Source organism: Anarhichas minor, unplaced genomic scaffold, assembly GCF_050575085.1.
Source record: "Anarhichas minor isolate MPS153535 unplaced genomic scaffold, ASM5057508v1 ptg000035l, whole genome shotgun sequence".
Classification (NCBI taxonomy): Eukaryota; Metazoa; Chordata; class Actinopteri; order Perciformes; family Anarhichadidae; genus Anarhichas; species Anarhichas minor.
In genome coordinates, this window is record NW_027466481.1 from 3307020 (window position 1) to 3379108 (window position 72089).

The window sequence follows — 72089 nt, forward strand, 5'->3', positions numbered from 1 at the left end:
CTCGCTGGGATGTCGAGCTGTGATACCTTGTCCACATTACAGAAGTGATTCGAACTCTTTCGAATGGTCTTCCAAGAAAAGTGAACACGGCCACTCAAGCCGGATATATTTGCAAGATAAGACAGGAATAGAGTACCATCAGCCGCTCCTTCGCTCCAGAATAAAGGTGCCAAGCAATGGTTCCTTGGTCATTGATAATTTCACCGAGGAGGATCAAGGCCTTTACTGGTGTGAAAATTGTTTTCAAGACAATTGTTGGAATAAACCGCCCACAGTCATCCTCAGCGTGAAGAAAGGTCAGAACTATTTTAAAACATGAATAAAAACACCCAAAAGCTATTTATAACCAGTTATATACATTTGCCAAAATTCATCCTTTATTCACATAAACAAAACCTTTTTTTGTATTTTCAGAAACTCTGATAGAAATTCTTAAGACATTCTTCGTTATTGCAGGCATCAGTTTTACTCATGCATGTCCAGGCGATTCCATTAACGTAAAATGGACATTTGAAGCAAGTAACACGACCGCACTCAGGAACTCCGAACGAGGACCAGAACCAGACTTTGTGACTCACAACAAGTCTCTACACATTGTAAATGTCAAAAGAGCAGATGCTGGGAAATACACCTGCTGGAAAAGTGGATGTGATGGACACAAGCAGAAGCTACTTACTATCAACTTGTGTGTAATCACAGGTGAGAAAATAACAGACACACATACAATGTCTTATGTCAAAATCAAATGGTTTTACCTAAAATCTTTTTGCTGTATTACAGTACACAACAGTGAGGTTTCATCTGTTTCTTGTGCTGTGACGTGTGACATGGAATTCAGTAACATCAAAGCAAACGGCACACTAAATGTGGTGACACGCACAAGGACGATATCCGTGCCTGTAGATCCAAATGGGTCTTTAAATTGCAGTGCAAAGCAGATGTTTTATGGATACACTGCAGTTAACAGCACTCACGGGCCATCAAATGCTTCCAGCAACTCAACAGGTGGGTGTTTTTCTGAATCGCTCTGTAAGGAGTTTGTGGGCCGAATCAAAGGAATTTCATTTCTTATTTGTTTTGGTTTTACAGACTTACCTACAAAGCCTGGATATCTGATGGCAGTTATTTATGGAACATCAGCAGCCCTTACATCTCTTATTTTAATGTCACTTTTAATTTGCTACAGACAAAAATTGCTGGCAGGTAAAGTATTCAGCTTTTTGTCGTATTGAATTTCCTCTTTATAGTTCTTTTCAGTGGTAAGACTTTTGACATAACCCCAGATTCTGTTTCTGTTTCTATCTCTTCATAGCGTTTCCTGTTCACTTTTGTTGCTGTGGCTGGAGAAGCAGAGTAAGTAAGTGAGTAAGTGATGATGATGATGATGATGATGGCGTAACCTAAATGAAAATACATTTCTTTCTTCTTACTGCAGGTGGAAGAGGAGACTTCAGTGGTTTATTCATCAATTGTCTTTAGGAGACCAACAAACAACCATATGACTTACAGGGACAGTGGTTGTGTGTATAGTAACATAAAAGTAAAGAGAAAAGGTCCCGAATTAAGTTGTTCCATAAATGCCACTGTTTAAACGATTGTAATTCATGAAATAAAAGTGTTTATGACTTCCCCCAAGCGGTTCTGAAGGGACATTTTGAAGCATTGGGTGAACTTTTTCGATTGAGAAGTTTCCTAACTGGGTCAAACAAAAACTATACTTAAATATTTACTCATTGAACTGTCAATGTTTGCTAAGACTACACAGATGTGGTACAGGGGTGGTGTAGAGGTGCAATTCTTAAAGGGAATGAGTATGCTGATAAGCTTGCAAAAAAAGAGCCTAACAAAATTAAATAACTGTGCCAATACAGAGGAGAAGGAAATCAGTGATTAAAAGAAAAGAAATGGAGAGGTGGCAGAAAAAGTGTAATGAAGATGAAGACGAAGAAACCGAACGAGGTATCACAAAATACAAACATCTTAGTCAGAACGTAGTAGTACTTTAAAGTAATGGTAACAGAAGAAAGGAAATAATCACAGCAAGACTTAAGAGTGGTTAACACAGCACCGTGTTTGTGCTGTGCGAAAGGGTCAGTGACAAGTGTGGTAACTGTGGAGTTAAAGAACATGTTGAACCCCCTTCTGCGTCTGCTCTGCCACAAATACAACTGTAGAAGAAGAACCTTACATACATGACTCCAGTAGGTGGCTGTAATGCGCCTCAAAGTTGGACGCAACAGCAGCAGAAAAAGCAGCAGAAGAAGAAAAGTAAGCTTGATTTTCATACACTGTTGTCGGCTGTGTTCATTCTTCTGCTGTCCGAAAATAAACCAAGCAGTTGGAATCTTTTTGTTTTGTTTCAATCACCTCTTTGTTTCCATTAATTGGTAATTCAATACAAGTACCGTAGCTAACGTTGAAACGCGTAGCACGGTAAGTTGGTTAACACGCTATTGTAGCTAACAGATGCTAGCTGCTTTAGCTAGCAGGGTATCTACTAGCTAGCCGTGTGTCAATTGAACAAACACAGTGAAGCCTACGGATCATCGGTGTGGAGACTCTACAGAAGACGGACACTCCAACTTTTAGCCGGTGTTCCCCATCAAGTGAAGAGCTGCATTTTGTCATTTTTTCAGGTAATGAATCAAGCTAATTTCGAGAGTGAATTGGCGTAAATTCGTAAATGAATGGAGAGGATGCAGATATAGCTAACTAACGCTAATTGTTATTGATACTTTACTCCTACAGTCAAAAACAACGTGGTGCCCGGGGAAGTATGGAAGCCCCGCCTGTTTCAGCGATGCCCGTCACCGGAGGCGCAATCAATATGATGGAATATCTGCTGCAAGGTAAACATCTACAGCTGAAGACAGACAATGAAACGTCTCTTCATACGTGTTAGGTAGCCACATGGCCTGTAGGAGTAGATTATTGCAGGACTGATGTGTTCCAGTGTTGTATGAGACTGCAATACTGCCAGCATAGCAAAGATAACAACTTTTAACCTTAAAAAAACATCTGCCGTGTTTGTGACAAAGGTCTCTTTCCTTTCTGTCTCACCTCTCTGTGTCTTTAGTAATCTCAGTTGATGTAATGTTGGAGTGTTTTTTTTGTGTAGATGTATAAAATGTAGGTGCAATGTATTGTGCAGACCTCACACCACATTGTTTACATGTTGTTTTTTTATATTTATGCATGTTTCTCTACCTCTTATCAACACAGGCAGTGTGTTTGACCAGGCACTGGAAAGCCTCTTGCATCGCCTTCGGGGTCTGTGTGACAACATGGAACCGGAGACGTTTACAGATCATGAACTGGTTTATCTTCTGAAAGGCCAACAGGGGAACCCTTTCATTCTGCGTGCCCGGCGGTCGCTCTCCCACCCCACGTCGCCGTGGCACCTACGCTACCTAGGCCAACCCGAAGTGGGAGACAAGAGCCGCCACGCCCTGGTGCGCAACTGTGTTGACGTGGCCGCCTCTCACAGCCTGCCGGACTTCCTCAACGAGATGGGCTTCCGCATGGACCACGAGTTTGTGGCCAACGGGCACATATTCCGCAAAGGTGCTATGAAAATTGTGGTTAGCAAGCTGTCGCGCATCCTGGTACCGGGGAACACGGACAACACAGAACGCCTATCGCTTTCGTACCTGGTGGAGCAGAGCGTGTTGGCTCCCGCTGGCCAGGACACCATGTCAGAGGAGATGCGCAGCTTTGCTGAGCAGCTTAAGCCCCTGGTTCACCTGGAGAAGATAGACCCCAGCAAACAGAGACATTGAATGGACATCATTTAAAGGGTCATCTCCGGCCACCATGGACAAACAAGATTTTGTTTTAATAATGTTTACATTTGTTACTGAAATTAAATGCAATTCAACTTTGACTTAACGGCTACACTTCTGGTTCATTTGTTATGTGAGCTGGAAATGACTACAGTCATACAAAATATTATCGCAATCCATCATTTTCAACCAACGCGTGGTCACAGACGTTTTGACAACCATTATTGCTTTTTCATCAATTCATACAGCACAGTTTTGGTTAAACTCCTTGCTAGTTCATTTACATCTTTAATAATTAATTGTACACTGTTTACAGAAGAAACAATAGTGATGTATTTAAGTATAAATAGAAGAAACGTAAAAGTGTAAAGCAGTAAAAAACAAACAAGTATTGCTAAAAAATGAACTTCCAGGCAAGCGATATTTGTCATAAGAGTAAAAATATAGTTGTCAGGGTGGCTCCTGGCCTTTTTATTTCTTTAAGTGGTTTAAGTTCTCGATTATGATCTTTTATTAAAAAATACCTAGATTTGATTCTCTCTGTGTGGCAGGTTTAACACCTAAAAACATACGGTTTTATACCAGTTTATACACGTCACTACATTGTAGCAGCTGTTTCCTTCAATATGTTGCACAAAGACCTGTTTCTTTACTAATTTAATATGGTTTGTGTTGTGTGTTTAACACATTTTACCCCACTAGGGGTCTCTCTTGCTCTTTGTGTGACTGGCAGCTGAACACTACCTCAGACCATCCACAGGAGCTGTGGTTGCCATGGAAATAATTAGCTGTGAGATCTGCACATCTCTCCCCCGCCCCCCCCCTCCCCCCCCCCCCCCCCCCCCCCAACTCTAATTACCTTTCTCAATTGCTTAATGATACATAGACCTGTGAAAGCCGTTCTTTCTTCCCCCCTCAACAAAAGCATTGATTTCCCCTCTCTTCCCCTCTCATTTCTACTGTTAACCCATTAGTGCCTCTTTCATGGGAACTTGAGCTGGGACTATTACACATGAAAGCACTAACGCTGCCTCAGGATCCCTCCCTCTTCATGCCGAATTTTCCAAAATGGCTTGTACACTAGTGTGTCAACATTATGGCCAATCTGCTGCCAATCAGACTGAAGTAACTAATGCACATCCTGTCAGTTAGGATAATAATGTGGGCAATAAGACAGGAGCGCTTCTAATAATACCCCCCCCCCCCCCCCCACACACACACACAGGAAGATGCGTTTGCAAGGGTTGCAATGTAAAGCGAGCGTGTCTGAAGGGAGAGCTCGAGGGCAGATGGCTGTCTCTACATGTTGACCTACCTGCATATCAAGGCTGATGAGGACAAGCTCGCTGAGGTGGAAAGGTGAGATGACATTGCTTCCACATACAGAAAATGCACCTCGAAAAACCACCCGATGGACACTTAAACATACTGTGCATTATGTTGCTATAGGATTCTTTATATTTGTCTGTTTTGAAGGCTGTTCTGTGCTCAAATTGAACCTAACGTCATAGTTTGGTACACAAACGTTGCCAGTCAATGAGAGCCCGAATTATCTGATGGAGACAGTTTTATGTTCCAACAACCACGAGCAGAATACTGGCCCTTAGGACGAAAGCATGATGTTTCAGCTCTGAGTGAATTATGTATTAAAGAGGCAGATTCCTCCCAGCCCAAGGCTTTATATGTACAGCATGGATATACACTACAGTCTGCTGGCTTTCTTCCACTTAAACTTGTGTTAAGCACGGTGCTCTTTGGTGATGAGCTGGACTCCCACTGCACCTCCACTCCACATTGCCTGGAGAACAGGGGCATAGCTAGGCTAATCGGTGTCTTGGCATCGGGCCTGCTCGGCTATTGTGGATGTAGCCAACTAACTTAACTTGCACAAGTGGGGGGATTTGAACTTGTTGCCGGAGGCAATATGATACTCTGCGTGGTTTATAATAAGAAACAGACTGGAGTGACACCGATTCCAATGCATGCATACAAAAATCCCGATAAGTCTATGAATACGGTAAGAGAACGTAACTGACGGCACACTGTCATTTTATATGAGGTAGACACAGATTTCCTCGTGCGTTCTGTTTTGTTTTACACAGTATGCCATTTGGTTGTTCTGGGTCTTTAACTGTCAACTAATTTACGAAGATAGCGTTAGTTATGAACATATTTTGTTCGACCTCTGAAACGGGGAGAGACGCCATCACCTGAACGTGCCTTTACTTTCCATTCCACAACATAGCTTTAATTAAAACTCTTGGCATCAATTGTCTTTGCTGCCTCTGAACATCATGTTCATAGTTGGCAGCGCACACATCAAGATGCCACAAAAAGCTGGCTCTTGCTCGGGGCAAGAAGTCTTTAAGTCATCCTTCTTTGGGCCCGGTGCCACGGAGGGGTGAAATCCAGCTTCGTCTACTCTGGAACGTTCCCAGCACTTGGATTTGAGCCCTCTCCTTCATGTGTCATTGAAGACACATATGCTTGTTAGAGAGTGTGGGTGGATGGCTGAGAGGGGAGGAGAACCAGGGGGAAGTGTTTTCCCAAACAGGCATCGATCTCCCAAGGGTGTTGTTGAGGCTTCTCCAGCTTCCTCTCATCCTAATCCCGCCGGGCGGAATGGTTGACGGGGCCACATTGCACAACATCGTGAGGTCGTGATGGCCGTCTGTTGGCAGTGCCGAGGAAGCGAGGATTGTCCCTTTCCCCAATGTGAATGAAATTCCAGAGAACTTTTTCGGGGGGAGAAATTGACAGGCCCAAAGCTCTGCCTCGCTTGTGGCTGACTGTGATTACTGCTGTGCAGAACATGCTGTTCCAGGATCAGCTACTCAGAGCCTGAAGCCAGCCACGCTGCCTCTGGAATGTCTGGTATGGGGGACAGCGTAGCAGTCGGCCTCGAGGCGACCGAACACATATGTAGTTTTTAAAGTCGTGCTGCCTGGGCCTCCCTCTTCTTTGTTTGTCTCAGTCAACTCCTTGTTTCTCTGGAGATTCGGTTCATCTGTGAGCTTCCGTCATTTGTTTTCCCATTTACTTTTCTTTAACTTTACGTGTAATCAAGAGGCATTGTGTTCTCTTGTGTCACCAACACTCTGGCACCCTGGGGTTTTTCTTGTGAACAAGCGTCATAAGTAGCGCCTTGTATTACAGACTAGAGGATCATTCTCCAGCATTGATTTTGATTTTTACTGTTTGTTCATATTTAAGTGGCCAAATGACAATGAATAGATCATTTCCCATTAATCAAATGTGCAGTAGGGCTTGCAGACTTCTTACACAAACTATAAGCAACATTACCTTTTAGGCATCTGATCCCAATGATATTTAGCATCATTTCTATGACACACTGACACATCCTCCCGCATTTAAAAGTGTGCTATTTTTGACACACGTTTCTCAACATCAGTCCTGTCTGAGTGCACACAGTGTGGCCATGTTGTGAAACGTCTTAAGTATAGCTTCCATCCATGCAGGCTTTGCACGAAGAGGGCGGGATCCTCAGGCAATTTACAGCCAACTTTGGTGCGCAGGTGCTTATTTTACTGGTGCCTGTGAGCTGCGCATGTCTCACCCTGAAATATGAGGGTGTTGTGTTACAACTGTGTGTAGAATATGTTGAGTAGAATCTCCCCTATGGGCGGTTTAAAAAAAAAAAAAAAAGGCTTGCGTTGAACGGCTTCTTAACTTCCAAATATTATCAGAAATTGTAGCTGCGTGTAGCGTGCGTGAGTGTGTAGAAGTAGGACTGCCTGTAAAAGTCCATCCATACATTTTATACAGCAACCATCAATATAACAGGTGTGAATGTGCATAAAACTGTGAATCAGATTGTTGCTGTAGAATAGCTTGTGAGCTCAGCAAACCGTTTGGAAAAAGGTGAAAGGTGAAGTGCTGTGTGGGGCTATCCATCCCACCTTTTTTTACATACAAAAAAAGTAATTTTGAATGGTGTTTATTGGGGAAATAAACAGCCAATGGGATTCGTGCACCTGTGACTGTGTGCCCGCCCTGCTGTCATATTTGGGGAGGGGGGTGGTGGGATGGAGGGGCGGAATCTCCCCCCTCGGTCAGTGTAGCAGAATTACGCACTCGGGTCTGACCGGGGCTGTGTCTGCCACAGCAGCGTGTCTTTGGCGTCCAGTCTTGGCAAATGCGATTTGAGATGATAATGTGAAAGTGTTGTATGCCTCCTGACTTTGGATGGAGTGCGGAGCAGAGATGATCTTTCAATCTGGCCTCTGGAAAAAAAAAACCATTTCAACTCGCTACTCCCGGATTAAAATCTAGAGTTTCCTAATCTCTCCTAATCTGGACTAAATCGGTCTAATCGCCATAGAAAATTACACTGGCTGAGGTATAGCCCGCAAATAATCATCAGAGGTGAAACCTCTTGCGCACCGCGAGTTCTCCCTGAAGGGCAATTGGACGCTGCACACGTTGCGCTGGACAATTTGCTACGCACAAAGACAGACCGGGCACTATATTTTTAAAAGACCAAAAAAAAAAAAAAAAAAGAGTGTGCCGGAAAATCCCCCTGTGTAATTTACACATTGTCTTGTTTTATCCCCGCTGGACGCGGAGGCTGGCACACAAAGCGCCGTGTGACGCTCTGCCAGAGAGATCGTTATGCAGAGTTTCCATTAAGAATTTGGGGTTTGCTCCCGCCGTTCATATCACAGATGATGGTGAGATAGGTGGAGACAGAGAGTGAGGGAGAAAGAGGGAGTTCGGGGTTTCGCTGTAATCATGTTCGGAGAGTATTGATTTCGTGAGCGCACTCCAATTGGCAGCATCTCCACTAGAGCGCCGGCGCGTCATCCTCGGTTCACATCGACGGAACGAGTTGTAAGCAAATGAGAACATGTGTGGGATCTGAGAGAGTGAGAGAAGGCAAGGGGGGATAGAGGGGAGCGAGAGGAAGGTGTGATAAAAGACTATTTTATCAACCTGACAAGTGGATAGCCTACAACATTTGATCGCTGGACTATATTCTTTTTTTCTTTCTTTCTTTCTTTCTTTCTTTCTATTTTTCAGACTGGGAATTTATCGATTCGTCACATGCGCACGCCTCTTCATTATAATTGCAGACAGTTGGGTGCTGTTCAGGCTGAATGGATTTGAATGTGCCGCTGCCAGCTTAATCCGTGCAGACTGGAAGATTTAATAATTCACGGTAATCACGCATTATCGCCTCAGTGGATGCTCTCAACGCAGCTCTGGTGATTTCTCCCCCTTCTTTCCTCGTTCCTTTCCTGTTGTCTTCTGGAGGATTTATCGACGACTGCTTTGCAAATATGCTCCTTATCTGAATTATCATCTGTTGCTGCAACTGGATTGAGAAGAGCCCCCAATGACTGGCTCTGACACGCGCTTGAGATTGACTGCCTTGAGGTGATGTGGACTGTTGAATGAGAAGCGTCTTTATCGCCGTTTGATTATTTTACTCCAGGTAAAATGGACGAAAAATTATTGTTACTTTTATTACTTCTCTTATCTCTACACGCGAGGCTGTGATTTTTGCTCGTATTCACCATGATCCTTTTACTCAGTTGAATTGCTTCTTATTGATTCAGACTGGAAGCTTAACAGCAATATTACGAGGCGAATTTCAACGTGAAGTGACACTGAGGACAGTTGGATATTGGGGTCGTGGAGGTATTTCCCTCCCTTGCTCTTCGTTTGATTAATTCCCTTTTCGACGGGAGGGTAAATGTTGATGATGGAGGACGACGAATTGGACGCTCATCAGGTTGATTCGGATTTCGAGCCGCAGAGCCGGCCTCGCTCGTGCACCTGGCCGCTGCCATGCCCGGAGGATTTCCCCGGTGTACACGAGGTCAGCGTGGGTCTTCCACTGGCCAACATCAAGGTGGAACCAGAGGACGTCCCGGCTTGCATAGCGGGGCTCGTGGGCGGAACGCCGGGAGAGCTGAAGCATCCAGCCGGCGCCCCGGCACCCACGGGCGCGACGCACCCATGCCTGGCTGGCGCGGCGCTCGATGTGACCGGACCGCTGCGCAAAGCCAAATCCTCGCGGCGGAACGCGTGGGGGAACCAGTCCTACGCGGATCTCATTACCCGCGCCATTGAGAGCACCGCAGAAAAGAGACTCACGCTGTCACAGATATACGACTGGATGGTCCGCTATGTGCCCTACTTCAAGGATAAGGGCGACAGTAACAGCTCTGCTGGCTGGAAGGTAAGGGATAAAACGCCTGTTGGGCGTTTGACGTGTTAATCACAGAGTGATAATAGCGAGTATTACTCCTATTCGCTAACCCATTATACCATGTTTTTTCACCCCTCGTGCCATACACATGTCACTATGGGATTCCGTATCGGTTACGCATGAATGGTGCCATGCGTTATCTTGTCTTAGTTCATTACAGCCGTCAGTCATTCTAATAGATCATTGATGGCAGAATGTAATAGACTGGAGTGTAGTCACTTGCATTGTGTGTGCGTGTGTCTGTGTAACAGGCTTTGCTCATCCCAGAGCAGCTCATGATGGGCAACAGGGTCCGTAGTGGAGCATGCAATCCTTTCACCAGGAGCAGCACCACAATGGTTAATGATATATTTCTATATCTGCTGCGAGTAAATGAGTCGGTTAAATATAATCAACTATCCAATGCATTTTCATGCAAATAGCGGCACACACTTTCTACTTATCAGTTTAAAAACGCATCAGCAGAGGGACACTTGTAGTTGGAGATCACAGGTCAGCTGTCCACGATGTAAATATTCAGACGGGTGTTCGCTACTGACCACAGTCCACCACCGCTGCCTGTCTGGCTGAGAGCCGAGAGAAACATCCTGGACATCTGCCCATGTTATCAGCCTCTACATGTTCCTATTCATTACGGCCATCTGAGGACAGGGAGATCAGCAGGGCAGCAGTGCTTGTCCTCATGGTGCACCTGTGCTGAGCGGAGACCTTTTAAGTTGAATCTAAAAATACTTATTTCCAATGTGTGAGAAGTTAGAGGCTGTACAGTATGATGGCTCTTTGCGAAAGGCATTTTCAGTCATCGGAATCCTGCAGTTTTTTCTTTTTCTTTTATTAAATCAAGACCACTAAACAGGACTTCACATTTGCTATAGCCAAACATGTTTTCCAGCATAAACCCATTATTGAATAGGCTGTTAATGCTGATTGCTAAGATATCCCATTAAATACTAAATATATAGAATTATTGGCAGCCTCACCTGCATTTCTACCCACCGAGAACTATCAAGGCGTGTCATTCATATCATTAAAACCAAAACCAAAATACTGGCATGTGTCCAACAACATGCATTCATAGTTTTGCCTTCCAGTCCGTTGTCAAAACTTGCTGTATTGCTGTTGCGTAACACAAACTCTGTTACCGCTCAGAGTTGAGCCTTAATCACGAGCACCAGACTGACACCTAAAGCCTGTCCCATTTAAAGTGAACTCTGATAAGGTGTGTCTCCAGGTGAACTTTGTTTCATTAGCACCAAGAGTCTGCAACCACGGGGCCTCTTTATCTTTAGCGCTAAAGTCCTAGGCTGCTATTTATGAAACTGCAAATTAGGAGGGGAGGGGGGGTTACAGTGGCAGTCTGAGGTCCAGGGCTGTTTCAGGCCACAGGCGAGACATGGGGCCCATTCCAGGTAATGACCGGGCATTAGGTAAGTCGTTTAAAGCAGGCAGCCATAATGTCAGTAACAGGGCTGACCTGGTTTTTGTCGGAGACAGAACGTTATTGTAAACATACACTTAGGAGTCACATGTAGCTCACTTACAGGAACCAAACTTACAGCATATGGAAATATTCACTCGTGTGCATGTACAGTAAAACCCTAATTTCTGATGCAACTGCCTACCCTGGCTCTTGCAATACATGTGTTCAACTTTTAAGTGAACCATGGCTCATCAAATGAGCATCCCAATTTGTTTGTGTTGGGAGTGTGATAGAAATTGACATGCAAAGTATTTCATTAAGGTAGTTATAGAATGAAACAAGCTTTGGTGTGGACACATAAAACATGTTTTATAAGAGATTGACCGTAGCATTACATGTAAAGGCAGCTCGAAAGACCAAGTTTGACACGGTTAATATTAGGTCACATGTTCAGATTCAGTCCATGAACTCAGGAACCCAAATCACGCTACCTCCTCCCTCAACACAGGTGCACTCTCATACATGTCATTTTTACAATCATATCCGGCAATTATGCTCTCATTCAACAGTATCACGCACGAAAACATTTGATGCAAAACAGACTGTTTTTTTTTTGGGGGGGGGGGGGGCGGTTTAAACAAAATAATTGTTGATAAGCTGCTGATGAAATGAAGTGATATAGCTTGTCAGTTTGCGTAGGAGGTAAGTGGGTGGGGGGGGGGGGGGGGTTTAGTTGATGGCTTGATGATGGGTGCTAGATAGCCAGTTCACCTGGACAGTGCCATTAAGCTCCTATAAATACCTAATGGCTTCTGATTTCTTGGAAAGCTGCAGTATTCTGAGATCATGGCTTCCTAATCGCCTCCTTACTGAGGGGACGTGACGCAGAATTGTGCACTTGTGAACCTGATTACGCTTTCCGCCGCCACTACTGCAGCGTCAAATAATGGCAACCCCGGTGGCCTTTATTTTCCAGTGTTCTGTTACTAACTAAGCTGATCCAATGTAGAAACGTGCAAGATGCTGTAAAGTTAGCGATCATTTCTGAAGCCCTGTATTTATGGATGTGTTTTATGTCTTTATGGCTAATTATATCTATATCTATATGTCCACGGCTGCATATGGATGCATACTGCATTGGTGCGTGGGAGAAGCACATGTCAATTTGAACAAAGCGTCAGGGTTGGTATAGTGTTGTGTGTGTGTCTTTTGTGGGGGCTAGTGAAGGGGGGAGGGGCTGTCTACTTCTATAGCCATGTGTGTTTGGGCCCGCTGATTGGTCTGACAGCATGTCTCTGCAGAGGATGCTGCGTAGTCCCGCACTTGACTTCATAATGCCTCTAATGGTGGGGTTTACAGGCAACTTGGTGTGGGGATTGCCCTGCAGGTGCCGAGAAGTTCAGTAACTCCAAAGGGGTTAGATACTGCCATTGTTATGCTGAGGGTGGAGTCGGGGGTTGCTTTATTGTATATGTCAGCGTGGAAGGTTATGGGTGATGCATGCCTCTAAAGTATCATCACATTATGTTTTGGGTGTATGCAATTGCAACTACAGTGCATCTACGGAATTTGTTTCTGCCTGCTTTAATGGACAACACATAGTTTCCCCTGCATGTGTTTGCAAGGCTTTTTGCGACGCTTGGGCAGTCATTTGCGCAGCCGGTCAGCTAGAGTGCCAGGCAGTCACCCAGACACTTTAATCCAGAGAGACTAGACCATTATTTATAAAAGGTCTTTAGGTAGCGGTGTGTGCAGGGCCAGCAGGGCAAAAGGTCACGGGGCTTCCTTTAATGACAGAAATTAGACGGACCAGAAAGATAGAAGAGAAATGTGACAGCGACTGTAGGGCAGAGAAGAGGAAAGACAAATTGCATGCGAGGAAAGGAAGAGGAGAGAAAGAAAGATGTCTCTCTAGCTATATGTATCGTCTTATCTTCTGTAAAGGCACACAACCCCTGTCTCCACAGGCATTAGTATTTATAACAGTGCTGGATCATATCACTTTATCTAATTGATTTATAGGTAAAGAGACAGACATGCTCTCGTAATCCTGTCACTATGCACGGGCTCCAGCAGCTGCAGTAGAGAAACACTTGTCAAATATGAGGGATATGAATGTCAAATGTGCAGCAGAGAGTGTGTTTGCCAGAAGCTTAGCATGAAATGGAGAGACTTGAAACTTTCTGTGTGTGTGCATTAGCTTGCATATATCTGTTGTGTGTGTGTGTGGGAATGCATGCTTGTCTCGCCTGTTGATGGTTGGGGAGTCTGGAGAGACTGGAAACTATCCTAGACTTTAGCTGATTCATATTTTATCCTCCGTCTTGGCTCAGGGGAGCAGAGTAATTTGAGAGTGCGACAGATACACATGCGCGCACACACATTTACACACTCAGAAAATGAGAGCATATGATGCATGCTGGACAGATTTACGGTGCAGGATTATGAGCACCTTACATCTCCCCTTGGCTCCATGCAGCCGGAGCCGGGTTGGGTTCACGCAGTAACATTCGGGTTGAGTTGGGTATCTGACGCCAAGAAGGATGCTGCCTTTTCTCGCTGCCTTTTTTTTTTTTTTCCCCTGCAGCTGTCAGGCAGCCGTGTGGCAGTTCATTTCTCACTGAAAATGATTAATGTACATGCAAATTACCAAAGCATGGGCACGCATTCAAATATGGGAGACAGCAATCAGGAGACAGTAATACGAAAAACAATATAATTTTACCTTTAGATATTACTTCACTCTCTCCCATCACTCCATCTAGCAGACACCCATGTTATCTCCTCTTTTATCTCCCCCGCCTTTCTCTTTCGCTCCATCCATCTATTAGACATGCTATACATTTTTTTCCCTCCCTTAGTGGTTTTTGGTACAAGGGCCAATTGAGGTGAGGAGTCTTTCTCAAGAGAGCTATGGCGTCAGTCTCCTGCCAGTGATCCAGACTGCCTTAAGCAGTGTGCCTCCTCTCGTCTAAAAGAAATCTCATATCGCACATTATCTCAGAGATAATAGGATAACAATGCTGGATTTTCCCCAGCTCGACTCCTCTCAGCTACCGGGTCTTTTGGAGCAGAATACAAGGGGATGAGACCGTCAAGTTCGCAATTCGACAGGGATGAACTAATTTGGATGTTCTTCTCAGCTGAGCTGCACTTCAGCTGTTGAAGCATTTCTGGCCTATTACCCATGGCGCCGCAATTTATTTCTTATTCATTTCTTATTTTTACAGCCGTTTGGTGACATTTCTCCGAATATTAAATACTCTTTTCAGTTTAGGCAAACTAAATTAACTGAAAAGTACAGTACAGTGAAGCAAAGGGAAATCGGCATTATTTTCCCATTGCACTATTTAGGGTGATGGTTACCACTATTCCCTCTGGCTCATGCACACACGAACACACAAATTTGCACGAGACACACAACACACTTGTGCCTCCTCGAACCATCCATGGAGGAACACTCTGTTCTTGGGTGGGGTGAACCATTTTTGGGAGAGGAGGGGGCTGACCGAGAGCGTAAGCGACTTTCTGTGGTGCTGTTTTGCCGTCTGATTTGTTGTGAAACCTGTCAGACTCGCGGCGATTGGCTCAAATGGAAGGCGTGGCTCTGTTTGGTGAGTGCCCGCGGATTTTTTTTGGCAAAACCGTTCACAGCTGCAGGGACAGAATGTGGTGTGTGTTTCTGTCTGAGGCTGTGTAGGTTTGATGTCATGGAGATTTGATGGGGAGGAAGGGGGAGGGGGGGGGGGGGGGGGGCAGCAGCCTTGAGTGTTCCACTAGCACTGGGTGATTAGAACACATCTCTTTTTATATGGAAAGGGTTATGACATTTGGGAGGGAACAAGAAAGAGGTCTTCTTCGGTTGAGGGGTCCATATGTCTGGACTCACAGTGGACTTTCGGCATGCAGCCACAATTCCCACATTCCAGCCAGATCCTATTGCCACCAGAACCTTCTGTGACTTGTAGTCCAACGAATAACAGTCTATGTATTGCTTATATTCTGCTAGTTTAGAGGGAGGGCTGGCAGATCTTTGTCAGCTGAGTTAATAGTAATATTACTCCCAGACTTCTCAGAATTCAGCATTTTTCATTCATGACCATAAATACTTACCAAAAATTACTAATAGGCAGTAAATGACTCATCTAATGACTGGCTTACTTCTTAAAAATATAATACCTCAGTTTCTCAATGTAATGCAGTTAAGAAAATGCCCATTGTTATTACACATGCTCGGTCAGTAAAGCAATAAACAGGGATTACCTCATCAAAAAAGGTTTGTGTTAGATATTTGGCTTCTTTACTCAGTAAAGCGTTATGTAGCTTATTCTAATACAGAGAAGAATCTGTCAGTTTCAACCCGATGGCAGTGCGTGAAGTTATTTTGTCCCAGAGAACCGTGGTTTTGTATTGCAAATGTTGTAAATGGCTTTGGATATTCACTTCAGCGTGTGAATGAAACGTGTTAGCCCTCGTGGTGCTGGAAATGTTGGTCTCTGTGTGGAGCAGCATGCTTGTTGCTCATCTGTGTCAATGTGCATAACGTGTGATTGTCGTGTGTGTGTGTGTGTGTGTGTGTATATGACTACATTTCCCTCACTTTTCCCTGCATTAGAGGGTGAGTGTGTGTGTGTGTGTGTCTGTGTGCATGTGGGTGTGTTTGGGGGGGTTGATGGGCTCAGTGGGAGCCCGGGTCCCGGGGGAACAGCTCTCGTTAATAATTCAGACGAGGCTCATTATCAAGGCAGCGCAGATTTCTCCCTGATTCCACCTTAATTGCAGGCAGGCTGCTCCACTCAGGCAGGCGGTAGTCACGCTGGGTCGACTCTCTCCGTCTTTTTTTTTTTCTCTCTACAACTACAGGCCCTGCTCTGCTCCGCTCTGTTCTGCTCCGTCTCCAATACTCACCCCTATCACAGCAAGACGGCCCCAGGCTAGCCCACTCCATGTTAGCGAACACGGTAATAGCCGTAATGTACCAACATGCTATTTCTTTATACTTGAAGATGTGCCTCATATATTTCTGATGAGATGCAGACCTGGGCACTGTTTGGGCATCGCTCTGGAATGTTTGGTTTAGTTGGCCAACCGAGACGCTCTCAGCGGGATGATGTGGTAGGTTGCAGAGCTGAAACATTAAGTGGATTTATTATAAGTTGATCAGCAGAAAATCAACCGGGATCCATTTTGTTAATTGATGAATCATTTCAGTTATTTTTCAGAGATAAATGCGTTCAGATGTGAAGTTCTAATATCATTATAATATGAATATATATGAATGCTGCTCCTTCACAGTTTTTTTTTGGACATTTTGTCAACGATTAATTGTATATATATATATAAAAAAAAAAAAAACTTTATTGATAAAAAAAGAATCATTAGTTGCAGCCCTTGTAGTTTTTCTGATTTATGGTTCATTATGACTGAAGTACCGGTTGTGTATTTGCAGATCAATCTGAAACATAATGTCGTATTATGATGCACACTACACAAAGCCTAATGTGTTTTGCTGTGGTTGTATGGTTTGTGATATATTATAATGGCCAGTTTATCCTTGAAATAGCCTATAGCATATTATCATACTGATGACACTATAGAACGTGTGTTGCCATGATTGATATCCGGCTGCAACAACACTCCTCTTCATGACCATTTATAGGCTTATGTAATGCATCTTTTCTTCATAATTTACACTGACTGATGGGTTTGCATTCAGTCCATTCACTGAATCCCTGCCGAGAGAGCAACATAATGGGCCTGATCTTGTCATACATGTATATGAATATTTCAAATCAAGCCATTGTAACTAGATGGGGCTTTAGATAAACAACACAGATGCCTCTTTCTCTTTGCTCTCGCTGTAAGATGGAGTGCGCTCCAAGCTGTATTTCTCTCCCGGCCTCAAAACTAACGTCTCACAAATCATGGTGCCCATATTTCCTAATTCAATTTTTCTCTTCGTCTGATATCTCTTCCTGTATGCAAGGGGATTGATGGCCGAGTGCACGTGTGTAAATGTGTGTGTTTACGTGCACGCGTATTGCCAATGCCTGTCCCTGAGAAAGAGATGATATATACCGAGCTAAACGGTGCCTTTCACAACGCTCCATCTCCGGACCCTCCCTGACAGCCACGTGCCGGGTCTCTCGCTCCTCTCTGCCTGTCCATCAAGCCCCTGTCGTGAGCCAAAGGATTGTGGGAAGGGGAAAGGGGAGCGTATGAGGGCCGTCCATCAGTTTACCTGAGCTCGGCGGTCCCGGGCAAGTGATGGAGGGAGCCGGCTCACAAAGGGAAATGTAGTTAACGTTGAGCGATCGGAGCAGGTGGATAGAAAAAAGGAGGGCAGTGGAGAGGAGGAGCAGCAAGAGTTATGTTCAAGAAAAAAAGCTTGTTATTCTAATGCTGGTGGATATGCTGCGGTGGGGCCATGCGCCCGCGTCTGATAGATGGAGCTTGGGAGGTCACCTCCGGTAGTGGCTGGTCAGTAACTCGCGCAGCGCCCCGCTGAGCTGTAATGTTTGCTCACCTGAGCTGAAAAGAGGAAACTGACCTTGGGGGAAAAAACAAAAAATCCCTTGTGTGGTTCTGCTTGGGCGTGTACATTTGTCTGTGTAAAACAACCCATGTGTGAGCAAATCTGCGTGGGAGCCAGCATATGTGTGGGGAGCCGACAGGATTGGGGTGAGGTTGTTGGGTTATGAGGTGACTGTGAGACCAGCTGGAGTTGTGGGGGGGGGGAAAGAGTGTTTTTGTGCTTTTGAAGGGAGGTATGGTCAGACAGGGGGGTGAAATTCTTCCCCCCCCAATTGGATTTGTATGTCACTGGCTTGAATCTGGGTCAGGACACTGGCTCCGGTGTTTAGTATGCGGACCGTGTGAGGTCTGAACTCGGAGTCTGCTCATAGCCCTGAATGAACTCAGCACGTCTGCCTCGCTCTGTCTCCTCTCCCCCTTTTCTCTTGGACCTTATTTTTTTCATCTCCGTCTCTTCCCCCTCTTTCTCCTTTGTTTTTTCTCTCTGTGCCGAGAGCCTTTTTCTATCCCCTCCTCTGTCTCTCTGCCTTTTTTCTTTCCGCACCCCAGGCTTTTTTTTTTTTTTCTTCATACCCTTCTTTCTCGTGCTCTCTTTTTCACTGTCAGTCACTCACGGCCTTCTCTTCTCTCCTCACTTGTTCTATTTCACACTCTCAGTCCTCCCCACAAAGTAGCCTTTTTATCATTCATTTCCCTCTTCCCTCGCTCATTTCTCCTGCTCCTTTCATGTGCTTTTGAAATCCCCTTTTCATCTTTAGCTCTCTCTCCCTTTCGCCTGCTCTCTCTCTCACACACACACACACACACACACACACACACACACACACACACACACACACACACACACACACACACACTGGCTCATTCAGTCATTCCTTTATTATCCCAAAACTAAAGTGATAAATGGCTCTCTTTCTTCTCCGTAAATGTCACTCGGGGAATTGTCTCTGCTCATTGATTGACTGGAGTAGAATGATGGCCACACACGCACATGCGCCAGTCGCGCAACCGTGCACACGGGCAGACAGAAGAAGAAGAAGAGAGAGCAGGGAAATGATATATCATTAGAAGTACAGCTTGGCTGGAACTGCAGCCGTCAGGGTTAACATCTGGCCCTCACAGGTCCAGCTTTCTCTCAGCCGCTGATGCATCATTTGAAGAACTTGTGCGGTTGGTTTATAATGAAGCATCAATTCTCAACAGGACTTGGCATTCACGGGAGTGCTGGGAAGCTGAAGCTCGACAAGGGATCAATCAGTTAAACAATCGGAGCAGGCAGGCCGGACCGGTCGTGCCATTCTTTTCTTTCTAAAGTGACGTGACGCAGAACGCATAAGTGTTGTTCCCAGTTTGATCGTTTGTCGTTAGCAAATCCTTAAGTGTCAGAAAAGTGACAGCCAAGGAAACAGGAATCAGAGCCATTGTTCAGAGCCGACAGTGTACCGTGTGTGCGTTTAAGTAAGTAGGGGTTAATAATGCTCAGTCATTTTCTTAATGTCTCATTCACCCGGCCTCAGGCGTTAGAGCTTGATAAAGGTCAAGACTACTGGTGGTTGCATGTCGTCTTCCCTTATTTCATGCTTTTCACTGAACAGCAGGGAGGAGGGAACCAAGAAAAAAAATAAAAAGGAAAGTCTGCGGCCAGCCAGCAACGATGCTGATCCACGTCTCTTCATTCTCTGAACCTGGATAAAGAGATTTAATAGGGAGACTGGGGGGAGACGGGGGCGGCCGGCTTAGTCAATGAAGAGGGGATGAAAATATTAAATTGATAGAGAGACAAAGATGGAAAGACAAGGAGAGAGGCAAGTGAGGAAAATGCAGAAGGAAAGACAGGAGAGATAGAATAGAGAGTAGATTATAGGGCATCCAAGCAGGACTGGAAAGCCAGACTTGGCTGCACTTCAGCTCCACTCGGCACTTTTCAGCTCAAGTGTGCGTCCATTAGTGCACTCCCATTGCACTCAGAAAGCCATGCACTCTGAGATGCAACACACAAGCACATGCAGACATAGCCACACAAAAACAGTACATTTCTTATATACTGTTGATACATGCAAAGCCCCACAGACGTACAGTAACTCTGCCCTTACACACATTTACCCAAAAAGCTACACTGACCTAGTCCTGCTATGTCTCTCCCGCCCGTTTTCTCAAACACACGCACACTCCCGATCCCTTCACTAGCCACCAGATTGCTTCCCGGCAAAATAAATAATTAAATGAGTGCAATAACAGCTTCCGAAAAAAGATCCCTCAATTAGTGCAAAATGGGTAAATGGCATGGGGTAGGGGCTGCGGGGGGGCGGGGAGGAGTGGTATTTCGGGAACACCCACACACATACATATACACATACACACAATCTATTACATAAGGCAAATCATGACCCAAGAAGGTTTTTACGCAGTTGTGCAAGGGTAATTTGCCCCCTCCTCTTTAGCAATCAGCTTAGCGAAGTCTTTTCTCAAATCCTTACAAGTGATCCGTGCCTGAAGACCGGCCGGGGAGAGATCTAGATGAGTGCCAAGGAGACGCAAGAGGGGCGGCCGAGGGGATGCCGCTGGGTTCAAGGCCGCGTGTGTTTGTTGCGCTGTCTTTGTGCATTTCCAGGGCTGTGAGATCTGGAATGGTGATTAGGAAAGGGTTGTAATTCATGCAAGGGAATTTGAGAGAGAAAGAGATGCAGGGCTAAACTTTGATGTTCTTCTTGAGAAGTGTGTGTGTGTGTGTGTGTGTGTGAGAGTGTGTGTTAGAGCATCGAGCTAGAGGATGTGTTGTAAAGGTGAACAATGTTACCTGGATATGATGAGAGAGTGGAAACTAGTAGTCGGATGTGTGTTTATTGACAGGGATTGGCGTGGTTGGGAGCTTTACATCTTGTTTGACCGTGAAGATCAGTAATTTGGTTGAAATTGCCAAATCCCCTTGTGGGGATAAAAGCATGAGTCAGACTTTAATAAGGCTGCAACAAAGGATTGTTTTCATTATTGCTTAATCTATGGCTTATTCTAATTCAGATATGAATTGTTTAGTGCATAAAATGAAGAGGATATAGGGACAAAAGCCTAATGCAAGCATCCAAAGACCAAGGGTCATCTTGTGCCCATGTACCACTTTTAAGAAAAGTCTCCGAGAGACGGAGGCTTCAGTTGTTTCGTCCTTGTATCTGTCCCACTGTCCTCTGTTGCACGGGGTCGGTCACGTGTGGAAATGCACACATGCTAGTTTAATTTCTGACTCCACGCCATCCAAAAATATTTTAGCAGAGCTGGCATCTGGCCAGACTGTACTGTTGTCATCAGCAGGTCTATAATACTAAACTACACTCTCAGCAGGTGCCAAAACCAAGCTCTTAAATGTTTCACTGGGACAAATATATTACGCAGTGGACCTAATCGGTGTGTGTGATAAATGCTACGACAGTACAGCCAACAGATGGATCCTTGAACTTGGAACCCTACTGAGTAAGCAAATTAGGGGAGAATTAGCACTTGTGCTAACAAAGCTAGCTTTGTCAAAGCTGTTCCATTTGTGAAATGTCAGGCATGTTGATTCGGGTATTAAGCAGCGCAGGTCACAGCCCTTGAGGGATAGCCGGATCTCAGAGGGATCAATCACTCTGACTAAATAGAAGGAGTTGGTGAAGGGAACAATAGAGAGAGGCTGATGTCCGAGTGGTGCACAAATGACTATGGACATGAAGCATACTGACACAAAGTCGCAGATAAATGGATGGATTGATGGGTAAATGTACATGTGAATAAGCTGAAGGGCTGGCACGAACAACATGCAGGGGATGAAGTGCTGAGACGGAGTGTGGAAGGAAGGCAAAAGATGCGAAAAGAGCTCCATGTCTCACATGTGTAGAACAGTTGTTTCACCTTGCTGCGGTTAAGAGTAGGTCAACTTGCAATGATGCTTACTGCAAGGAGAGGAGCATCTGTGCGATGCAGAGTGGGCGAAAATGGGAGCAATGGGCTGAAATAGAAGGATGTGAGCGGAGAAGGGGAGTACGATGGATAAATCTGGAGCTGGGGAAATGAAAAGCTGCAACGCACCGTGCTTAAGTGAGGGCCCGGCTTGAGAGATATGGGGAGGGACAGAGAGGGTCAATCAGAGATGCAGGGTGAAAGGGGGTAAGATGGATGGAGGGAGGGAGGGAGGGTGACAGAGGGGAGGAAATGACAGAGGAGGGGGCCACGATGGGGTCTTTGCGGTGGGGCGATTGCGTGACTGAGAGGAAAGTGCACTGCTGTGTGTGTAATGCTCTCAAGACGGATATTAAGACGTGATGCCCGACTCACACAGTCACTGCCCCTCTCTCCCCTTTTCTCCTTTGCTCTCCTCCATTCTGCTCCCTCTCTCGCTCCCTCCGCGTCCACTAATGATCCTCGCGTCCTGCCACACTGCCAGGCTGAGTGATGCCCGCTGACAGTCGCACTCAGGCGGAAACGCTGCACCCCCCTTACAGGAGTGCTGTGACACACACACACACACACACACACACACACACACACACACACACACACACACACACACACACACACACACACACACACACAGACATACAAAGGTGTAGCACTTTCTCACATACATGTATCAGCTTTTGCAAAGCTGCTGACAGATGTATGTATGTGTGTGTGTGTGTGTGTGTGTGTGGGTATATGACCATCACCCTGCTCACAGTCACACACTTACTGTAAATATGCTTCCATCCAGCTGCATCTGTCTACAGGAATTTGTTTGTGATTGATAGAGGTGGGCCATCGAGGTAATCACAGGGTACAGCGAGTTCAATAATGATCCCACCAGTCTGTCTTTTGGCCTGTGGGCTTGATGACAAATGAATTTGGAAAAGCGAACATTTAAAATAAAAAATGAGAAGGCAATACACAAAAGGTAATCGATTTTGAAGTTATTATAGATGCACAATGGTTTGCATAGAAATACTCGGCTACATAGATATTTTTCATGTTGTTTCTGCGGATACGGCATCAAAGTTGCAGATTAGTGACTCGACATACTGCAAATGTAATCTACATAATTTTGCAATTTATGTGATGGAATTAGACAAAGGGTGATAAATGCACTGAAGTATCCTGTTGACACCAGAGTGAAATCTTGAACTCAACCTCTTAAAGCACAGTGAGCATTGCCAATGCAGTCCCTTTTAAAAGGTTAATTCCCCTCTCAGAACCTCCACTGGTTTCCCTCCATTATGCCTAGAGTGTGTTGGCAGTCAAGGCAGGAAACGGGGGAGAAGGGGAGGAAAAGCAGCTTGTGGTGCTGCGAGTTTTTAAGTCAGTCTGTGTGGCTGAGTCCCCAATGCATGAGAGCATTCTATTGAGGTGGCATTTGTCGGTAAGAAATTGTTATTTAGTAGGAGTCTACTACTACAATCAAAAGATTGACATGGTTAACTTTTAAAACTGAAATACTGCTGTGATGCCTGACTACAGTAGTGGCTAGAAGCACACCTTTCTGATCAACAATGTTTTTGATAGCCAACAAGTAAAACCTGCAGTTTGCTAATGTTCTGCATTATATTACATGATGCACATCGGAGTCACACATTGCATTTAGCTGCAGTGACATGATGGTGTTGTAGTTGTCTCCTAATTTGCCGTACTCCCATCACTACCCCTCTGTCCAATCCCTGTCCATTACCGTACTTCGGTCTGTGAGGCACCGTCCGTTTTTCCGCCCTAATCCAACCGATCCGAGCCTAGGCTCCGATCCTGACTGCCGAGGAGAGGTTAGGATTTAGGTCACAGCATCTCACTCTAATTAGATGCTGTGAGTGTATGCATGTCGGTGTGTGTGTGTGTCTGTATATGCGTCTGCAAGCTGGATGCTCTCTAATCCGTAGGTGGCCTCTATGGTAATGCAGAGTCCTGAGAAGACGCGCTAACCCGCATTTCTGTTGCTCTCCACATGTTATCAAATTGTGTCTTGACGTCAGGACTTGAAATGACGATGAGGAGAGTAGTTGATGATGGGGACGCTGAGACAAAATGTATCGCAGGGGTGAACGAGCAGGTCAGATTCAACTATAAAAGATGCATGTGAAGCATTAACATTCCCGGAGAACAAGCTCCAGTTGAGAGGGCACTTTGGCCTTTACACGCCCTGCGATGCAAGCTGGTTAAGATTCAGTTCAACCCATCAGCGACATGTAACTCTAACTTCTCTGTGGAGGTAAAAGGCATTTCAGGTAAAAGAGCTCTTCACCTTGCTCTTCCGAGCCCTGTGGATTTGTTCCATCCTCTTTCTGAGATGTATCCACGTAGGGGGCGAGGAGCGACATACCTACCTCTGCAGTTTTAATGTAAACTCGTGTCTTTTGTTTATCCCAGGATCTGTGTGTGTGTGCGCTAACATGACCAAGACATTGACATATTCATAAAAAGCCAGCGTGAGTCATTTTGAAGTCTTATATCGAGAAATCTAGTGTGCATCAGCTCAGCGGGGTGTTTGCAAAGGGCAAAGGGGGTAAACAATCGGCATGCACAAGGAGGAGAGAGGATGAGAATGAGGGATCATAGAGATTTTTTTGTGTGTGTGTTTGTGTGTGTGTGCGCAGGCATGCGAGCATGAGCCAGTGTGTGTGCGTGGGAGAGTGCGTAAAAGAAAGGAAGAGTAGCGCCGGGCCAGTCTTAATTAAGTTTTCAGGAGGCTCTTAAAAGGTCAGGGCACGCCTCTGCACCCCCTCACCACCACACCCCGCCGAAATCCCCCCCCCCCCCCCCTCCCATTCCCTCCGTTCCTCCTCTCCCTCACCTCCCCGTTGCGATCTATCCAGTCATCAGCCCCCCATCTGTGCACATTAGCCATTCATGAACACACTCATTAGGGTGGGAGTTTGAAGCGATTGTGTTCACTAGTCTGCGGCTGGAGCGTGGCGATTAATATTTCAGCATCTCCCGTCGAGGAGCTGAGAGCAAGTTTGGCCCTCTTAGGCTAGAGAGAGAGAGAGCGAGAGACAGAGAGGTAGAGAGAGAGAGAGAGTGCTTCACCCATCCCTTTTCTCCCCCACAAACCCCAACAAACCTTCCTCCCCCCAGACAGTCTCTGCAACTTACAGTACGTTGCCCCCCTATTTCCATTCATTGCACACACACTCATGATTTGGATAAACATTTTTGCTCACACACACACACACACACACACACACACACACACACACACACACACACACACACACAAGACCCTAACTCAAACTGACTTAATTGGGCTCTTTTTGTTTCAGGAAATGGAGAGAGGAGGGGGAAGGTGGGAGGTAGGAGGGGTAAATCCTTCTTCTCTTGTCCCCCTCATCTCCTCTTTCCTCTCAGTTGGACAGGGGTGTCTTTCTCTAACTCTCCTTCCCTTTCTCTCCTTATGAGCTCACATTAAGTTGTTCAAGCTTGGGTCGGGGTGGGAGAGGTTTAGGTGGGTGGTGTTCTTTACCGTATATCGGAGTCTATTCAGACCGAATCGATACTCTCCCTCGTTCATATTGTACACTGGTACTTGAAAGTATCAGAATTTAAGGCAACCAGGAGCATCATGGGTTATCAGGCAGTCAATACTTGAAGCTCTGCTCCTGAATACAGAACTCACTTTGACCCGACAGGAGTTGAGCTCTCTTCTCCTTGATTTCACAAGCACCCTGCTTCAGAGGCCATGTCCACACAAACGTGAATTCATTTTGAAACGCGTCTTTTTCTCTCCATATGAATCTAAACTAAGGCAGCATTTTTGAGCACCAACAGTTGATCTCTTTTTTTTTTTTAAAAAGCAGCATTTAAAAAAAAAAGTTTTAAATGCTGGTTCTGTAATATGGACAGAGCTTAATTATATATTCTTATTCATTCCCATGCATGTTGTTGTTGCTGAAAACTGTGAGGAATACTGATAAACGCCACCTATTAACCAAGGCTAATGGTATTTCTGGGCTGCCACATTAAGATGATAGAAAACAATTCAATTGTAAAACCAGTTACACACATTGAGGATTTAATCACATTAATATAACTTCTAATCACAGGGACATTTGTAGGCGAAGAGGAGGCGCCTGTGCTGTGTTTGCAGAAGCTTGATAAGTTGTCAATTTTACATTAGTGTTTTCGACAGCTCCGTTAACAGCTAGCGTTTATAGCCATCATTAACAATCAAGTCACTACGAAACTGAAAGATTCACATTGTGACAACATCGTGGTGTGTGTTTGGCTACACGGAAACACAAAGTAAAAGATCACAGTCTGAGGTGGCTGAGCGGCGCGTTACCCTGCTGATACTAGGCGGTGTACCTGATGTATTTTCTATTCATGCATTGAAATTTCTACAATGGCGTATTAGGGCCATTGCAGTTAAAAAAAAAAAAAAAAAAAAAGATTATAGAGCTGGGGTAGGGGATAATAATCTTGGCAAATTTGTGAGTTTCTTGTAAATTTGCCACTCCAACCTCAGACACTATCTGGGTTTTTTCTCGTACATTTCCGATTTAAAGGATCTTCTTTAAAAAAATAAAAAATTCCGGAATATAACCCCCGTTCTCCGGCTCTGTAATTCTTATTAATTTTATACCTACAATGGCCCTACATTTCAGTGTGCACCGCAAACTTTTAGAAAACAATCAGAAAATGCTAATTTTGTGAAAAACAATTAACATGGCATGAGAGAAAATTGTGATCACAACTGGTAAAACAACTTGCAGTGTGTTCTTAAATAACCGTACGCGCACTATATGGAGGAATGTTTGCAGTTGTGTGCTTTGTCCTGCAGTTGCATTGTATACATAAAAAGCATATGAACAATGCTCTGTATGTATGTTTGGCTGAACGGGTCTATTCTATGGTTTGAAGAATAGTGGGTGTAACTGAAGGTCAAGGTTGGTTAGGAGGAGGCACAGTTTCAGACTGCTTTCATACAGCTTTTAACTACCAAAGAGTGTACCACTCTTTCAAGCGGGCCCCCATATTCAAGACCCTGTCCTTTGTTCCCCCAACCTCTTTTTTGTTCTTCACCCACCTCTGCCCTTTTTACCCCTCCCCCTACAGATGCACTCCACCCCCCATCCTCCAACTCCCTGCTTTTGATTCCGAGCATGGCCATTTCCATCTTCTCCGTAAAGGTGTGTGAATAAGTGGGAGTCTATGGGCTGTGCGTGAGTAAGTGGGAGTCTGCAGGCTGAAGTGTTGCATGTGGGTAGGCATTCATGGGAAGCAGTGGTTGGTGCGGCGCACCCTGACGGCTAATGAAGTTCCCCTGCACCTCATAGCGCTATTAAACCGCTGCCCCCTACCTCTACCCACTTCACCCCCCACCTCTTGCCTTGTTTCTCCCCCGAGGGAGAGAGTTGGCAGGGAGCAAGCCGGCTGCTATGGCAACAACAAGGAACCCTCCCTCTCCCACAGGTCTCCTTAGCAACTGGTAGCTTGGCATTGCGGTAATGAGTGTGCCCGGTGTGCCAGGCTTTGTGTCATGTTGGCATGTGTGTGTGCAATGTACGTGTGTGACGGAGTGACTGACTGTGTGCATGTGTCGTGTGTCTGAGCATGTATGTGTGGTTGTTCGGTACAGTTTGCCAATTTAGGTGAGAGTTAAAATGTGTGATGACAAAGAGATGTGGAGCCACTACATGGTGATGGTTCAACAGAAATTGTGAAGCTTATTTTATTAAAATTTAACCAAAACTGGCACTTGACTGACTGCACTTATCTATTCTCTCTGTGTGTGTGTGTGTGTGTGTGTGTGTGTGTGTGCGCGCGCGCTGCAGATGTGTGCCTATGTTTCTGTGTATTTGTGCATAATTTCTTTTCCTTCACCGTGATTGCGGTCATTCTTCTCTGTACTGTGAAAGTGAAGCAATTAAAGGGACGATCCAATGAATTTTGCATGGCTGCCTATGAGTTTCCTGCTCTGCTGAAATTAAATTAAACGCTGAGAATGATGTTTATTAAAGTGCGATCAGAGGTGTGCACTGACCTTTAGAATGTGGGAAATGAGATTCTCATTGTTATGAATGAGATTATGTCGAGGCCGATTGTGAAAAAAGCCTGGGTCTGCATCGATGCTGTCGTTGGCCAACAGCTTTTTTAAAAATATATATAGCAAAGGGAGGTTTCAGTATAATCAAATCCACACTGTGCCTGTTGGCTATTAAACAGACTGATACGCAAATATAGACACACAGGCACTTACATAAATGCAGATTGACTTTTGCACGCACGCATATCATGCAGATCTTGTAAAAAGAGCTGTAAAAGCCTCTCCAGAAACGTGTTGGTCTTTAACAAAAGCATGGCAAGCCCAGTGGAAAATGTTAGTTTGCTAGTCGAGGTGTGAAGTGGGAGCAGGCGGCCGGCCCCACAGGTGGCCCAGCCCAAACACCTGTTGTGTGAATCCTCAGTGGGAGGGTGCAAGGTCTGCCTACCTTGCAGGTCCCAGTGGAAAAACCACACCCATGCTACCCTATGGCACGTGCTCCTTCATGTGCTCACACCCACTCTGAGGCTCCCCCGTTTTGTGCGTGGGCGTCAGACATGGTGCCCAGATTGTGTCCCCTTTGCGCCCACCGGAAACACTCAGCTGTCCCTGGCATCAGGCAAGCGGATTTTCCGATCCCCTGTCCGGGTCTCAGATGCTCTACTAATCTGTCCGCGTCTATTTTTACCCAGCAAAGCTGCGGCAGCCCTTCTCTATCCCACACCCTGCCACCCCGATGCCAACCCTTCCCTTGGCGCCAGGCTGGGCACGGCTGATGGCTCGCCAGCGATTGGATGCAATTAGTGCACAGTCAGGCAGGAATCCCCTACCAACTCCATTACACCCCTCTCCACAGCCACTTCCTGATCTGAGGCTACCAGACACTACCACACACTTGCTTTCCATTTTAAGCCTTTTTATAAATGGCACTCCTGCAGTGTTGTGGAATAATAGGGTCGAATACCGAGCACCTTTCACAGTGCTTGAATCACTCTACTGTGCAAACGCAGTCTTTTCAAGTACAGTGGCAGCCGAGGGAATGCACATTTGAATTGTACCTGTTCAGATTTGGCGTTAGGATTAAGTGAAAATTCTGTATTCAATAGGACAGCTATTGGTGAAATATCCTTGAGTTACTCTGACTCACTTTAGCTTTTTCTATAATAATTCTAGAAGAAAGTTTTCGACTCTTACCTGTAAATCGTATTTATTCATGAAATTAAAAATGCTGCCAATCCTCAGGGACCCCACAGTGATACAGTGAGATATGCATTTCCTAATCCCAGGTTTATTTCTTCCCCAACAAGGGCTGCAATGTGCCTCGCATGCCAATGCAGTCGTGACCACTGCTGTGGAGGCGATGATGGCATGTGGCAGAGAAGTAACTGTTTCTCACCTCCTAATAAAAGAGACTCCTGTTTAATCTTTTCAATTTGATTGCATTCCAAAAACAGGCCTGTCTGCCCATCTGTCTCTCTTAAAGAAGCCTCCTAAAGGGATTTTAATCATCTGACTCTGGGCTTCTCAGGCAAATAGCTCCATCTCTCTCTTTCTCTCTTGCACACGCTCTATCTCTCTCTCTTACAGACATACGCACATACAAACTATTTCCAATTTTCTTTCTTGTACTCACTGTCATAGTCTCACTTGTCTTCTCTCACTCCCTGATACACCATATCGTCTCAGCTGCATTGTGCCATATCTGTGCAGCCATTAGGCCCTTCAGTCCCTCTTCAAGTCCCCCTCAGACACATAAAATTCCCCCAACCCTGTCCCTATTAATCCACATGGCTCTAAATTCTTTATTTCCCTTCAAAGGGACAACGCGAGCCGTGACATCAATCATGGAAAGCGAATATTTAGCCGGCGCTAATTTCCACCAATAGCCTGGAGACAGGCTTAGCTGACAAAACTCATTCCTGTGCTGAACAAAACTGCTTGTGTTGAAACCTCCCCTCCCCCTGATCCCTCCTGCCTTCTGCACAGGCAAAAACAGCATCACAATAAACACAGTTAGTGCTTCTGTAACTCCCCCTTGATTTAGGCTTATCAAATGAATGTGCACCATAGAGGGATACCCTTTGACAATACATAATGGCTCCATTCTGCATGAAATGGTTTGGTAATACCAGTCGAGTGTGGCAAACGGCTTTGCTCGGTGCCACTACAAGAACAGCTGCTGTGTTCTTAGCTGGGCAAGCGCACCACGCTGCTTCACCCTTAAGGTTGTTTGAATCGGGTGAGTGGTTTCTTTTTGCTGGTTCCCAGACCCCACTCACAGTCCTTAGTTCGTCACTCAGTTCTGTTTGAATGAGTGCACATTCGCCACAAGATGGGTCCTATAAACCGTTTGACCCGTTTCCTCGTCCCTCTGTGTGTGAGCATGTGTGTTGGTGTGTAAGCGGGAAAACCCCTGAGTGGGCTCCGATGGAGGGGGATGGGGCGAGTGGGCATCCCTTTGTGTGACGCGGAGGGGCCCCTTGTGGTACCTCTGTATTCCCACCCTCTACCCCCAGGCCCCTCCAACTCCTGCTGTACCCCCCGGCACAGCTGCCCCCATGCCAGTCATTTGGGTTATCCCAGATGAACCATTGGGCCCAACATAACATCCCCTGCCCCCATACTCAGATACTCAATGCTAACGCCTGACTGACAACAGAGGGATGCGTTGGGCGCCAAGCCAATTTGTACAAGTGGGCACATTCACTTAACTGACAAGCCTGTGGCAGTTAGACATTGTTGTGGGTATATGGCATATTGAGCACCGATATTGGTCTCATGATGCAGGTGGATTGAATAGTTAGTCAGACCTCGATGTGTGCTAAGCCTCAGCACTGATAGCCATTCAACTTTATTGATTCCCAACACTAAATGGACCTCTCCAGTCCCTGAATCAAAGCCAGTTTGCATTGAAGAAGGGAGAGAGAACAGGAGAACAATTAATTGGTATTTTCAGTTTTCCGAGAGCCAAATGAATGGTTCTTCAAGAGAATCATGATGGATGAATTCAAGGAACCAGTTTCTGCTCATCAACAAATATTTAGCAATAATCTGTCTGACCAGATTCACACAAGACAATTTCTATATCTCCTTCCTTAAGCCAGTTAAAAAAAAAAACTCTAACTGCAACCTGTGTGTTGTGGAAATAGGTGTTAACATGTCAGATTTGCTCAAAAAGAACCAAAGCTTTTAATCTGAGGACAAAGAGGGCTGTTCTGCGGCTTGCTATCTATTGTCTAAATATCTAAATCAGCTATTAGGATTTTTAGGCCTTAATGAGAGTTGAACCCAAGCTGATTGTTTTCCTGCATCCAGTATAACCTTGTTCACCTTAATTCGCTTTGATTGGTCCATAAACTCTTACCCTTATCCTCTTTTACTTTATGTCCAAATTAACCCCTTTCAGCCTGATTGAGTTGTGTTTGTAGGCTGAGGATGAGGATAGATGTCCCTGATAACAAAACAAAGAGGTCACGCCACTACTTATGACAGTCTGTTCTTTTCAGTATTATGGGACCAGGCAGTGCATCTCTCTGCATAAGCCCAGCCACGGGTTCATTCATTATTTAGAGCCCTCTCCACGAGGCCCATTGTATTAAAGGGGTATGATTTGAATAGGAAGCAGCTTCCCGGACCCAGGCGTGTGATGTGTGTGTTCCTCACTGTCATTGTATGTTTCTGTGGACTTCATCCATCTGCCCCAGCAAGCCGGGGGGCTGAAAGAGAATTTCCATTTTATGAATATTTAATACATAATAAAGTTTTCAATTTTATTCTATACAACCCGTAGGGGTAGAAATGTGGCAAAGCCAACCCTCAAGGACAGAGCACAGAGTAAAGGTAGTTGAATCAATGGCGGCATTAAAAATGCGGTCAACATCGCTGCACTGCCTTAAAAATCTAGTAAAATGCACAAACATCAGGAATAGTTTAACACTACATCCTTTAAGGGGTTTATAGTGTTCCTATTTCCCACATCTCAAACTTCCCTTATGCTGTATTACTATTGGATCATAGCATATCCGGGCTGCCTGCTGTGTTCGTGGTGACCTAGCATGGCTCTGTGTGAGACACCCAGCTGGGAGTGCCCCTGAATCAACTTGGGATTAGCCCAGGATTGTCTGGGATTACTCGGGGATGGAGGGGGATTAGCAGTGACTGCTTGTTTCGGGGGCGTGATGGCCATAGGCTGGCCAAATTGCCCCTGACTCAGACTCAGGGAACAGCAGGCGGACAGCACCACACCCACAGTGGAACCACCTGCAACCTGAGCTATTCTTCGATTCTAAACTACACAAACAGGATGACGGAGAAAAACATGTGGTGGAAAACTACACGACAGGAAGCCAGCAGCTAGTGATGATGATGATGCCATTGCTGACCACCGTCCGAAATCTCTCAAATCTCTCTAGCAGGTGGATTCATCAGATAAAGAGGGTTTGGGATGATGACAAATCCCTCCAAGTTCAATGGGGCTGCTCTTCCCTCATACGGGGATAAATTGCGATTTGACAGGTCACACAGAGTTGCCTCATGAAGTGGTTCAGCTCTCTGAAAGATGCCCCATTTGCAACCGGCCGTGGTGGAATGCCATGAAAGCTTACATATGTTTTAATTCAGGCATGCGCGGGACTTGATGTGGATGATTTGGAGTGGTATGATAGGTGGATGATCCAGCCAGGGTGAGACGGGGAGTTGGCACGGCACGTAGAGAAGCCGTCAGAAGCAGGGAGCGGGCATCCCCTGCGGACCTGCACTGCTGAGATGAAAGACTGTTTAGTGTTGGAGCAGCAGCATCAAACAACCGCCTCCTCTTGCATCCTTTCCCCCATCCCCCACTCTCCCTCCCTCACTCTCTAGACTCTAACCACAATATGATATAGTTCTGCTGTTGCACGTTTACCCGGTTGCCATAGTTACCCAATGCCAGAGGTGTCACAGCGAGATAACCCAAAGAGGCATTCACAGATCACCTGAATTCTGTTCGTCTCCCATTTATGTGTTCTCCGCCGCAATTTGATTTATTTGTTTCCCTGCAGTGCAATTCAGTGTGAATACAAATAATCCACAACATAATGGAGATGGTGGAATTGTGAGTACCCCTCGATCTGAAACAATCTGTTGTCCCAGTATATTCGTCAACCACAGGAGGTGCTTTTGATTTGATATTCTCCTGCGTGAACGTCAAAATGCCTCACGCACAACAAAGAGCAGAACAGCAACGACAGACTCTGTTGCACACCAGGAACCTTCAGCATTCACAAACTCCGTGAGATAAATGATAGTAAAATGAGAATAAAAAGAACCTATATCCTATGAATTACTGAGTCAGTGACTGTACATGCCCGTGTAGAAGATAATGGGAAAGTAATTGGTGACACACTGTATAATTGAAGGCACAGAGATTGAAAGAAGTGGAAATTGACTGTTGTGTGCAAAGAAGTGTGTGTGAAATAAGAAAAATACAAAATATGTAGCACTCCGTGACAAGAGAGAGAGGGAGCGTGATAAAGACAGAACAAGGGAGGGAGAGGGAGATAGGCAGTGAAGGTAGATGTCGGAGGGTGGGATACATCCATTAGCCTCCCTTGCTCCCGGCTCAATCTTCCAATACATCCTCCCATTCAAGCTACGAGAGCGAAAGAGACAGCGCTGGCGCTAAGCCAGACTGGCACCGACTTCAAACATACAGTACGCCCAACCACCGCAGCTTACATCAGCCCGGCTGAAAGCAGAAGTGGAGGAGGACAGATGGATTGATGGAAATGAAAGTGGGAGGATTGACGTGCATAAGGAAAGTGTCTCGAGACCGAGTCTCAGGTCGTTCCAGGTTGGTCGAGGCTGACAGTGTCGTGCTCTGTGCCAGCTGTAGCTGTCCTTCGAACATGTTTGGGTTTTTGAATGTGCTCTCAATTTTTTTGAATTTGGTTGACACTGATTGCATTGACTGTTGTGCCTCTACTTCTGTGTGTTTTGTATATCTAATAACAGACGTGGAAGCAACGTTATAATTTGGCACATTTTCTTTGTGGCTGATCATGTATAGACTAAATGATTTATGGGTAGGTTTGTCTGCATTGTTGATTTTTACATTTGATGTAATATTCTCATTTTCTTTTGGAACATTTTATATGAATCTTATGCAAATTTCTCTAATTTACAGTGTTCACCTTAGAAAAGCAGTTTGTGTACAAATTAGAAGTGATGTGATGTATGTATTACAATTTATTTTGATCTCTTACTCACCGTGTGTCTCTCTGATCTCTCTGCAGAACTCCATCCGACACAACCTATCGCTCCACACACGCTTTATCAGGGTGCAGAATGAGGGAACAGGGAAGAGTTCTTGGTGGATGCTGAACCCAGATGGAGGGAAGATGGGCAAGTCCCCCCGCCGGAGAGCAGTCTCCATGGACAACAGCACCAAATACCTAAAAAGCAAAGGCCGCGTCAGAGGCAAGAGGGTTGGCCGTCCTGGGATAGGAGCAGGGTCTCTTGTGGTTGGGCTCCAGGGTTCCCCCGACCAAAGCAGCCCACCACAGAAAGGCCTCCCAGGAGCTGGAGGGGCATCTGGGACAGAAGGAGAGTTTGATGCTTGGACAGACCTCCATTCCAGGGCTAGTTCATCAGCCTCCACACTTAGTGGTCGTCTGTCCCCCATCCTCGCAGAGGGAGAGCCAGAGGAACCAGAGGAAGGTGGCCTGTCCTGTTCCACCTCCCCCCACCTCTACCCCTCACCGACCAGTGCCCACTCTCCATCCAGGGGGGCAGGGAATCTCTGTCCTCCCCTTGAGCAGCTGCCTCAGCTGGCTAACCTGACTGGTGCTATCAGCCTGGATGAGCAGCTGATAGAGGATAGTTATCATCACCATCACCCACCGCAGCAGCAACACCAGCAGCATCCAGCAGTTGGCAGACATAAGCACCAAACCCCTGTCTACCACTACAGCTCTGGAGTGAAGGGGCAGAGTCCCTATGGTGCAGGCGTCTATGGTGCAACAGGCATGGGGATGCTGCGCCACCACTCACCCATGCAGACCATTCAGGAGAACAAGCCAGCAAGTTTCTCTGGAACCATGCGGGCGTACTCCAGCACCAATGCCCTGCAGAGTCTGCTTACAGGCGGTCCAGTTAGGCAGCAATACTGTTCCAAGGACATGATGCTGGGACAGGAGAGGGAAAGCCATCCTATGATGGGGCAAGCTAGTAACGGAGCAGGCTCCAACCATCACAGCCACCACCCTGGCCACCTTAATGGCCACAGCCACAATGGACCTCATAGTCACAGCTCAGCTCACAGCCATAACAGAACTCACAGCCATACAAGTAGTCATAATCACAACAATGTCACCAACCACAACCACAACTCACCTCACGGCCTCGCTCACAACGGTCACACCCTCAGCCAGAGCCATAACCACACACCGCCCCGGGCTGTGGCCCTCATCCCACGTGGCAACGGCAATCAGCTGCAGACCTACAACCACAAAGCTCCCTACCTGTACAGCCCCCCATCACATGCCCACCTCCCCGCCTCCACCACCCTTCCTCCAAACCCAGCAGGTATGCTCGGCATACCCCAGGACTCTTGCCATGTGGCCACCACTCCACACCCCCGTCACAACCACTACCCCGATCCACAACACCAAGGCATGACAAACGGACCATACCACCATGGCCAGGGGATGGGGAATGGTAGCATTGGTAGCAACTACCATGGCTATCACCAACCTCAACCCCATGAGAGACTACCAGCTGACCTGGACATTGACATGTTCCACGGTAGCTTGGACTGCGATGTGGAGTCCATCCTCCTCCATGATATTATGGACTCTGGGGAGGAGATGGACTTTAACTTTGACTGCTCCCTAGCCCAGGGGGTGGGCATCGGCATGGGTATGGGCATGGGTGTGACCATGGGGATGGGAATGAGCGGTCTGACTGGTCCACAGCAAGCTCATAGCAACCAGAGCTGGGTGCCTGGCTGAAGTCTGGGACAACATCCTACCCTCTGAACTAAAAGAACTACCCTACCCATGAAGCACTGTGCTCAACTGTGACATTCCTGACTTGACACAAATACTTTAGGACCAACACTCCCGTCCCGCTTTGTTGTCTTGACAATTCTTCTGTCACCCTTTCCTCTTTTGATCCCCCCCCCACCCCTCCCCAAGAGATGTAGTTCACGTCACATTAGGTTTTTCTTCATATCAGCTATACTGTGATGACAATCTCTCAGCTGTGCTTGCCCATCATCGCTTCTCATCTACCATGAGAACTGAACTCTCAATGCACTTTATTGCAAGTGGGTCACATCTCGCAGTGCAACGCGTTCACAGAGCAGCTCAGGCAGAGCTTGGCATGTTTTGTAAGGTGGCTGCAGAATTTGACGGCACCAAATGAGGAAATCACAGGCTCCGTTGATAAAGTCTCACGTCTTGGCATTGAATTAAAATTGGACTCCTTTTCTCATATGCTGCCATTGTCTGTGTAGGGATAGTCTTTTTTTGTGATTACAACCGTGAGGTCTTAGACACGGCCTATTCTTCATATCTCACAAATTCAAAAATAGAATAAATACAAAATTGTTGATTTTAACCCTTAAATTTGACACGGGTTTCATAGCATACAGTATATTTAAATAGAGATCTGTTCATCATTTTAATGATAACGACATTCACATGCTCATCAGATCCAGTTAATTATCTCACTCCGGCAGTCCTGGTTTTTACAGCTACATGTATTTAGTCCTTGGGGCTTTGACTTTTCTCTTGGATGTAATGTTTTGTCAGTGCCCTTTTGCCTTCGGTTCGAGAATATTGTCACTACACCGTTAAATAGATTTTATCATTACTGGCTAGCATGCAATTTGGTGGATTAAAATGTTGTATCACCTTATCTCACCTGCGCTCCTCGTGCCAGTTCCCTCTCTCGCTTTTCCTCTCGCTCTGCCTGCCAGTGGCGACAAAGTGACCATTCCTCACACAGAGCCATTAACGTGGCTTGATTGAAATTCAGCATCTTGCTTTTAATCTCCAAAGTGATGCGGCAGCGATGCGTCATTATTGGGAATCTAACACGTTGTCCTCCCATCTCTCACCCCGGCCGTCCGGGCAGCCGCTCGCCTCTCCAACTTAATGTGCCAAGAAAGCAAGACAAAACTGTGATTAACGCCAAGTCACTCTGCCTGCTGTCCTGCTCTGAGAAGGGCCAATGTCACTGTCCGCTTGCCTGCTCACAGAGGGTACAAGAAGGAAAAAATGGAGACAAGGAGAGAACAAAAGTCTGTTGTTGCAGTGGGATCAATCATCAGCCTCAGTTTCCGTACTCTTTGGGTGTGTGTGTCTGAAAACAGGTAGTGTATTCGTATTGTAAATCATCCCCAATGTCTGTATTTTGTATTCCCCTGTTCCCATGTTTTCAGTCCTTATACCCTGAGCTTCAAATACTCAAATAGGTGCAATGGAAGGTAATTGAGGAGAAAACAATCAGCTAATCCGAGTGGCATGAGTCTATGTCAAACAGGGTTGTAATGCCCCACAACCATCCACATCCACTTTTTGTGTGTTTATTCTGTTGTCTTGTAGTTGTTGTTGTATTGTTGAAATTCTAAGGACCAACGAGGACAGCGCTGAAATATCCATAGTGTAAGGAGTGAAATGATGTTGGTAGTGCAGTATGACCTTCCTATGTTCCAATACCGTGCACCCCTCCCACACGTGCTCTCCTCAATTGTCTCTGTGTTTGTGAGTGTGGGATTCTGAAGCTTCTCACTGGCCTTGAGGGAGGAAAAATAAGACCCCTATTCTCCAGTTCCCTTAAGGAGACTCCTTGCGCTTGGTCTGCACCAAGTACGGCACACAAAGGAAAAGATGGGGGGGTTGATAGTAGGGTGGGGGTGATTTTTACAGCCAAAGGTCAAGCACAGCACAGACTATCAGACCCATTATTGGAGTAAATACCTTTATTTCAGGGCTTTTAGTCGCGCTGGTTCCAGATAATCTCCGTGAGGAAAATGCGTGGAATTTTCTAAACAAATGGGCCTCACAAAGCAGTTATGTTATAATCTATGCTACAGACATTTAGCAATGCCCTGTTATTGGAAAGAGAGCTATATATGATGTCTAATTTTCCTATATTTATTTATGAAAGAGATTGGTCTTTGTCATTCCTAAATGTGGTAGTTGTTTGAGTCAACTCCTATCCCCTTCTTTTCTCTGTTTTCTAAGATGTCACTCTACCTTTGCCCCTTTTACTGACTTTTATTTTGTACAAAATCTATATATTAAGAATATTGTATAATAGTTTTTAAAATCTCGAAATAATATCAGTTTTGTTGTCTATTTCTTTTTTAAGAGAATGTATCTCATCATCTGGTGACTGTTAAATAAATGAAATTAAAAGAAAGTCTTTGTCGTTGCAATTTTCTGAATCTGACCATGAAGATGGATTTGTTTTTGTTCATGGTAACACAAAAAAAGACCCTTTCCTTACAATTCACAGTCTTAAATGGATTCTCCTGAGCGTACTTGTGCTTGTCAACTCTCATGACTGAACATGAATACATGTGCATTACTTGTTCATTTATTGCTTCATTTTGTAGACAACCCCTCTTGACTATTGTGTTTGACCAGGACACCAAATTGCAGCGTGGGAGGCGAAAGAGTGGGCTGTATGAATGAAATATGGGGGGTGGGAGCACCTTCACACATGTTGGGAACCATCACTTGTGCTTGAGACTGCATGAGAAAGAAAGAGAGAAATAGTGTGAATTTTGTGTGTGTATGTGTTAGAGGGAGAGAGCGAGAGTTCCTGTCAGACAGACAAAATGAGGACAGACAGACAGCCAGACAGAGTTGGCAGGATTGGAGTAATAGGTGTGTGTGTCTGTGTGCGCGTGCGTGTGTGTCATAAGGCTTGTTATGGCCCATGAAGCGGTATAGGTTGGCCACAGCTGTCCCGGTCCCATTGGAGGCGTTTTCACAGGAGGCGTATTCAGCGCTACAGCGCCATACTGCCAGGCCCCAGGGGAGCCCCCGCCTCTACACATTTGCACACACACAGACACACATGCACACGCATACATTTGAAAATGCAACAAATTCACACAATTACACAAAGAAGCACACAGCGCAGTTATGAAACCATATGCACCAACACGCACACTCAAACAGACATTTCTCACTTAGATGTGCAGTTTTAATTGACTCCACTTGGCAAAGCCTCCCTACAGGGAAAAGAGTGAGAAGTAGAGAGGAAGAGAATGATATAGGTGTGAAGGGAGGAAGCCAGGAGGCATATATTTAAAGCTAAAGATGCCTGACACAAAAACACACATTTATAAAGATTTGTTTTCAACATTTTTAGGAGTCGGATGAGCACAAACTTGGTCCAGTAGCTTTAATTTAAGATGTTTCATAATTTCACAATTCGACCAAACGGAGTGTGATTGAGTGTAACTGAGACTGAGAGCCTGGCGCACGACCAATGTCTCACTCTTCCCTGCCCGTCTCCTGAGGGAGATAGAGGCTGAGGTAGGCAGGAAGGCAGTCCAGTCCAGGTGCTGTGCCTCGGGGAGGGTCTGCTCTTCTGTTCCTCATTATCAGAGAGAGAGAAGCTGTGTTATAGTGTCATTATTCATCCACTCTAACATCTGGGAGCAGGTCTTTCCTTACTTGGCCCAGTGGTATTGTTCGAGAGACCGCCCTTGGAGCTAAAGGCTGGCTGGGGACACGGCTAACTGCAAACAGACAGACCCACCCAGGCAAGGCTCCAGAGCGCTGATGTCCTTGACTGCTTATGAGAATTCAGCAGTTCTCACTTTCCGGCAACGCTGCGAAGTGAAAAACTCCAAAGTTTAATTGTTCATAGATATGATTAATTCACCAATATGGGAGCGTGGGGTTTGATGTAATGCTTTCAGAACTAATCTTTTTTCGGTTACTGCATTCAAGAATAGGCTAACTAGTCCAAAGGCACATAAGTTGGTGTAATCAGGCTGCATATTTCTTTTACTGTAACATGTTGTGGTGTTGTCCTCCATATGGTAAAAGAGCTCAGAGAGAACACCAAAAGTCCACCAGATAAGGGTTGCGAAGCTGCTGAATTTGGGGATTGCAAGTTGTGTTTTAAAAGCCAACACCAACAAGTTGTAGCAGCATCATGATCTGTTCCAGATTTAACTCAAGAAGGAGGACAATTGACGGCCAGTGAGATTTAAAAGAATGAAAATGTGGCATTGTGCTTGTATCTGCTGGTTAACTAAGACCAAGAGCAGTTTTTGTGCTCTGTATCCCTATGATTATACCTAAATTTATCATTTGGCCTGAACCTTAAGTACTGTAAAAGCACTTAAGAGACGTTCACTGGACCAAGGGCTTTCTTAACGAGTGGATGATCCGTTGAGGGTTCAACTAGAATGAAAAAATATGACTGTTCTCTCGAGAAAAATGACTGCATCAGTCGTTTCAGAAAATTAGTGATTATCATTTTTGAGATTATTATACGTGTAGATTTGTCCTAATTACAAAAAAAAAGGTAAATCGTTATATTACGTTGTGTGATTGTAGTGTTTTTTGTAGTATTTTTATTGTTTTGTATTGCTTGCTCTCAAAAGCAGCGATAGCATCAAGAATGTAGTCAGAGAAGACGTGTTAGAAAGGAAAACAATCTCCTTGGGGTTGAGGCGAGGCACAGGCGTAGTGTTTGAAGAGGTTGTCAGAAAGGCCTCTGAGAATTTTCGGCTGAAAACAGAGTTAAACGCTGTGGGACTGGTGCACAGAGACACACATTAGTAAGACAACAGCATGTTAAAATTGGCCTCACTGACGGATAAAATATCCTATCCTATATTAGGATGTATTTTTTATATAATTTATTCCAGTTACTCAGACAAATCATGAAAGATTGCACAATTTCACTTTAAGGCTTTATAAACTACACCACAGAGAGGTCTTTGTATCACCTCACACGCCTTGGATTTTCCTCACATTGATGTAAACAAACCTTAACAGCATCAGCAAACATTAATAACTTGGATTCAATTGTCTAGTGTAAGAACCTGTATTAAAATACCTGTCAATCTTTTTGGGAGGGATAGGAGTTTCAGTTCTACGTTTTTGGTAGTGAGGCTCATCTAGTTTTCTCATAATAGATGTTTTGGGATGTATCAGTGCATCAATCATGCATTCAACTATTGTCTTGTCAGCTCTAGCTGAAAATTGATTCAATAGCTTTCTAAGGCCAATTATCATGAAACAAGTCGAACTAGAACTTGAGAGCGTAGACCGCCGCTATGGCCCAATGCCCTATCATGCAATGTTAATTCAAATTAAAAATAATTTGTGTATCCGACCTGAGATTTTGGATCCGCTCCAAACTCTAGTGCGTTCTTCCATGGCCCATGCTACACCCTTCTAAACTGAAAACATAACCTCCTTGGCGGAGGTAATAATGTGGTGCATATGGTGCTTGATAACAATATTTTTCTCTAATGGGAAACAAAAGAGATCTAATCTTTCGAAAAACAGAATCTTGTGACTTTCCTGATTTGGATTTGGCAGCGCATTGAGATCTGTTTCAGCATGCTTTGCAGTTGTAGCTCGAAGGCTTGTATAAGAAGTCTATCAACTGTAGTTTGGTTTCAATCCAACCACGATGCAGACTGACGCAACGCAGAAGGAGTGTAGAGAACTATATTGTGGACACAGCTTGTCCAAGTCTTCGTGGCCTAGACAGCTGTGAATCTACATTAAACCAGAAGGCAAGACCCAAGTCTCCACCTTGCTGGACTGTCCCTGAACATGACAATGAATCCTTATAGGGTCCCTATCAGCTCTGCAGGGGTGTTGTGAGGGATGGATGGGCTGTGGGTCTGTTCAGTGATCGATACACAAAAATCAGTCGCAAGAGGTGCTCAACAGTTAACTGGTGATTTATTGCATCTGGTTGGATGATTAAAACATAAATGTTTTAATCTATAGTGGCTATAGTGAAGACTTTAGTAATGTGTACATCCGTCAGCTGCTAAGACACATGTGTAGTGCCATCCAATCAAGAGCAATCAATGTAAACGAGGCGTTACTTTAGCATTACAAGCTATTAAAAAACTCTCCAAAATAACAGCCAAGCCATGTACTAAACTTAACTGACAATCCTTTGTAAATGTAAGTATGACTTTATCTGATTTGTAGACGCAAACATGAATAAATATGTGCATTTCAGAGTTAGTATTCATTTAGAATTTGGGGGAAATATCAATCACAGTTCTATAACAGTGACTTACGTTTTTCAGATGTGTCTCCAAGCAACTATTGACAGACATATCTTTTTATTTACGACCAAAATTAGGCCCACATGCTGTTTTATGATTGATGATTTAGTAGAATTCATTCTTTCTATAATCAGCTGCTAATCAAGCTAGCCACAGTACTAACTAACTTTCTGCAGCTCATGTGTTGGTAGGACAATTTAAGTAGACTAACCTGTTGAACCGAACTGTTGGGCTAACTGTTATGTATTTTACTCTTTTTGCCTTTACTCTAGTGAACTCTATTTACTCAATTAATTGAGCATTTAAAGTTGTTCTTTCACCAGCGATACTTTGTTTCTTCAGCTACTTTTGTTAATCCAGTTTCCTTATTACTGTATTATATATCTATTTCAGTTTGACATTAACTTTGGTCTGACTCTTGTTTATGGAATCACCGTCAGTGAATTTGCTACTAATGCTATTTTCACAGTTTCACAATTGCTGCCACTAAAACCTCCAAAGGCCACCTCTTTTTTCTTCAACTTTCATTCAAATGTGCAGAAGACTAAGCTAAGTTGAATCACAAAAACAGTTAAACAGGCAAAAATAAAAACTAGGGAAGCTGTACATTTTGATTCAAAGCCCTTGTCATTAATTATTTCTTTAAAAAAAATAATATTTTCTCTAAATTTATCCAAACCCCCAAAATAAAACAGATTATAAAATCAAGTCAAATGTCCCTTGGGTGTCCAGGGCTACTGAGTTTTTCCTGATTAAAAGAAGACGACCTAGGAAATCCGCCTATCCTCTATCGCTCTCCTTCGCGCGTTATTAAACCAATCACTGTCCTTAATGACTCTAAGCCCCCACCCTCCTCCACCCTCCTCCACCTCTTCCCTCTTGTCCCCATTTCACCCTCTTCCAGTGCAGACAGACAAGACAGATCTAATCAGATCTTTTCTCTTCTCATCCGCCAATGATCCACTCATCAGGAGTGGGAGAAGAGGAGAGGTGTGTGTGTGTGGAGGGAAGGGAAGGGGAGGGGGGTGACCTAAAGCTGAGATGACACAATTAATGTCAAATTAATGCTCCTCCTGAGCACTGACATCGCCTCACCTCCCTCTTGTATTTCTCCCCGCCCTCACCTCACTACCTCTGTCTTCCCCTCTTCTCTTCCTCCTTTATTTCCTGCCGACACACATCCAGCCTGCCTGCCTGCCTCACCCATCCCTCCCTCCTCTCCTGCTCCTATCTTACCGCACGCTGTCTAATCTCACACATGGGGGAGCTCATCTCAGCATTGGGCTATACTGCGCGGCAACTAGCTTAGCTCGCTAACACACAGAGTGCAGTATGGAGTGCTAATAGGGACTGGGGGGGGGGGGTTTGCTGGGAAAGGGGAAGCTGAACGGGGGCCTGATTGGTGTCTCTAATTACAGTTTGATACTAAAGAGTAATTAATGAGTTTGTGGCTGATGGGAGCAGCTTTGGTGCGTCAGACTCGATCGCAGGAGATAAGGGCTGTTTGCGCGGAGGCCCTGCAGGATCCCACGGGACAGGCAGACATACAGGCACACAGACGTACGCACACATAGATACACTAACTGTGCTTACTATTAGCCTTTTCATTAAGTGGGCTACACTGCTGGGTGAAATAATCTGAATTTCTTGATCAGTGTTGGGTAACGTTACTTGTTACATTTCAACTTACTGCCATTAAAAAGTAACTAGATACAGTGTTATCTACTAAGAAAAGCAACTTGTTGACTCTGTCATCATTGCATAGCCTCGTCTGTAATTGTGCAGTAATGAATGACGGACGCAATATCTCCTTTACAGCTCTTTATTATACCGCAGTAGCTATCCAATGTTTTTTTCTGTCAGGCACTGTTTCCCCCATGTTACGCATCATAGGGATTTTATTAATGATCTTAAGGAAAGATGGAGACTCTACAATTGATAATGGTAGCATCTCCTCCACCACATAACCAGCAACAAGCTCGTTAATTTCCCTCGGAGTGACAGTCGAAAGCCATTGCTGTTTTGGAGCAGTAGCACCGGCATCGTTCTCCTCCTATTCACACACCAGTGTTGTGGAGCTGTGCGTGTGCTTCTTTAAATTTCAAGTATGCTTATCCTCAAGGCACAATTTGCATTTCACTATGATGATCTTCTTACAAATTGCTTATTTAAAAACCTGGCTAAATAACAAAATTCTCATTACGTTACTCGTTACAACATAAAAGTAATAGGAGTAGCCCTACTACAATGTGTTACTCCCCAACCCTGCCCACGATTGCTTTTAATCAAAAAGGAGAAGATGATAAAGTTTTTTTAAGTGTTGATTGACAGTAGGTCTATTTAGATATGTTCTGTACATTCAGTATGAAGGTAATATTGACCAAATTTAGGCCTGCAATTCACTTCCAAACCAAAGTGGTCTGTATTTGTTGACATAAGAGTAGTCAAATACACTGAGTCGTAAACTAAAGTAAACCCATCTGCGTAATCAATAGACAATCACAGCAACAGATGTAGTATTAGCAGCAAAAAAAAAAGGAGGAAAGGTTGGATAGACCACCAAACACAGGACTTTCACCCAGGGGACTGGTGTTTGTGTCCTGTGTGTATCCAAAAGTTGAGTCATTTTCAAAAACTGAGTCACATTATGTTATGTCCGTAGCTTAACTTATTTTAACCCAAGCCCTGATCTTTTTTTTTTTTCCTCTAACCAAATATTTTTGTTGCCTGAAGCTAACCACAACGTTCACAACGTTAACCACGTATTACAATGTTAACCACAACTGTTTCACAACGTTAACGTTTACAATACTACGCAAAAAGGTTGCCCCTGGCAACGTTAGAGACAGATAGAGGGCAGAAGATAGACTCCAAAGCAAAGTCACAACAAGAAGCCGATGACATACAACATCAAAATGTCCTACTAAATATTTCTAAAGCTGGTCCAATAATTACCACTTTTAAATAACACTTTTTCATTTTCATGATTAGTTTCCTTGTGCTGCAGGACACAGATTTAATTGTGAGGAATAAAATTCCAGATGTAAATCAGTGTAAATTAATTCCTACTCCAACTACTTGTGCTTTGCCAAAATCTGGGTATTTTATGGTGAAAAAATCTGTAATAAAGTAAATTGGTGAGCCTTGTGATTAGTGGTCTGCATGAGAGACAGATAAAGAGAGATAGTGATGCTAAAACAGAGAAGGAGAAAGTAAGCAAAGAGAAATACAAAGCTTGAAGGATACTATGTGTGTGTCTGCGACTGTGTGTGTGTGTGTGTGTGTGTGTGTGTGTGTGTGTGTGTGTGTTGGGTGCTGTGAGACGAGAGAGAGGACGCTGTGTGTGCGGTTGTGAGAGGGAGGGATAGAGAGAGAGACAGCGTGCTGAGGAGTGTCTCTAAAACAGGGGCAGCTGTAGTGTAGTTAATGAGGCCTGCAGTCGAAAGCCCAGTGTGTGAGCACATCGTGTGTGTGTGTGTGTGTGTGTGTGTGTGTGTGTGCGTGTGTTTGTGTGTGTCTCTGAGAGAGATATCGAGAGACGGTAAATGTGTGTGTTTTCGTGTGAGCGAGGTGAGTTACCCAGTGTGCAGTCTTGCTTGACCCTCAGTAAGCCTGTCACCTGGAACCAACGGGCCTCAGAGAGGAGAGGGAGAGCTGGAGGGAGGGCATGGAGATGAAACAGTGACAGTGAGGGAGAGTTTAAAAAAAAAAGAAAGGCGCCTCTCACTCAACCGAATAACTGGAGCAGACTTTAAGCATGGCTGCTAACAAGCTCTCTGTCTCTCTCTCTTTCACTCTCTCTCTCGTTACCCCTCCATTTCTTAGCCCTCTCCAGAGTGGCACTTTAATGAACAGCGTGTGTGTGTGTGTACAGTGGCCAGGTTATCATAAGAGATGCCTCACAAGAGCTTCTTCTGATTATAAAAACCCATGTACAGAGACAAAGAGAGAGAAAGAGAAAGGCCCCCAGTGAGACAAGCTCCAGCTTTTCACAGCTCACCCCCACAGGGAGCTGAGCTGATAGGCGATACGAAGTCCACTGCCCTCATAGCAGCATGCTAGGTTACCCGCTAACAGCTGCTCCCTGAGCGTCTCCTTAATGGACTTTTTGTTAGAGGCGGTCGCCATAACAACAAAGCAGCACTGAAAAAAAAATGCATTGGGTAATTTTGGGCTAAAATTTAGTCCTGAAAGAGTTTTTTTAGTTAGGAATAGTTGCAAAGAAATGCACGTATCACTGTCTTTCTGTGAATGAAATGAGAAGATTAATATCACACTACTCAGGTAGGTGATATCAATCTCGTCGCCACACTCTCAGAATTGAACAAAATGTTACACTATTCCCTTAAAACACATGACAGTTTGTGCCAGTACAGTAAGAATATTACAAGCTGTTTCTGATGCAGACCCACTTGTCTCAGCTATTACAGAAATTGAATTTCCAGAAAATTCTGGAAAGTTGCGAATTGAAACAAAAACACTTCCCAAATTCCTTGTTGGATTTAGTGGTTTTCTATTTGTGAAATATTGAAGCAGCCTAGTGGGCAAACAGAGACAAGAGTGGAGATGGATGCTGGGAAACATATGTAACTGAGTACTTCTGATGACTTTGCCAGTGGAGAGGTCTCTCCAGAACAACAGAGGTCCCCGTGGTGTTAGTAGAGGTCCCTGTGGTGGAGCTCCGCCATTGGGCTTGCCTATCAGGAAATAAAAGGGGGCCTGTGCAAACAGAGTGGGTATGATGGTGGGATTTGGAGGGCAGATTTTTTTTTGTCAGCCTGTGAGAGTAGAGCCCCAACAGGCAATCACAGTGGAGGAGGGTGTGTGTGTGTGAGGGCATCCATCATAATATTGTCTGCCCAAGGGCCAGTTTCTCACACTCGAATTATAGAGATAGCAATGACAGTAGCACACACTGTCACTCAGACATATCTGTGCACGGTATACACAAACAAGACAAACACACACTCATTCTCCACAAAATACAGCTCTGCCAGCGTACCCCTCAGACACACACACACACACACACACATGGCCAATGCCTTCAAACACTTCTTCTACACCAGACACAGCCTCACACACACCCTTCAGACACACACTCTCCTCTCTCCACACACACAAACCTTGCCTCTCGCTATTCCCTCAGCAGCAGCAGCAGGCAGGGTACAGTGTGTGTAGTACAGTGCAGTGTGGTGTGGTGGTGGTGGTGATTCTTTGCTGAGAGGAGCGGTCCAGTCTAGACGGAGGCGATAGACATCTCATTAGGCTCTTGCTTGCTCTCCCTCCTCTACAGCACCCGCCGGCTAGCAGCCTGTCCTCACTCTGAGGGCCAGAATGGAGAGGAAAGGAGGGAAGAAGACGACAGAGGGGAGGAAAGGTGGGAGAGAAGGAGGTGAGAGAAACATCAGAGAGGAAGAGAAAGAGACAAATGAAATGAGAAGGCTGAAGGAGGGGAAATTAGACAATGATAATAGCAATAATAGTCTTGATCCTCCAGGAGGTCCACTCCCTGGGGCTCCTTCTCTCTCTTTTCTCTCCCTCTCTCATGCTCCCTCTCTCCTTCAGCCCCTCTGCCGCCCTCCCTCTCATCTTCCCTCCTGCTGCTGTTTCACTCTTAATTAATTTCTCACTATTCACCAGAGCCCAGAGCTGCAGCTTTCCTCAGCCGGCCTCCGAGATTGCTCTCAGATCAGCGCTCCCGTTGCCTCACAGCCAAGGCAGCTCGTCTACGCCTGCACCGCGTTTGGCTTCAAATCAGTGCTGAAGGTGGGACTACACCCTGACATTGCCATGAGGGTAAGGATCTACACTTAGATCCGTTTCACTTGCTTAAGTCACTGTTGGGCTATGTGCTCTGTCAGTCCATTAGGCATCATGAGGGTCAGATGATGTGCACTTCGGTGTGCGGCAAAGTCAAATGGCCTGCGCTCATATCAGATAGTTTTCTTCTATAACCGCAAAGCACTTGTGTGACTTTTATAAACCACCCTAGACAAATTCAAACAAAGAAGCATATTTTTACAAACAGCTTCTTAAACTTACTTAGTTCAAAGTGAAAGCATCGGAAATGATGGAAAATACTTAAAGATAAATATGGTTTATTACAACTTGGATCTTATTTTTGGAGTTTATCTTTATCTTTTCTATTAGTAATAGTAATATTTTCCTAAAAAATGTAATTGCTGAAATGTGGGAATTCAGCAACAATGCAAAGAAGTCAGACAAGGGAAGAAACAAGCATTCAGATAATCAAACAAACAAAAAAATAAGGCAATCTGTCAAATTAAACTCTCCATTATATACATCAGTGGTTCCCAAAGTGTTGACTTGAGACCCCTTGAAATAAAGCAGTGTTATGGACATGATTGGTGAGCAGTATTGTTTTATTTGAACATCTTTTAGGGGTCCTGAAGAAGTGAAAGTATTCAATTTATTTAAGGGAATAAGAGTCCACCTTGACATATACGTACTTGCCATAGTTGTGTACACATTTTTGTTTTCCTCTGTAATGAGGAATAATGCCGACAGTTTAGCTCACTTTCCGTTTTATCTTCAAATCTGGCTTAACTATTGGCGTGTTTGCAATCTGATCATTTGACTGCTCATGTTTCCTTCCCTGTCAGCTTTATGGTTCCAGATCTCTGCTATCAACTAACCAAGTATAACAATGTCACAATCGACAGAAATGATGGCCACAATTATGTAAAAAAAACAACAAGTTGTAACAATCAGTTTCATCAACTAAACAGTTGCTGGGTCAGTTCCCGTCTTCGGACCAAATGCACTTAATCTCTGCTTTCATCAGCAGCACCGAAACACACACACACACACACACACACACACACACACACACACACACACGCCCACACACACACTCTCACTCACTCAAAACCCTACACACACTTAGCCCTCTGACCTTTGCGTTCCTTCCAAATTCCCAGCCCATGCTAAGCTTAGCCCAGGGCATACCCTGAAGTATTCACTGAAGCTGTATCAGCTACCTTGTGCATCAAAAAAAAGAGGAAGGGGCCCTAACCCAAGGTTCACCACAGACACACACACACACACACACACACACAGTCTCCTACAGCACTGGGTCTCTTCACGAAGCAGAAATTGGAGATTCCTTTATTTCTGAGCTTCCCATAGCAGCAATTGTTCGGTGAGTTAGGGGGAAGGATTCTAGCACACAAAAAAAGAAAAGCAAGAAACTAAGCAGGCTTTCTCAAGGTCGCTCTGCAGTGTGTGTAGAGACGGAGAACGAGGGAAAGTAAATGCATGGATGGGCTTAAGGGCAGATCTGTGTTGTGACCTTCCTCAGGGGAACCAATCACTATTGGCCTTTAGGTTTGACCTTTAACCCCCATGGCCACCAATTTAACTAAGAGTAAACCCTTCATAGCACTGAACTCCCTTTTCTCCCAGCCCAACTACTCACAATGTTTATCTCTCCCTTCAGAGACCACTTGCCCCCTCTCGCTCTCATTCTGTGCACTTTAGTTACCTGGATAGTCTCAGCTGTCTGTAGATTTTCTTGAATGCCACATCACCAGAAACCTAGTCTGCTAAATTCGGTTAATACCGATGGATTTGTACTGGAGAAACCAGATTTTGTTTTTGCCCATTATGCTTAACGGGGATTTTCTTTTAAGTAAATGTGTATATTTGACTTTAGAAAGCGAGAGTATCACTGTGCAGCACTGGCGGGATAAAAGGAATCATCATTACTCATAGAGATGTGTCCTTGGATCCAAAGTGATTGAGTCCAAAGTCTGACTAATACCGAAAAGTTCAAAGAAATCCGTTTCCATGGGCACAGTAACCCGATTTCACCCAATAATCAGGTTTCTTATGTGCATGTAAATGTATCATTGTCAGCTTTTGACCAAAGTCTGAGCTCTCATTCCTCCTCTCCTCTCCTCTCCTCTCCTCTCCTCTCCTCTGCTTCCTTCCCTGGTTAAATGAGCCACAGGGGAGCATCAGACAAGCCATAACCTAGCAGCTGGAGCTTCCAGCTGGGTTAAGAAGGAGAAAGAGAGGAAAGGGTAAGACAGAGTCGATTCCCCTCATGGAGATGGCAAAAAGCGGGGCTTACTGAGATAGAGCCTGATGCTTAAAGTCAAATGTGCTCTTTGTGTGAGTACACATTTTACAGTACATGACAGAAAATAGACTCTTTGCCTGCTCTGTGTTTTTTAACATCTCCTTCTTTTCCCACACTCTGCACATCATATCTGTTTTTGTACATTTGCATGCCCTCATATCTCAATTATGATCAGAATGTTGTAGCATGCTGTTTATGTGCATTGTATTCTATCTTCAGAGACCTGGATAAAATCATAACCCTGATTTGAGACACCCAAATACTCGCTGGATTACTCCAATGGAAACTGGGATACTGTGGGATATATACACTTTATCCAGGTCCCTGCACTATCTGCTCTCTGCACAGGTGACTGGAGTAATGGAGTACTTACTCAGAAAAAAAAAATCTTATGACAGATGATATAATGATAATCTCCATGCTGAAGTGAAAGTGAAGCTGTGAAAATGTGGTGGATAAATTGGGTTTCACTTTGAGCTCTCGTTTTCCAATGCTAGAGAGGAGAAATATCCAGCAGACAGTGTAACATGCAGCAGTGAGCCAGTTTATTTGAAAACAAGAGAAGAATAATAACCAGGATGCTAGTGTACATGAGAACGCACAGCAATGTGTCGCTCTGTTGCTTCATTAGTCTCTCCACCATCCACCATCTTCTCTAATCAGTATATGGAAGTATTTCTGTTAGCTTCTCGCTTTGTTTACGTCCCTCAGACCACAAACCAGTAACTTGAAGTTTAAACTGGAAAAAAAACAATGCCCCAACCTGATGTGAGATGATGAAAATCACATAGCTAACAAGAACTTACCCGGGCCTGTTGTATCAAATTTGCAACATGCAAACTGTTGTTTCAAATGAGATAATTTCCCCTTTTTGACTAATCAAAAAAATACCATACTTGCCTCCAGTTCATGAACATATGAGAGGCCTGACTCACAAATGTTCCTGCATTGCACGCAAATCGTTTTTTGGTTTACAAAAACATAAAACCGAAACTGAAACTCAACCATTTGCAAGCTCTTGCATAAACGTAAGGCCTTGCACTTTGGATCACTATCATTGTGTGCAACCACAAAGCCACAAGATTACAAAAATAGCCCAAAACAGGATTTATTTCACCTTTGTCCTCATGTCGGTTACATGATCTTCATCATTATTGTTCTTCTCGTGTCTCTTAACCTAAACCAAAGTCACCAGCTGGGATTTCTTACAGCAACATGTGATCTTAGCAGTTTCTTATTACCAATTAAATTTGAAAGACATGCCTTGGTTGGATTTGAAATCACAAAAAGTTATTAACCTCAGCATGCTTAAACTCATGCCACTGTTGCCTAAAGCTGCCACTTAGAATATATAATTGTTTGTCGGTCAGTATAAATCAGTTAATTAGAAATAATGTAGTATGTTATTCATATAGTCTAATATGGATCAGGAGGGATCGATCCAATGAATGAGTCGAGTTGTCTGGCTCTGATGGTAAAATTACGTAACTATCCTCACAGTCTTGGAGGTGGGATGTTGACATAGGAGGTATACTTAGAATGGTAGTGGTAGGGGGTGCTAATCCAGATCATTTGAACCATTCTACATCACCCAAAAATGTTCAGCTTTTCGTACCTTGAACTATAAATTTACACATCACTTAAGTCTTGCGATAATGAGATTTGAAAACATGCAGATGGGCTAATCTGGGATTGTTGTTTTTGATGTAGTTTTACACATTCTTTTGTCACCATTTAATGTTTTATGACAAGCCTACCCCACCATCTGTTCACCGTGAAAACCATGATAAATATAAACGTCTGACTTGAACGTGGCATCCCGTGGGACTTTTAAAAAAATGTATCTTCCACGGTCGCACATTTAGAATAACACCATTATCACATTTAGGAAATTATATCAGATCAAACTGTCAGGAATCCCCAATGGCATCTCGTTCATTATGATTTGAAAAGCCCCAAAGTGAACTTAAATCAGATTACTATTGTGTACATTGGAGGAGGGGGAAGGTAAGGGGTTCGATGGTACAGGCGAGGCGAGAGCAGGCGAGCAGGCCAAGTAGACTGGGACTGCTCCCCAACCTCCCACCTGGGAACACTGACACTAATTGAGAGGTCTATGAAATATAGATGATCTCTGTGGTGGCCCCCCCCCCCCCCTCTCATTCTCCCTCTCCTCTCCACTATTCCTCACGTCCTCTGTCTGCCTGCTTGAGTGACTCGAGATCAAGATTGCATGCAGACACCGTGTTGGCATGCACAAGCCCCGCTGCACACTAGGTATATCAGGGATGGTCCAATGGACATGATCGGTCAGCCTAGTCGGTCAGTGTGTGCGTTTGTGTGTGTGGGACGGAGGGAAGAGGCAAAAGTGAACATATAGGATTATTATCTGAACGTGAGAAGAAGAGAGAATACTTATATGGTTTGATGTGTGTGGTCTTTCTTGCTTTTCTGTGTTTGTATTCTTGTGATCACAAAATATCCAGACGGCGGACAAGGACAGAAATATATGAAAAATCTTTGAAAACTAAATTGCCCTTACTTGGGGACTATTTTATTGCTAGGTTGAGGTTGTGGTTTCGTTTTTTCTTTTAGTCTCCATGTTTAACATTCCACATTAGGAGGGGCATCATAGTGGCGAGGAGTCATGGTGGGCAAGAATGTGTTGAGAGAGGAAGTAGTAAACCGGAAACATTGTTGACCAATTTAGGCGACAGTGTAGTGGGTGGCAAATACAGGCTGTGGGAACATTTTCACAACTTCTGACCACCAGCCACAATCACACTAAAATGCTACATATTGTTTTGGTTGCAAATCTGCCATTTTGCATGAGTATACTGGCCCAGTATCCGTAGAGGTGATGTTCATATTGAATCTGCAGCTAGCGATTCACGTCCAATGCCAAAGTTCATTCACAATGCTGGAAGTAGTTTGTCTGTTATGTAGCAAGGTGGAAAGAAAGGGTGTGGAGGTCAGCGAAGTGGATAGGTGTGTAATGTGTCTGACTTCCATGGCCAAGACCCAGACCAATAATTCATCTTGGCTTTTTAACTGAAACCATGATCCTTCCTTAAAGGGATAGTTCGATGTTTTAGGGGAGAAAAAAACGCTTATTCGTTTTATACTGAGAGCTTTATGAGAAATTTGATACTGTCATGTCTGTATGACATAAATATGAAGCAGCCACCAGAAGTCGGTTAGCTTAGCTTGGCACAGACAGGAAGCGATTAGTCTGAGTGTAAAAAAGACAAGTTTCAGTGTTACAGGGGGTTATGTGCAAAGACTATAGGAAGTTACTGCAACTAAAAGGAAATTGTCCTGCCCGTGATCCCCAGTAACACTGCTGCTTATACACTTTGCTTTTAATACAAATTAAAGATGTTAACGTACCTGGTGAGCTTGAGCTAGTAGGTGGATTTTGTAACATCTGGACAGACCCCGATTAGCTGTTTTCCTGATCTCAGTGCTTGAGCTGAGGTAAGCTAACCGGCGATTGACTGTAGCTACAAATTAATAGTACCGACATTGGAGTCATATTGATCTTCTCATCCAACTTAGCAAGAAAACAAAAAGCGTAGTTGTTTAACATAAACCAAAAAATTGCCCACTCTACATTTGCCATGTGCTAATATTGTAGAAATGCGTCATTAAAAAGAAATAGGCGGATCACATTTGAACAATGACAATATGGCTTTTCAAAGAAGGTCAGGAGTTCAGGAGGGCGATTAAGTGGAGACACCCACAGACTCTCTATCAGTTAGGTTATCAAACAGGGCTCCACACTGACTCCACCGATCTGTTCAAAAAACTTAGTTGGAGTCAATTATCCAGCAGGTGCTTCACCTTATCATCAGGTGGTGTAGTGCAGTGTGTGATAGATAGATAGATAGATAGATAGATGTATACTTTATTCATCCCCAGGGGGAAATTTGTTTGTTTGTTGTGTGGAGGTCAGGGTCAGAGGTTAGTCTGTGAAGGTCTTCACAAGTGTAATTATACAAACGTGTATGTGTGTTTGCGTGTCTTTAGAGGGAGCACAGGGATGGAGAGGTCACTAACGTGCCCTGCAGCTTCGGAGGAGATGTTTAAAGGCCAATGGTAGAGAACGGACGGAGGCCCGCTGTCACTGTGGAATTACAATATAACCTTTTATCTAAACTATTTTTTATTTTTTTATTTCAAATGACACCAAGCAGCTATTTTGACAATTTTATATGAATATTGTAAAAAAATATATGTCAATACATTTATCTAAGTAGTAAAACTATGATAAATGTAAAGCCCTGCCCCAGTGTGTGAAAATCTGGCAAACACACACACACTCTCACGCACACGCACACACACACACACGCACACACACACACACACACACACACACACACACAAAACACAAACACACCTCCTGTCCCGGCTTTCGAGAATTCCAGGAGAATGTTGCTTACCATCAGCACTTTGCCTTGGCTGTCAGTCGTCTCCCTGCTCTCTCCGATGGCTCACACACAAGTGGGAAATCGTGCCTGTGTGCGAGTGTGTGTGAGCGCATGCTGTGTGTGCGTGTGTGTGTGCTCTCATGTGCAGATGCTCTCGACTGTTAGCGTACACGTGTGTTTGTGCATGATCAGCTGAAAAGCCTGGCGTCGTTCTCAAACTGCACTGTGGAACAATTCGGGGTGTAGCTCAGAGAAGCAGCTCACTCTGTCAGAAAATAAAATATCTTAGTTTTCAATGGAGTGCCTGTGCTCAGTTTTGCCCTTTTCCAGATGATGAGTGACACAAGCTGACATCGGGGTCAGCCATGCAGTCAATTGTAGAGCAGTGGAAAGCCATTCTGGACCACTCCAGCTGTGTTAGGCCCCTTTAAATCTCATTATCTGCCTCATCGGCATCTGCAATGCGTTTTCCACCAAATGTCACATTATAATTTGTGAGAGTCCAAATCAGCCATACTTTTCTTAACAGGTGAGTGTGAGAAAATGAATAAAGTGAGCTGCAGGAGTAAGTTGGGGCATGGGAGGAGACAGCCAGCAAAAGAGGGACAAATGATAGGTTCTACACTTTCCTGGTGTCTATTAACTTTCCATTTTCTCCTCTTTGCCTCTTTGCCTCTTTCAGCTTTCTTTTTCCATTTATGTTACCACATTCTGAACGTTTCATGTAGACATATGAACAGTAGACTACTGTAAGCTTGTACTTATATATTCACATTCCTCTGTATGCTCTCTCCCTTTTTTCCTTATTTTTCAAAATACGGTTATATTTTAATATGTTGTTGTATGCCTTAAATGTCTGTTGCATTGAGGCAAAGCAAATCTTATACAGGTGAATACATATACAGTATACATACTCTTATACAGTATGCATCTGAGCTGGGAATTAATTCATGTGACAAAACTCCATGAAAACGGTGTTAGTTGTTCTGGCCTAACAGGTGCAACAAAATACTGTGGGAGCTATTTAAACACAACGATACAGTCCAGGGGTTTAATCAGACAATATCAGGAAAAACACCTGTGTGGGTGGACTATATAGAGTGCATCTGTTAAGCTACCATTAGGCTAGCCCACTTACCTTGGTTATGTTCCAGTAGCTGTATAACATGTAAACATTAATCTAATATTCCTCTGGATACCTTGACATCTGGATGTAAATAGTTGCATCTAATATAACATATAGCAAATCATTTGTTTATCCTGTTTGAATTGTGCCATGCATTACACATATGATGTTTGTCAATATAAATGATCGTAAAACTGTTGAAGTATAAAACTGTGAAAACACATAATTACACACCCAAAAGCCTGTGTGTTTCATACCAGGACGTTTTCACATGAATGCAGTATTTAGCCAGCCGTTTTCAGTAATTGAACCTTCATTATGCCTCTGCAGTCTTCGGTGAGTGTTTTCTCTCTGTGCCACGGTGCGCCTCCTGGTATCAGTTAACTTTCAGGCAAAATGTGGTGCAGTTTGTTTGTGATGAGAATGCAACATGTGCAAACTATAACATACGATGACATATGTGAACCCTCAGCTATCGTAATGTGCACATACAATGAATGAATCATGTTCCGCCCCAATAAAAAGTAAAAATGGCAATGCGTAAAAAGAAATTACTCAGTAAAATGATAAATGTAGAAAATGTTACGTCTTGGTAAGCCTGAGTTAGACAGTAAGCTATCATTTCTCACCTCCAAAGTGATATATACGGCTCTTCCAAAAGTCACCATTTTCTTCCATTTTCCATTTTTCCTCTTTCGTAGCCCTTCAACCTCCATCGTGTCTTCTTTCATACGGGCCATAGTCTCTCCATCCAGCTCTCAAATCATCAGTCTCTTTTTACCCTCCCCTCTGTCTCCCTCCCTCCCCTGTCCTCCGATTTCCTTCTCCCTCCTCACCCAGGTTTGTCGTCTGCCACTGTGGCATGCTAACACTCTGACAATGTGGAGAGCTGAATAATTGATGTGTGGATGTGAAAGTTTGATGCCTGACTCGCGGGCAGATTGAACCTGCAGGCAGAATGCCTTTGCCCATCAGCCGACTCCCTGCTCTCTGCGCCACTCAACACTCTCTCTCTTTTACACACAAACACACATACACACACACCTTACCATACAGTACACATATCTCCCAATGGACTTCTTCTCTCAAACTCATTGTAAAACCTCTCAGATATTTTGCTGCAAGATTCTGTAACTGTTACGTATAGAATCTGAGCTAGAAGTACGTGTTGTACTTTTACCAATACTTGGCCTATCACCTTTATACTGATGGAATGAATCATATTTTTCTGAAATAAAGAAAATGTAGAGCACAAATTGAAAACACCACCTAGGTGCTGACAGAGGAAACAACTTATTTCATGAGTGTAACAAAAGCAACAACAAAATGCCAGAGTTAAAACTCACATGATGCTCATCATTTGAGTCTCTACACACACATTGGACACTAAAACAGAAACTGACAGTGTACAATATGATGCATAATAAAGACGCAAAGTGAATAAGGAGTGTTGCACTGGATTCACAAGTAATTTGTGTTTTATTTTACTTGATTTATCACCCGAGGAGCCAATCTCTCCTGTAATGACTAACCAGGAAATGTCTTTGTTTTAATATTACCTTTATAAAGACGGATATCGTGACACCTCAACAATACGCTTCTCCTTGACACCTACATTCCCCCTAGAAGAAGACATGCTATTACCAAACTGAAGAAGTCACTCAATGCTGTGTGTGCACGACTGGAAATGTCAGTGTCAATAGCAGATCAAGTAAACACACTCATTACAGTTGACTCATGTGGTAGGATTTGCTGTATTAGTTCAAATCTAAATACTCACTTTATTTTAATAGAGACTTATTTACTCGACACAAACCCTCCACAAAACAACATGTGACTGCATTTACTCTTAAAGCATTTAGTCATAATAACTGAGGACTGCTTTTCTGATTTCTTAGAGCATCGTTCATATTCAGCACCGGCACAAATTAAAGATTGAATCAGAACTATATTTAGGAACAAGTCACTTTTTTTTTTGCAGCTAAAAAATAACTTGGTCAGTACTTTTTTTGTTTTGTTTTAATGCCAGTACATTTTTATATTTACATTAACATGCTACTACTTAAAGAGGTAAACAGTAATATGTACTGTCTCTGTGGACAAGATTACGATGATATAGAATATTAGTGGGGGGTTCAGGTGATTATAAACTAAAGAAAACACACTTAATAATATGACATATTATTTCTGCTAAAAGCTCCCCTTAAATGCTAAACGCTGGCCCTTTAAGAAAATAAAAGCTGCACATTCTCACATTTGAGAAGCTGAAACCAATTTAATTTGACAAATCAGTTTCTGTCGATGAACTAATTGATTAATCAACTAATTGCTCCAGCTCTTCTGCATATTACAAGCTGTTATGTCAGGCTGTGGATGCAAACCACAACTAACAAACAAGAAGAAGATTACAGTGTGCATTTGCTGGGGATTCTACACATTCCCAGGTTCCCTGAACGACCCACCACGTACTTCGCACCGAGTTCGCTTACCTGTGCATCGACACGTGGAGGGGGGGAAAAAACAACAACTGGATGCGCAGTTGGCTTGATATTTGTGGGACCGGTAACAAACTCGATTTAGCTACTGTTAACCACAAAAGCAAGCTTGTTGACACAACAAGGATCTCACAGCCTCAAATCATTACAACTTTACCAACATCCAACACTATTGTGATCTGTCATTGAACGCTAATTCAAAATGAAATACACTTATGAAGCTTCAAATGAGAGGTATGCTTTCAGCATGAGCGCAGATTGTCTCGTTGACCCAGCAGTGTGTGGCACCACCTGCTCTGAAGCCAGTCTAAAATTGAGCAAGACTGAGACTTAACATTTCTATATGAAGCCTCTGCTGCTTTGCTAATCACGCCCTTAAGCATTGGAGTCAGCGCTCACAGTTAAAATGCCTCGATTTAAGCATTTCCCCCTCTTCTTCTTCTTTAATCTACAAGGCCTCCTAAGTGTTTGTGCTCTTTTTAAATATACTGTGGAAATTACTGTTTATAGCCCCAGGATTTGTGTCTCATATTTCTCCCTCAGGTCAGAATTGAAATGGGCCGAAAGTGCCTCCAGGAACTTCATCTTAATGGAACTCAAAAATGGCTTAAAGCAGCAGAAGCTGGTCTCCAGGTGAGTTTAACTTGTTAATGAATGTTTTGGCAGACTCTACATCGATGTCTTTTTGGTTGTTCTGTTCATATGTAACGAGGCGTGACTCATATGAACCTGTGTTTTGATACTAAACTACTGCCAGTTGGAACATACACACACACACACACACACACACACGTATATATATATATATATATATATTTCACTATGCTATCACAAGCTAAAGCAGTGGTATGAGGTGCTTTGCAAGCATATTGTTGATGCTAAATACATGTCATTTTTCAAGCAAAATTGCCAAAAATTCATAGTTTCCAGTTTCCAGCTTCTTGATCTTATGACAGTAAACTGTATTTTGGTTTTGAACCGTTTGTCAGACAAAACAAACTGTCAGTCGCAGCCCTTTCTTACAGTATGAGTGTATTCAGTGTGTTTGTATGCATTGTGCTCTACGTGATGGCGTCCTTGTGCTTCCCTCTCTATCTTCCTCTACCTCTGCCTACTGTATGTGAATGTGTCATGGAGGAGACGTTGGGGCCCAGGCTGCTGATTTATTCATGATATGACTTTTAATATCATTTACTGGGACACGAGAGTCTGCATCTCAAATAGGCCTGTAGGCATCTGTGTGTGTGTGTGTGTGTGTCTGTGTGACAGCGAAAGAAAGAACAGACCGCACTTAAACCTGCACATACATGTGTGTGTGTGTGTGTTTGTGCATACATGTACTGTAGGTGTGTGTTTGAACCTGCACATACTTGTGCAGTTAGATTTGTGCACGAGGATTTATTTTATCTCAGGGATCAAATCGAGACAAACTGTGTTTGAAGCAAAGTGTTTGGACCGGTGAGGAGGTGGACCTCATGATGATTGCCAACAGTACGGTTGTGATTGAGTTATCGGACAACAGTAGGAAGTCATTGTGTAATGGGCAAAAGCCAGCAATGGGGGCCGATACCAATCTGTTAAGCAGCATAGGGTGTAGAGAGGAATGTGGGAGGAGGTGTCTAGTTTCTGTGGTGGGTGACTGTTTTGTAAGCCAACGTGCATGCTTGCTTGTGTGTGTGTTTCACTTTGATTTATTGCTATGTGTTTGTTGGTACACGTTTGACAGTTGACACTGAACACTGCAAAGACGACTAATGTAAAATTAGTTGTGCATACTGCGTGTTGAAATCCAGTTTCCTTGTTTCATTCTTACGAGATTAATATATATTAAATTTAGCGGACGCAAAGCCATATTCCACATATGTTTTTGTCAATTAGCAATGTGTGCAGAGTTTTTTTTTTTTTTTTTTGTCTAACCATACCTATTAGTGACTATAATTAAATGATGAGGAATAGGTGGGTGGATGGAACAGGAGGCAGACAGAGAAGGGGGCGGCTGGAAAGCGTGATTTAATTTGGTTATGATCTAATTTGCTTTGATTAAAAATGTATGCAAATCCCTCTTAGCATAAGGGATCAGTGAGGAGAGGCGACACCTCTCTCTCTCACCCCCCCCACTGTCACCCCCTCCTCCTCTATTTTCAGTCCTCCTCCTCCCTCTGTCTGTGGCCACTAAAGTGAGATGTGCGAACTGGAGAGCGCGGTGTGTACATGTGTGCGCGTGTTGTTTGAGGTGTGTTCTTTTGTAAAGCGACGAGAGGAACCCACTCACATCGGGTGTTATTGCACCTCATATCTATTGGCTGAGTATCTGCTGCAGGCTGGCTCTGGGTGTGAGGTGCTTCTGTGAGAGAGAGTGTGTGTGTGTGTGTGTGTGTGTGTGTGTGTGTGTGTGTGTGTGTGTGTGTGTGTGTGTGTGTGTGTGTGTGTGTGTGTGTGTGTGTGTGTGTGTGTGTGTGTGTGTGTGTGTGTGTGTGTGTGTGTGTTTGGCCTGACCCCGTCTGACAGTGAGCCCTGTGTAAGGGTGACTTTGCCAAGCTACCCATGTCTCCCAGAGGTTGATCCTCCCCACAGCCAGACGCTGAAGGTCACGCTGCTGAACGATATCTCCTCTTTCCAGTTTCCTTCGGCATTCTTCATTTCTTGTTGATCTTTCTTTTCTTACTGTCTTTCTCTTTGCTTTCTTGCAACACATGTAGACACACAACTTTACTCTCCCCCTCTGTCCGGTCTGTCCTATGTGCTCCCGGCCACTGACAACCTTCAGCCCGGGATAAAAAAACCCTCACACTCATGTGCGCGCATGTGCACCTCCGCTGTGAATGTTTTTATTCTCTGTGTGAGTGTGTATTTACCTGCTACTCTCCATTTTGTGATTCTATTCTATTGTGTCTGTATAAGGAGCAGCCCATCTAGGTAACTGCATCTATTTGCATGGGGTTTTCACGCCACTCTCAATTTCTTCTCGTCTCTGCACTCTCTCTCTCTCTTTCTCTCTCTCTCTCTCTCTCTCTCTCTCTCTCTCTCTCTCTCTCAGCCTGTCACCACTGCCTCTCCAAGTTTACTGTAATGAACTCTGGTTTGCCTCTGTGCTCCCGTCTCTTCTTACTCTCTCTCTCTCTCTATGTTGCTTGCCTGACTCCAGCCAGACAGGCAGCCAGCCAATCAAATGTTTAATCAGACCTATCAGTCATCCAGCGTCAGTGAGTCAGTTAGCATGACAGTTGTCATGTCCAGAGCATGACCGGTTAGTTGGTCAGCATCGCTAAGCTGGTGAGTCAACTAGATGGTCGGTAAAAGAAGGCCCCAACATTACAATTGTTGACTCAGTTGCAGTTTGGTGTAGACATCACCTAAGCGGATCAAGTTGGACCAAATGCATTTCAGTCTTGGCCAACTGGTGTTGACTGTTGGGAGATAATGGTGTTTTAAAGAATCGTTTCTCATCACAGCTGGGGGAAAAATACAGAAAGAAAACTGTAAAATAATGTGGTTTTTCGCAAGGGAGCAGGTTTTATTTTACGATCCAAGTAAGGGTTTTGGTGCAGAGCTACAGCTTACCTGGTGTTCCTCCGCACTCTTACGCAGCTCACTCTCCTCCAACTCGCTCTGCAGAGTTTTACAGTTTAGCATTTCCCCTCAATTTTCCTGCCTCTTTGCTTGCAAATCCCAGTATACATTTGGGAGACAAAACTATTGTTTTTTTTTAAAGGATTTTTGTTTTGGTAGAGAAACGCATCACGATTAATTCTCACAGGAATTCTAGGGTTGACTAGCTATGCAACTACCTTTTTTTATTTGATAGTTGACGGTGCTCAGATTGACAGGGAACGTAGAAAGAGAGCGGGTAACCAGGACACCTCAGCAGTGAAAAGTGTATTCATAGTCCCCCCCCCCGTCATCTCTGTAAGTTAACAAGGCTGATTCATAAAGCCCCAGGATACGTGCCCATTTTTTGTTCAATTCGAAATATTTTCAACTTGCGTGGACGCGTCCTTGCTTAGGCATATTTGCGCTTAATCGCATTTTCCCCTTAGAATTTGCATGCAAACATGCCGCCTCTAAAATTGTCTGAACACACAGTAAGTCTACCCGTAGTATCAGTGTGTTCTTTTCTACTTTTACTTAGTTGTTCAATATCTGTTTCTTTAAGACTGAGAATATGTTTGCATTGATGGAAGCGGTTATGTGTCTTTGAAGCTTTCAATTCAATAATCTAAAAGTGTTATTTTTTTCCATTCTGTGCTGGGCAGCTAATCGGTCAGTCAGGTCAGCCAGTGTTTTTTTGTCAGTTTGAAAGTCAGTAAATCAGTCAGTTTGTTCACTAAGTCAGTTGGTCAGTCAGTCAGTAACTCAGCCATTCATTCATTCATTCATCCAGTCAGTTAACTCAGTCAGTCTGTGTCTGCTCTCTTACATAAGCTGGGCGACAGATGCTGAATCATGAGCTGCCCGCTGGAATGCTCTCTCTGCCCAGAGGGTGCCAGGAGGGAAGACAACACACACACACACACACACACACACACACACACACACACATCCATATTTTTCTTCAAACACACACTTGCAAAAACTCAACTGTCTGCATTCATGCAAACATTGTGCACTGGCATGCATGTCCAAACACACACACACACACACACACACACACACACTTTGCATGTCATGCACTATTTCACATGAGACTCACTCCTCATGATTGAAGTCCAGAGGGGAGATAGTGGAAGAGAGAGAGGTTGAGAGTGAGACAAGAAGACACACACACACACACACAGAGAGAGAGGTTGAGAGTGAGACAAGAAGACACACACACACACACACAGAGAGAGAGAGGTTGAGAGTGAGACAAGAAGACACACACACACACAGAGAGAGAGAGAGGTTGAGAGTGAGACAAGAAGACACACACACACACAGAGAGAGAGAGAGGTTGAGAGTGAGACAAGAAGACACACACACACACAGAGAGAGAGAGAGAGAGGTTGAGAGTGAGACAAGAAGATACACACACACAGAGAGAGAGAGAGGTTGAGAGAGAGAGGTTGAGAGTGAGACAAGAAGACACACACACACACACACACAGAGAGAGAGAGAGGTTGAGAGAGAGAGGTTGAGAGTGAGACAAGAAGACACACACACACACAGAGAGAGAGAGAGAGGTTGAGAGAGAGAGGTTGAGAGTGAGACAAGAAGACACACACACACAGAGAGAGAGGTTGAGAGAGAGAGGTTGAGAGTGAGACAAGAAGACACACACACACACACACAGAGAGAGAGGTTGAGAGTGAGACAATAAGACACACACACACACAGAGAGAGAGAGAGGTTGAGAGTGAGACAAGAAGACACACACACACACACAGAGAGAGAGAGAGAGAGGTTGAGAGAGAGAGGTTGAGAGTGAGACAAGAAGACACACACACACACACAGAGAGAGAGAGAGAGGTTGAGAGAGAGAGGTTGAGAGTGAGACAAGAAGACACACACACACACACACAGAGAGAGCGAGAGGTTGAGAGTGAGACAAGAAGACACAGAGACAGAGAGAGAGAGAGGTTGAGTGTGAGGCAAGAAGACAGAGAGAGAGAGAGAGGGGCAGGCTTGCAGATAGACTGACAGAGAGAAGAAAGGAGAGTGAGATCTTCCCTCAGCTGTCTGTGAGGGTTTTGATGTGGTTTAAAGGTTTTTTTTCATGTTACGCAACTTTGAAGACGAAGCGTTTGATGTTTAGTTTGCTAGTTTGTTAGCTACTGGATTAATCTCTCTACCTTCTACCTCTCTTTCTCTGCAATTTATCTGATTAGTGCTCGGGGCTTGCATCACCCCCGTTTTGCCTTTTGTCTCGAGCGATACTCGGAAGGGTGTTTTTCAGCGTCTCTTCAGAAACTTGGCACCTATCATCTATTTATGGGAGAAGCAATTGAAACTGGAATAACGGCCCTATTTGCCTGCCTGTCTAGCCTTTCACAAACGCGACTGAAATGCTGATGGAACAATGACAACTGTATCTCCCTTTTCTTTCCCCTCTCATCTCCCACTTTCTCTCACTACCTCTTCCAATCTCGCCTCTCCACGTCCCCTCAGCATGGGTGATTCATTTGTCTCCAACACAATATAGCACAACATGGGCTCGCCACCTTCCATATTGCCACAATGCTTATTTGTCGAACGCCGGGGATTTCATAAATGTATTTCCACATTCTCTCCTTCCAGCGTTTTCCGTCTCTGCCCTTCGTCTTTCCCCCTCATTCACTTATTCCCTTTCCTCTCCTGCAGCAATACACACTTTCCCGGTTTCTCCCTCTGTCTCTCTCTCTCTCCCTCTTTTCCATCCCTCTCTCTTTCCCTCTCTCATCAGACGAATGTAAGAATAGAATAGGGGAAGCCCTCTCACCTCTCCCTGCACGCTGGCTAATTAGCATATTCATGAGCGGCACATAAATTATACATGAGATCCGGAGGGGAAACAGAGGCAGAAGAATGAGACGCAGACATGCATTTTCTCTCTCACGCACACACACACACATGCACTCCCAATATGCAGGTATGCTCACACACACACACACACACACAAATAAATACACACATGGACACAAGCCTCCCTTTGGCTTCGCTCACACCCTCTCTCAATCACACAACACGGACGGAGAGATGCAGACAGGTAATTGGTGAGAAAGAGTGTGTGGTACAGTACATTGGCAGTGTGCAGGGGAGACGCATGCACAATATTGAGAGACGAAGAAGTCTCCCTCAGTAAAACAGAAAATGCAGTGCACACACGGGCACAATGCTTAGGTTGGTGTTTCTCCAGACTGGAAGGTAAGAGGGTTTATGCACTTTGAGAAACTAAGTCAGGTTAATGCAGCAAAGGTTACGGTTAAAAGGAAACTGTAGAATGGAGAGTGTTGGATTAAGACAGATTCGGAGGTCACTGGTTGACATTATAACCAATAAGATGGAAAAGTGAAAGACCAGAAGGGCCATAAGATCATTCCAAAATGTGACATCAGTGTGAGAAGAAAAAACCCTGTTTGATTAGCTTGAAAGTAATTAAAACATCAGGAGTTCAGCTTGTAGTTGCCTTCTGGTCGAGCAAGAGCCTAGAAGTTAAGCACCATCATTCAAACGATACCATATTTGTTTTAAATCCAATTAATGTGTTTTTCTCTCTTACATGATGGATATCCCAATTTGGAGCCAGTCTCTGACTCAGCATGCTGACGAATGACTAGACATCTTTATCCACATATATCATATTTACATATCGTCCAAAATGAATGCAATGAGATGAAAGCTGACAGGAGGCTGGAATACCTCCAAGATTTGTGCTCTTTTGGATGAAAAGAGTCTTGAGAATAAATGGCAGCATCATTAAAAATGGCTTTACATTCCTGAAAAAGAGAATTGCACTGATGCATGAATTAGAAAATGTTTGATCGATAAAATGGCATAAAATTCAGTTTGCTATCGTACAAGACGGAGAAAAGCAGCAAATCCTCACATTTGACAAGCGGGACCTAGATTATGTTTGTTGTGTTATGTTTGCCATTGTTACTTGAAAAATGACTTAGGCGATTCATCAATTAACCAAATAGTTTCTGTCAATTCAGCAACTGTTATACCGAGTAATCGTTTGATCTCTTCTTCATACACTCCTTTGTCCATACTTTGTGAACATTTTACACCAATGTCTTTTAGTTCGTTTTTAAATCCTTTGTTGTTTTGCTGCTGACTTGGATGTCAGGGTATTTGGATTGTTCAATGTGACCAACTCTTAATCACACCTGAAAGGCGAGGCAATAACTGATGGGGCAACAGGCTTCTTACAGGCAGCATGCAAACACCGGCATATTTATTCAAACACAAAATGGCAAACAGCTCTTGCGTACACACAATACACTTACAAACTGGCTGTAAATTGCTTGCTATCTGCATTTAAAAGCCTTGGACTTGCCTCAATACCTTCCTTCAGTAATGTTTGAAGAACGCATATTTGTCGCCTCATTTTCCAATATTAGAAGAACAGCAAACGGATGACAGTGTGTTGAATAACTTATAGATTCCGGCACACCTATATGACAATCATAATTCTACTTCATTCGCATCAAGCAAAATGTGCTTTTAAAGCTCGGGAACTGAGTAAATTGATGGGAGCAAGGGATGCTGTAATTAGATAATGCTGTGCAGTGTCGATGCCAGGCATGGCTGCAAGATGGGAGTCCTGTTGAAATGATGTGGATAGTGAAACCACATCCTGCAGTGGAGGCAATTGATTGCAGAGAGTTGCTGTTGTACATGATGGTTTGTTTTAAGTGTGTGGTGTTACAGATAGAAATCCCCCTCTGGCTTGCATAATGTTCTGTCACCATTCTAGCCCGCGGAGAGGTGGCAGGGATCCGGCCATACATGCTTACGACAATTAGCTGATTCTGGGTGGTTTGGTCTAATTGAAACACAAGGGAATGAGAGTGATTGAGAGATTTGCCTCTCCAGTGTCGATGGAATATTCATGAACATGTTGCCAGGACTGTTCGCCTGAGAGAATCTGTTTTCTTTTATACATCGGTTTCTTGATATAGAAACTGAGGATGAATTTTCATACTTAATCATCATGTGAGTTTGTCTGTATGAGAGCTTACACGTGTTGCCGTTCATGTGATGTTTATCAGGAATTTGTGATGCACTATATGGGAATTTGTTTATGTCTTGTGTGTTTTTTCTTCTGCAGAAGTGCAGGTTGTTCTCATCCAGCTTTCGTAGCTACACCTATGAAAAATATTGCGCTGTAATTCGTAGATGTCCTAAGAAATCAATTTGTATGGAATCCACGTAATCATGAACCGGACCGCAAAAGCCCACACAAGGTGGGTGGGAGGTGAGGTCGACGGGTCAACCAAAAAAACAATCTTCCACCCGGTAGACCACTGTTCGTTACCTGCGTAAAACGAGAAGTCAATGTTGATTGCCATGTGACTTGCACACTTCAGTAGCGGAACTTCTGTAGTTATTTTAAATCAAATGAAGGTCTTTTCCTAAACCTAACTACGTTTTGTTTTTTTTCTGTGAAGACCTCAGTTTGTTTTGAAAAGACTGTATGTGCGTAACAAGCGGAAATTGACAAGTGTTGCTGGACTTTAATAGGAAAACTCACAAAAAAAATGAGAAGTAACTTTTTGTAAGAGACGTATAAATCACAATCTGTGGAACATAATTTAAAGGATTAAAAGAAATATATAATTTTTATTTGAAAGGGCCTGGAATTTTAATAGGTTTTCACAAACTATGGCTTTGGTATAAAGAAGAAAGAAACAATTTCAACAATCTCAGACCCTTTCAAAAGCCCATTGGACGCCATCAAAAGTGCAATGTCACATAGATAAAAACAAGACTCCCTGAACTGAAAAATTGACATTCACATGCATTCTTGCAAACACATGCAAGAATAAGGAAATGCACTCCAAACCAGCTGCAAATACTGGAATACATTCAAGAGTTAAAGTGCAAGCATTGATAGAAATGCAATCCAGTTGCAGCATGAAATAATAATAACTCGCTAGTTAGCGAGTTAGCGTCACTAGCATTGCCTTATGTCTCTAATGCGTTTTGATATTTCTGGTTTTGGAGCAGATTGCCTTTGTCCTCAGGGAGCACTGTAGTTTTCACCCAAAGGCAGTTCAGCTTTTTTTTCATGAATATGAATAACTCATTTCAAACGTGTGCGAGTGTGCGCGCACGTCTGTCTGCCTGCAAATGTGTGCACGCCTGTCTACATTTGTGTGTGTGTGTGTGTGTGTGTGTGCTCCTTCAGTGCGGGTGGCAGGAGCTAATATCAGATTACGGATGTAAATTGGCAGAGTGGCTCTCTCTCATTATCACTAATAAGACTATGGCCTTGCTCTCTGTGCCCTCCCTCTCTTCCCTCCCTCTGTGGTCGGTTAGATGAGAGAAAGATGAGCTGATAGAGAGAGAGAAGAGGGCCGCTGCAACCCGCTTCCTGAAAGAAAACGATTTCAACATGGACACACTGATTCAACACACTCGCACGACACAAAAATGGTCCCAGCCTGAAAGCTCTCAAATCATTCTTCTGTATAGAAACTCTCTAAAAAAGAAATCCTCTCTAAACTGAAGCCTCTTTCTTTCCTTTTGTCTCTCTTTATCACACCTGTAGGCCTACTGTGTACCATCTTACACTATTAAATGTAGCATGCGCACACTCGCTCGCTGTCTTTGTCTCATAAACAATGACACACGTATGCACGCCACCATTCTTCAGTCCAAGGACATTACACTGAACGAGATACAGATGTATTTATAGTAACGCAGAACTAACACGTAACATACAAACGAACACTTCTATTTTGTTCCCACTACTTACTGTCACAAATGCGCTGTAGTTCATAATCTAAGCAGCAAATCTATGCGTTTCATCGAAGATATGCATTAAGACTGATGATGCCAGAAAAGCTCGCAAGCAATTCCAATGGCTCTGTAGAGTCACAATCAATTGTGTAGCTAATAAGATATAGGGAACAGTTCAGAGATCAAGTCATTTGAAAAATGTGTGCATGCTTTTTTGGAAAGGCACAAAACACTTATGTCTGTGTGTGCACACACATAGGTACAAATGTAATTATCCCAGGACATAAATCAAAGCAAACATTTGCACAGAATTTGGTTTCATCATGTATCGATAACATTGTTCTAACTACACACTCAATGAATGCAATGATCGCTCTCTCGGTCTGTCTCTCCTTCCCTCTCTGTCTTACTCATCTCTCCATGGACCACATTCGTTCAGTAATTACATTTCAGCCATTATTCTCGGCTGACATTTCTGTACAGTTAATCATGCCCATTTTGCCATCACGCACAGGTCAAAGTGTGAGGGCAAGTATGAGAGAGGGAGGGAGAGGGAGAGAGAGAGAGAGAGAGAGGGAGAGAAAGAGAGAACCAAAAAGGATAAAATTACGAGTGAATCGTGTATGCCTACCAGGATGTCTGCTGTGTGAGCACCTACTTGAATACATGTGTTTGTGTTCTTGCATTTGCAACATATTTGCATGTATTACCATCTTTACTGATCTGTTTTTAAATGTTTAATCAATCTGTCTGTGTATTGCTGCAAATGCACGAATGTGGTGTACATGCGTTTGTTTGTACCTACACACTTTGTCATGGCACAGTATACGACCACAGTAATGATGTGTAAAGTGATGATGTGCAGCCACCAGGAGGGTCACGACCCATGGCCTTGGATGCACCCTTGCATACACTTTTTTTTTTGTGTGTGTGTGTGTGTGTGTGTGTGTGTGTGTGTGGGTGTTTCAAGCCAATCTGCCTGGCGTCTGCTCACTCCTCTATCCACTGCAGGCCGTCTGCTGTCTTTTATTCCTGCTTTAATGACCTATAAAGGGACTGTTACTTTTTAAATAAGCCATAAAGCAAGGGTCATAAAAGGGGAGTGCAGTGCTGGGCACAGGCCAAGCTCTGAGAGAAGTGTGTGTCTCAGTGTGTATATACATTTGTGTGTGTGTGTGTGTGTTTGTATATGTTACCAATGTAAACCAAGCTCAACCCGCAGCCACGGAGAAAGTCTGAGAGAGCTCTGTAGCTTTGGTCTATAAAATGATAAACCTACATAAGTGGTGACCTCGATTCACATCGAGATGAGTGGGTGGGTGAGGAGCAGGTCCAAGGCTAAAGCTTTTTTTATTTATTTTTTTCAAAGCCACTGTCTTGGATCCGCTGTAGTGGGTGTAAAAAGAAGCGAGCCTGCGGGGGCTTCAGCAGCGCTTCGTACAATGAATAAACCCCCTTTGCAGCAACTTATATCACGGAGGACTCACGACAGACAGAGGAAGCTTGAAAGTGCTAAGAGATGCTGAGAAGTGGTTGAGGCAGGTTCAACCAAGCACTACTGACAGTAATATATGGGTCTTAATAGGTGCATGGGGGGGGGATATCTGCAGGAGGTGTAATTTCTGTAATGCTTGTGACAGAAAAAAAAGTTTAGGAAACAGTAAAGTGCCTGTCTTAGAAGAAAGGTCTTTGCACCATGCATATTTACGTCTTAGTTAGAGGAATGTGTGGGTGCAAGTCATCGCTCCCTGTCTCCCCGCTACCCCCTCCGTGTGCGCCGCGATTCTAAAGCCAAACATAAAAAAGGGGGGGGAAAAAATAATTGCCCGTTTTAGCAGAGTGTAACGTCGAAAATGTGTGTCGCTCATGCAGAGCTTCAAACGGGCTCGGCGAGGAACAGAGAGCAAATCTTAGCACGCCGCGTTTAGGACATCAAACGGGCCGCAATCAACCGCTTCGCAGAGGAGGAGGAGGAGGAGGAGGAGGGGGGACAGGAGGGGTTAGGAGGTGGTGGCGGCGGCGGGGGGCTCATTTCCTTTGACGTTCATGCACTTCTTCTCCCATAAGAAGTTTAGCTACTTCCAGCATCTATCGAGAGGAGGAGAGCGAGGCACTGACTGTGAGACAAGGCATCGGGTGATGCAGACATGTGGAAGTGGAACAAAAGATGCACAGGGGATGTAGAAGGTTGTGCAGAGACAGGTACAGAAAGACGGACGACGCATGGGTGGCAGAGTGTAATCCCCGGCTTTTAAAAATGTTTCCCTGAGATGTCATCATCCGTTTGCGGTCTTTTCATAATTAGGAGGCAATCTTATTTTCCATGCAACTGGCAAAATAGACTGATCTAGCTTTTACTTACACACATTTCTTGTTGCATTGCTTAAGAGCAGCTGCTTGGTGGGAAAACTGCTTGTGTTACATCAGAATAGATAAAGTTTTTACAAATCGTAAACATCAAGGATTCAAATGTTGCCTTGTACTGAGAGATGCAGCTAACATTTATCTTAATTTTGATTAATCTACATTTTTTTGGACGAATCAGTTAATTAAATGTTACAAAATGGTTTAAAAAAAATGATAATTGCAATCACATCTTCCCAGAACTCAGGGTGGCATTCTCAAATTCCTTCTTAGTTGCCCGGCTCAGACAACAGGAGTTTTGGGCCAATTTATCCCGAGTCTCCCGTCTAAGAGAGATCTGGTTTAGGACCTTGGTCTGTACCGACGTTTGGCCCAGATTTTCTGGTAATGTCAGGCGTTTACAGATCCAGTCTTAAACCTCCCAAACGTTAGCTAGCATACTAGTCGAATGTTGACAGATATTGTCGCTGAACAACGCTGACAACTCATGTTGATCGTGTCTCTCCAACCATTTCTCATCCAGACTCATTTGGCCTTCTGCTTTTTGTTTTTTCTCACCGCAAAGCTTCACTCCAGCAAGTCGTTGTAGCTCGTCTGTCTCCGTTTTGTTTGCATCTGCCTCTTTATGAGATCACGCAAGGTGGTGCATTGCTCCTGCTGGCTTGGATCATCTTAATAATATCCCGTAGCATGTGATGAGACATTATATTCAAATCTTGTAATGTGTGCGTGTTTGCAATTGGAGAGAAGAACATCTGTGAAGTTTCTCCTGACATGCTTGAAGCAACACCATTTCAAATTCTGTTAGTATCTTAAAACGCCTGTCGTCTGAGCCTGGATTCAACCGTCCAAGAGAGAAATATACTCCATTGACGATGACAAAAATAAGAAAAAAGCAGCCAATCCGCACATTTGAGACAGTGGACCCCATATTTGGCATTTTTAGCTACACTAGCAGCTTGATTCTAGGGTTGGTATTATCCGTGCACTACTTT

General features: G+C 44.1%; 2 protein-coding genes across 2 annotated transcripts; both read left to right on the forward strand.

Moving 5' to 3' along the window:
* The first annotated feature begins 1128 nt into the window (after positions 1-1128).
* On the forward strand, positions 1129-3883 carry med18 (mediator of RNA polymerase II transcription, subunit 18 homolog (yeast)). Its single transcript, XM_076106758.1, has 5 exons — positions 1129-1203; positions 1313-1353; positions 1436-2636; positions 2749-2849; positions 3223-3883. The coding sequence occupies exons 4-5, from the start codon at positions 2777-2779 to the stop codon at positions 3777-3779; spliced, it is 630 nt and encodes a 209-aa protein (XP_075962873.1). The 5' UTR covers positions 1129-1203; positions 1313-1353; positions 1436-2636; positions 2749-2776; the 3' UTR covers positions 3780-3883.
* A 4623-nt stretch (positions 3884-8506) lies between these two features.
* LOC142965779 (forkhead box protein O6-like) lies at positions 8507-35929 on the forward strand. Its single transcript, XM_076106861.1, has 2 exons — positions 8507-9987; positions 34214-35929. The coding sequence occupies exons 1-2, from the start codon at positions 9499-9501 to the stop codon at positions 35927-35929; spliced, it is 2205 nt and encodes a 734-aa protein (XP_075962976.1). The 5' UTR covers positions 8507-9498.
* The last annotated feature ends 36160 nt before the right edge of the window (positions 35930-72089 follow it).

Excerpts from the sequence above, each read along its gene's own strand:
- med18 (XM_076106758.1), top strand. The coding sequence starts at position 2,777 with ATGGAAGCCCCGCCTGTTTCAGCGATGCCCGTCACCGGAGGCGCAATC. Across the intron at positions 2,850-3,222 it reads GATGGAATATCTGCTGCAAG|GCAGTGTGTTTGACCAGGCA; the intron begins GTAAACATCTAC and ends TTATCAACACAG.
- LOC142965779 (XM_076106861.1), top strand. The coding sequence starts at position 9,499 with ATGTTGATGATGGAGGACGACGAATTGGACGCTCATCAGGTTGATTCG. Across the intron at positions 9,988-34,213 it reads ACAGCTCTGCTGGCTGGAAG|AACTCCATCCGACACAACCT; the intron begins GTAAGGGATAAA and ends ATCTCTCTGCAG.